The 72,089-nt window shown below is 39.3% G+C and overlaps 2 protein-coding genes across 2 annotated transcripts; one reads left to right on the forward strand and one right to left on the reverse strand.

Moving 5' to 3' along the window:
- Window positions 1-31,743: 31,743 nt before the first annotated feature.
- ADAMTS1 (ADAM metallopeptidase with thrombospondin type 1 motif 1) lies at window positions 31,744-40,528 on the reverse strand. The gene is given in 9 exon segments (NM_001144843.1): window positions 31,744-33,373; window positions 33,535-33,710; window positions 34,659-34,834; window positions 34,927-35,113; window positions 35,604-35,890; window positions 36,318-36,485; window positions 36,880-37,012; window positions 37,641-37,987; window positions 39,625-40,528. Coding segments are annotated over 9 exon segments (2,841 nt in total). The 5' UTR covers window positions 40,292-40,528; the 3' UTR covers window positions 31,744-32,673.
- Window positions 40,529-40,941: 413 nt separating this feature from the next.
- Window positions 40,942-44,834, forward strand: LOC110256469 (uncharacterized). Its single transcript, XM_021070863.2, has 2 exons — window positions 40,942-42,043; window positions 44,174-44,834. Exon 1 carries the CDS (start codon window positions 41,162-41,164, stop codon window positions 41,813-41,815), a length of 654 nt encoding a protein of 217 aa, XP_020926522.1. The 5' UTR covers window positions 40,942-41,161; the 3' UTR covers window positions 41,816-42,043; window positions 44,174-44,834.
- The last annotated feature ends 27,255 nt before the right edge of the window (window positions 44,835-72,089 follow it).

The following is a 72,089-nucleotide window of genomic DNA, read 5'->3' on the forward strand; positions in this document are numbered from 1 at the left end:
TGAGGTTGTGGGTTCGATCCCTGGCCTTGCTCAGTGGGTTAAAGATCTGGCATTGCCGTGAGCTGTGGTGTAGGTCGCAGATGAGTCTTGGAACTGGCGTTGCTGTGGCTCTGGTGTAGGTGGGCAGCTACAGGTCCGATTTGACCTCTAGCCTGGGAACCTCCACATGCCATGGTGCAGCCCTAAAAAGACTAAATAAATAAATATAATGCCAATCAGATACAGATCCCTAAGCTCTGCATGCCCTCAACTCCTTCTTCCTTCCTTGTCTTACTTCTTGCTCCTCCCTTCCTCTTTCCCTTTCCAGCTTTAACGTAACTTGCTGCCTAGTTGCTCTGTGAATTTGGAGAATCTTTTCAGCTTTCTTCTGAAGCCAATTAACATTTCTTAATTTGATGACGTTCAGTTGGGCTTAGCAGCAGCAGAAGTATTGTGCACCTGCCTTCATTCATCTGCGAAGGAGTGTTGGAAGTTGCTTTTGTAATATTGTGTGTCTGCCCTTTCATTCCCTTCTCTGCCTTGCTTTATCTCACTGTTTCACACTTTCCCACAAATGTCTTCCTCTGACTCAGCAAAAGCTTTTTCATAAGAAACAAACTGTAAATGCAAAGGTGAAGAATGACTTTTGGAGGAGTCTATTCTGGCCAATTTTTTGAATGACCTGTAAATATAGGTCAGATTCCCTACCTGGGAATTTTTAGCATTCATTCTCTTCTTTTATATTACATATGAAATCTATTGCACTTTTTCCTCCAAAGTGACCACATCAAGAGTATCCCTTTGATGCTATCCAAAGACTCTTCAGAGAGTCTCTGGTGGAAAACTGTGCCTATAACCTTTTGGCTTTCTTCCTCTTGACAGGAGGTGAAGCTCCTGGGGTGTACACTTAAGATATCTATTTAGTTAAGCAAATTGCTGCTCAGTGTCCTAAAAGATAATGGTTTAAAAGAATTAATGTACCCAGTCATGACACTCCTAATTCATTCAGTTCTAGTCCCTGGATGACTATCAGGCAAGTTAGAAGGGCTCAATACATAAACACCTAGTGAATGAACTGATTCAGATTCATGCAGGGAAACAATTTCAACGTGAATCTAAGTGGTTCTGGCATTAGCTAGCTTAAGCCCTTGAGTCAAACAAAATGAGGTATTATTGACTGAATATCTAGCACCTGCTATAAAGCTGAGTGCACAGTAAATGCTCCATGAGCCTCTGATGGATGAAACTTATTTCCTATTCCCACTCTGTCTTAGATGTCTTTAGTTTATTGACTTAGCCATTTGCCTGTCAAGGGATACTAATTAATGCCAACAACTTCTGCTGAAAAGCAGGGATGATATTCAAAATATTTATCAGTTGGTGGAGGTTGTGGCTCAACCAGCCAGGATCATCATTGGCTGTACACAACCTGGACAGCTCCACTGGGGCTGACCTGCTTAAAATCAGCACGGCCTGTAAGCGCTGCCCTCTCAAATCCTCCTGGAGGCCCACTCATCTCTAAGAGGCTGCTCTTCCTTGCTCTGAAAAGATCTGGCCCCTACACCCTTTTTTTGTTTTAAATCAACCATCTTAGAAAAATTCCTGGGAGATTTTTCAAAATCTGTGTAATCATCATTAATTTAGCAATTCTCAAAGGTAACCAAGAGTTCATCCAGCTGCAGTTTTATTCCATTGATCACAATAATCCACCCCACCCAGAACTTTCCTCATGAAAGGAATCTTCTTGGAGTGGCCATCTGGATCGTATTATCCTAATCAGAGTGTGTGGTGTGTACAAGGTGCAGACACTCTTTCCATTGTAGAGTCAGGCTCACTCATTCCTGGATGTGCTTGGCCCTTTCCTTTCACCTCTCTGTCTCTTTTATCCCCACTGAATGGATATCTCGTGGTTTTACTGAAATAAAAAATAACACTGCAATAAATTTTATTTTTTTTTCTGTATAACACATTTGTCTGAAAATGGCTGCCCCCGTTTATACCCATTAGGCCAGGGGAAGGGGAGGGGCTAAAGTGAAAAACAAAACCCTTCCTACTTGGAGATAATTATATAATCTGCAAAAGCTTCAGCTCCAGTTTACATTTGGCCTGTTGGCCAAATTGCAGACCAGTGGTCCCCAATTCAGCTCAGGATTTTTTTTCTATGCTTGATTTCCAGGAATTTTTGCACAGATATCTACATATTTTTATGTGTACATGTAAACAAAACTTTGATGATCAGTATAGAACAACAAATGTGAAAATATAAAGTTACTGGCAAACATGACCTGACAACCGGTGTATTAAAATATTTCTTTTTTGGAGTTCCTTTGTGGTGCAGTGGGTCAAGGTTCCATCATTGTCACTGCAGCAGTTTAGGTTGCTGTGGTGGCACGGGTTTGATCCCTGGCCAGGAAACTTCCACACGCCATGGGAGCTGCCCCCCGAGAAGTAAAATATTTCTTTTTTTGGTGCTTCTAATTTAGTGTCACTGCAGCCATGGAATTTTGATTTTCTATTTCTTGTTCATAACTTAGATAAGGAATGAAACGTAACATTTACCAAGTGCCAATCAGTTAATATGTTAGGATATTTTATCCCCATGTCTATCGCCCTGCTATAAAAAGAAAAAATAAGGGCAATACATGCAAATACGATGTTCTCTCTTTCAAATTAACATGTGCCTTTCCAGGATCCCAAGTAATTAAATAATGAATGAGTATTTCATCTTTGTTCTGTGCCAACAAGATGATAGAACAAATATTTGGGACTCTTTTTTTTTAGGTCATTCTTTGACTAATGGAAAAACAGTAAATTTAGATTTATATCAGTCTAGGAAGAGAAGAGAGCTTATTTAGAATAATAGAATATATTCCAAACATATCCATTTAAAATCCAATAGGTTACATATGGATTAAAACAAAAACAGCAACAACAAAGAGTGGCTTAAAGAAGTAAAAGATTTTCTCATATGCCCCAAAGTCCAGGAACTGACATTCCAATGCTTTTGTAGACGTCAACAATGCCATCGAGGAACCAGATTCCCACAATTGTTTCATACTGCATTTGACTTCATGGTAACACAATCACTTTGACAGTTCCAGCCATTCCATCCTCATTCCAGCCAGAAAGAAGAGAGCAAGTATGAAGGACTACAGCTTTCTTCTCAAAAGATTTTTGTCATTCTCCCCTAGCCTGGGAACCTCCATATGCCGCAGGTACAGTCCTTAAATGATAAAAAGACAAAAAAAAAAAAAAAAGATTTTGTCATTCTTATTTGATAAGAGTTCTGTCTCTGTTTCACAAGGTCATGCCCTAATAGCAAGCAAGAATGAGAATTTTATCTTAAAATGTAGTAAATAGGAGTGAAAAGCTTAGAAACAGAAGTTAACTGAACCAGATCCTAATATTTGCCACATATGCATCTGACCAACAACGGGCAGTTTTTTGTAGATTTAACATGTATTTCCTCAGACCACACAGATTTTAGGGCAAAAAAAAAAAAAAAAAAGAGTCACTATAAGTCCCACTGAATATTTGTTTCTCTGACTCTTTCTCCACATTCTATTCCAGACCTACAGGAATCTTGATGATCCCTCCTAAATATTTCTGCAAGTCTCCAGAGGACTTCTTGTGAGTACTCACAAACTCAGCTCTGTTACACGTATTATGCATGTCCATTCTTCTTTCTTCTCCTGCACTGGCTTCATGTGGTCATCAGAGGTCGAGGTGTCCGATGTTTCTGAAAGCATGACAAGCCACTGTCAACACCACTATAATGTATTATTTCTCGTTGCCACTGCCATTGGCAAGATTGCCTGTGCACCTCCCCTGTAGAAGTGGTCCCACAGCATCCAAACCACGGTCCAGCTAATGCTAACTCTTTTTTCTAGGGTCCGTGTGGAGAAGACCTACCTCAGCAACAATGCTCTCCCTCCCCTCCTCTTTGAGTTCCATGGGTCACGACATCCTCTTTTGCGTCCTCCTTTTTTGGTTGGAAAATTTCTTTCCATTTCTAGTTTGGACCACTGCATAGAGCTCCAGTATAATTGCATAAGACTTGGCTGTGGAACATACAAGTAGCAGAGAGCCTGCCATATTTGAATTTACCTTATTTTCAGCTCTTGGTTCAGTTTTCTTGACCAACTTCGTACACTCTAACTTTCCTCTGCGAGTGATTTTTCTTTGGAGGGAGCTCTCCTATGCCTCATGCAAACTTCCCACCCATATGGAACCCCCTCAGATTTAGCCACATTAAGAGGTAAATTCAATTTAGGCTAAGATGAATAGACCAAATGTAGTAAATGCTAAGCACATCCATCTTTCTTTAACTCCATCTTCCACAGCCACACACACTCCTCCATACTTTCAGTTGTCCAAATAATTTTACTGTTCAAACTCCACACACATTTGCATTTAACTTCTCCACCTCTGATGTCAAATCGATACAATTAGACTCTTGAAATTATGAACCCAGCAGATCCAGAATGTTCCCTTACAAAGAAAATCACAGTTTATTGGTTTATTCCTCTCTTCAAGAAGAAGAAAATTGATGAGTAGCTTAGATTTCTATGATATCTTTGATTTTGAACACCTCCTTCAAGACAGTTCAAGGTGCTCTCACTAGAGAATGTTTGACAACGTGACAAAGAAATACTGCATCCTTGTTTCTCCTCCTATCCCCAAATCTGGAATTTGAAGTCCCAAATGAAATATCTAGTCGTATCTTAGCACCAAGGCTTAGAGTTGATAGATATGAAAGAAAGAGAAAGAGAAACTAGAGTCCCACTGTAATTGATGCCATTTACAGCACAACTGTAAAACAGCTGGCCCAAATCAGGGATGAACCTGTCTGCCTTAGAACTATCGTTAAACCCATACATAAGAATCTAAACTGAAGCTAAAAAGACACATGGGGAGAAAACTGAATATAAGTAGCTTAAGGACAGTTATTAACACAATATTCAGGAAGCGCCCATCTCGGTGTATAAATTGGATTTCCAGCTTTCCTGACCCAAAGGAAGCTACCTGGGAACAAATGAGATCATATTTTTGAACTTACCATACCAATGAAAACTCATGAACAAGGTGTGTCTCATTTCTGTGTTTGGTTACCTCCAGAAGAATCAGAAGATATATGTGAGTTGGGAAAATGTGCCAATACTGAGATTTGAAAAGGGAGTGGGTTCTGTGGTAACACTTTTTTTTTTTTTTCCAGTTCTAAAACCAAATCTTTATTTCTCTTGTTTGAAAAGGAGGGTAAATAGCTGTTATGGTAACACCTTATAAATAGCCCTTTTAAAATCAGAAGAGCCTTGAGACAGAATACTAGGTTTAATATAATGTCTCTAGACCCTACAATTTGATTTTGGCATTGGACTACTGGGATCTACTCAATAACTGAGTTCCCAGGTCTTGGTTAGAGACCTCACAAGGTCAAGGGCCATATCTTAGCTCCTTTTCCACCTGAGGTAAATTATTTCTTCCAAGAAATGACTTTCATTTTTTGGCGTGTAACCTCCTGAGTTGCTAAAAGAAACCGGAACTTTGAGATAGATAATTCATCTCAGATGGGCTATGCTATTTATTTCCAGAACCCGGTTTAAAACTTTTTTTTCTTTACTCTGACTATTGGGACAAGTCGTTATTAATAAAATGTGTGCTACTGGAAGGGAAAGACACCTTTGTTACTTAATACATGAGTGGTCATTTATATCTGGCATGCATAAATGTCATGAAGAAGAGGAAAAAATATAATTCATGAACAAAATGCATTTTTATGCTCCTGTCTCCTTGCCAAATTAAGTATTTCAGTCGGAAACTTAGGGTGGAGGCTCACTTTGGAAAAAAAGGAATCCAATTGTCCTGAGAGTTTGCTTTCATCATCAAAGGACTTTTATTCATTTGGGTGGATCATCAATTCCCGATTTGGTAGTAGAGACTATTCTTACTTTGTACAACTATTGTGGAATTGGTTAAAACTCCTTCTTTGACTAGAAACTTCTTTTCATATTTTTTTAACCATTGAATTTTGAAGCAGTCAAAATAGAATGGAAAAATCCATCATCTACAACAGCCATAAAGCTTTCCTGAATTTACCTAGGTGATGGTCCCTTGATGGGCTTTTCCTATCCAAATCTATTTATGAAGACTCATTAATCCAAATTTTAAGACAGAGAGGAAAATTACAATAGATTTTTTTTAAGCGATGAAAAAAAGTGCCTGAAATTTATTTGTTGTTAGCTTCATTTTAAGGACACTGTTGTTCCAACCATAGCCATTTTGTATCTGAATATAGGTACCTAGGTCCCTGCAGGATCCAAAGTTCCACTTACTTCAAAAGACAAACAAAAACCAACTTTTATTTCACATTTTTTCTGTATGTGTTAGATATCAAATTCACTTTTTTAATTGGGAAAAAAAACTTCCTTTTAAACACTTCGACTTTCTGAACAGAAATTAAATATACATACAGAAGTAGCCACATTTCTTTGACATTCAATAACCCAAGATGCTGAGAGTCTCTTTCTCCTTGCTCACAAAACGATGTAGTGGGTGAATAACAAAGACACTGGATTTTATTTCTACACATGTATCCTATGGTGACATAATTTGCCATAAGTCAGGAAGAAATGTTAGATTTCATAGGTGTTTCCACGTTGAAGTCAATAACCTCTATCGATGCTGTTTTGCTTAGAAGATCAGAAGGAATCTTCTATGACAAAAATTCAACATAAAAGTATTTTCTTTGCTCTTCACATGAATTCTTCAGATATTCAGACTGCACTTCCATTTTATAGGCTCTTTAAAAGGCAAAATATGGTGGGAAGTCAACAAAATCATTGCCATGGTATGATGTAGAAGTCGCTTTTTGTCTCCATTTATCTTTATGTTTGAGAAGCCACTCCCATTGAAACTCCCAAACTACTCACACACACACACACAAATCCAAAAGAAACCCAAACAAACCAGTGCAAGAACTTAAAAAATGTGTGTTAAAAACATCTGAGCGACATTGTCTCTTCTCCCCAGCTGGGCTCTAAACTTGTCATTTATAATTCATGTAAATTGTGAGCGAGACTAGGTGTCTAAAGGTTTATTTATAGTCCCTGTGAGGTAAACGGATGATTTTTGCCCAAGGATTCATCACCACCATGCTGTACAATAAGAAAAATAAATTTAAAGTTGCCATGCCTCAGTTTTATTTTCTATTACACAAGATCATATTCTCTTTAATTACCTTTAATTAAAGATATCTCAGGGCTTAAATTATCTTAGGGCTTATTATGAAGATAAAATATTCTTTTAAAAAAAGCATGTAAAGGAAGCAAACGCAAACACCAACACATTAAGCAATTTTTTATGCATGGCATGCCAAATTGTATCTGATGAGCTTGGCGACTGAATGCGATCGTGTTTTTACCACTAGAACTCTCATTGTCATGGGTAATGTAATCCAAATATTTTAGTTCCCAGTGAAAGAGTAGGAATAAATAAGACAAGCTCTGCGTGTTAATTCTGTCCATGGAGTCTAAGCATAACAGAGATTTGAATGAAGAAATCTGGTTTGGTGTCAAGCCCAATAAAATGAAGAGATGTTTGTTGATGGAATGTGTACCCTGCTGAGAGAGTAGTTTGACTTTGGACAAAATAATATTCAGCTGCAGTTTGTCTTTGGATTCATTATTGCTCCTGAATTCTCTCTAATTTGAAACTTGTAGGGGTCATTTGCTCCTCTGTCATCTGTAATACTCTGCACTTCAGTGAATTCTACTTCCATGCTGCCAGGATGACCACCCAGAAGTCCTGTTTATGTAGGACTTGGCTTTTGCAGAGTAGTTCATCTCAAGTCCTGAACAGCTGAGTTAGGACTTTCATAGTGGTCCCCTGTTTGTTTCTAGGCATGGATGAAAAATTGTTATCTATAAGGATTGATTGCCATCTGTTGGAATTCTCATCTTTTCACTGCAAACATTGGACTGAGCGATAGTGGGCATGCATTTTCTAGAGTACTGTCTTGGTGGAAAATAAGGTACATGTCCGGTAAGCCAACCTGCATGTGAATGACAATGTTCCAGAAATAATACAATGAGGTCCCACCGTACAGCACAGGGAACTATATCCAGTCTCCTGGGATAGACTATGATGAAAAAATAATGTAAGAAAAAGGATGTATAACTGGGTCACTTTTCTGCACAGCAGAAATTGGCACAACATTGTAAATCAACTATACTTTAATTTAAAAAAGATAATCTTCCAGAAATATCCATTGGCCAATTTACATCTTCATTTTACACTGTTACCTGTTCCTTCCACTCTTTCTAATTTTATATTCTTACTGTTTTAACCACTAAGATATTAGAAAACCATTGGGCCCTGTCAATCAGGATACTTTAAGACTTGGGAAGGTTGTAGAAAATTTTGATGGATTAAAGAGATTATCAAATACCCGTTCAGTGAAATGTCTTTGGAGATTATGAATTCTTACAGGAGAGTGTGTCTATTATTATGTTCTTTTTCTTTAAAGATAGAAGCTGACTTATAGAAATTAATAGAAATGGAAACAGATCCTATTCATGAAAATGCAAATCATGTTCCTTGGAATGCCATTGACGACCCTGTAGATATTGAGTAGCTTTTGCCAGTTTGCACCCATTTCTGAATTCATTTCAGCATTTCTACCATAAATGTGTGTCCTTTCAATCCTTCAAATCTGTCATAACATGTCATTAGTTCCCTCACTAATTAATGAGTTAAATAAAATCTTTGACACATATCCATTTTATATTTGTATGGGAATCATAATTTTATCTTCTTTTAAAATTCATCCTTTAAAATATATATATTATATAAAATATATAAATTTATTTGATATATAAATTTTATATATAAATTATGTATATTTAAATACATATATATATTATACATATATGCTTGGCTTATGTATATATAAGCTCTCCATCAGTTCTATATTAATGATATTAATTTATTATAACAGTTATTTGATAGGTTCAAGATGAGGTTCAAGCAAAGTATCAAGAAGATAAAGATGAGGGAAGGAAAACATGATACTCTCAGTCATGACAATCAGAGGCCATCTTCAAGGGCAGAGATGATGAATCTTCTAGAATTGACATTTAGAGTATTTGAGGCCAATAGGCCACAGAATGGGAGAAAATACTTGCAAATGAAACATCTGACAGGGAATTAATCTCCAAAATTTTCAAACACCACCTATAGCTCAATACCAAAAAAACAGACAACCCCATCAAAAAATAGACAGAAGATGTAAACAGACAAATCTCCAACAGATGGCCAAAATACACATGAAAAAATGTTTAACATCACTATTAGAGAAATAGAAATAAAACTACTATGAGGTACCACCTTACACCAGCCAGAATGGCCATCATGAAAAAGTCTACAAACAATAAAAGATGGAGAGGGTGTGGAGAAAAGGGAACCCTCCTACACTGTTGGTGGGAATGTAAATTGGTGCAACCACTGTGGAAAACAGTATGGAGATTCCTCAGAAAGCTAAAAATAGGATTACCATTTGATCCAGCAATCCCACTCCTGGGCATCCATCCAGAAAAAAACCATGACTCAAAAATATACAGGTATTCCAATGTGCATTGCACTATATACAATAGCCAGGACATGGAAATAACCTAAATGCCCACCGACAGAGGAGTGGATCAAGAAGATGTGGTACATATACACAATGGAATATTATTCAGCCATGAAAAGGAAAGAAATAATGGCATCTGCAGCAACAGGGATGGACCTAGAAATTATCATGCTAAGTAAAGTTAGTCAGACGATGAGACACCAGAGTCATATGCTATCACTTACATGTGGAATCTGAAAAAAGGGACACAATGAACTTCTTTGCAGAACAGATACTGACTCACAGACTTTGAAAAACTTGAAAAATTTAAGAGTGTTCAAAGGGGACAGGTTGGGGTTGGGGGGATGGGCTGGGGGTTGGGGATGGAAATGCTATAAAATTGAGTTGTGATGATCATTGTACAACTATAAATGTAATAAAATTCACTGAATAAAAAAAAAAAGAAGATTTGAGGCCATAAGGGAAGTGGGTGGAGCAGAAGAAGGGACAGGTAAATTGATAAGGTACCAAAAGTAAATTTAATATCATTTAATATCATATCACTTTTAGAAGATCCCATGTATTTAAGTATGATATTCATTTTAAATTTAAATAAACTTTGAACTAAAAATTTTTATTTAGCTGTATTTCTCTTTTATAATTTCTAAAGTACTAGATCATATTTTTCTAAATGACTCAGCAATATCTTGTCTTTCACACACTCCACTTACAATACTGAGAGATGGGGAAACTTTGTTCCTTTCCTGCCTTTGAATCTGATGTAGGTGAACCATATGACTTCCCAGGCTATGTCATAAAAGGCATTCTCTTGGGACTATTACTCTTGAAATCCAACAACCACGTTGTGAGGAAGCCAAGCAGCTTAGAGAAAGTCCCAGCTGGAAAAACCCATGTGAAGAGGAATAACCCACAGTGTCAGATGAGTTCCCAGTGGATAATCAGTATCAACTTTCCAGTACTTTGGGTGAGCCTTCTTGGAAGTGGCTCCTCAGGTTCTGAGTATTAGCAGACACCTCATTGAGCATCGATGAGCCTATCCTATGAAAATTTGCTCAAACTGAAGATTTGTGAGCTGAGTAAATGATCACTTTTTGTAGTTCCCGTCGTGGTGCAGCAGAAATGAATCCTACTAGGAACCATGAGGTTGTGGGTTCAATCCCTGGCCTCACTCCGTGGGTTAAGGATCCTGTGTTGCCATGAGCTATGGTGTAGGTCTCAGACACGGCTCGGATCTGGCGTTGCTGTGGCTGTGGTGTAGGCTGGCAGCTCTAGCTCTGATTAGACCCCTAGCCTGGGAACCTCCATATGCCGCTGGTGTGGCCCTAAAAGGACAAAAGACAAAAAAGAAAAATCACTTTTTATGTCATATGTTTCTGAATATTTGCCTTTTGAATGTTTCTAATGAATTAAAACTTCTTTAGTAAAGAAGTATTAGGAAATGACTATATTAAATTTTTCCATATGTATTGAGAAATGGTGACAAGTGGCAAACCCATAAAGCCTATGTTCTGAGTTCACTTAGAGTTCAATAATTTTTATTTTTATTTTTTATGGCTGCACCTTTGGCATATGGAAGTTCTCAAGCCAGGGACTGAGTCCCAGACACTGCTTTGACCCACACTGCAGCTGCAGCAATACCAGATTCTTTAACTCACTGTGCCAGGCCAAGGATTGAACCTGCACTTCCACAGTGACCCAAGCCACTGTAGCTTGGGTCTTAACCCACTGGATTCTTAACCCACTGCACCACCTCAGGAATGCGGCCATTTTAAGAGCAAATTCAGAAGGATTGTTTGCAATCACCCCGATTATTCATGAATAAATATTTAGTGGTAAATTCTTGTGCGTGTTTTTGTGTGGGGGTGTATCCTCTGAGGAGTTTATGCTACTCACTACAATGTGCACTCTGGCTCATCCTGTTCTTACTGGCTCAGCATACAGACCCTACCATTGTCTTCAGATCCTCAAGATTCTCATTCAACAGACTTCTTTGTCTCCTTCCAGTATCAGCCCTAGTCTAATCATTTTTCTCATCTTCAATTCAGGATATCTTTGCCAAACTCTGATAGCTACTAATTTTCCTCAGTCCACTTTGCAAGCTCATTCCTGGCCCAGAAAAGAGGTAATTTCTTATTGTATAAGATACAACACAAAGTTCACCATTTTAATGATTTTTAAGTATGTAGTTCAGTACCATTAAATACAATCACATTATTGCACAACCGTCCTTCCCCAGCATTTTTAAATCATCTTTAAAGAAACTCTGAACCTCTTAAGCAATACCTCCTCATTCCCTCCTTCCCCCAGTCCTTAGTAACCATCATTTTATTTTCTATGAATTTTTCTGTTCAGAGTGCTTCACATAAGTGGAATCATACTCTGTTGGAACTCTTGTATTTGGCTTATTTCACTTAGCATAAAGTCTTTAAGATTCACCCATGTTGTGGCATATATCTGAATTTCATTCCTTCTTGAGGTTCAATAATATTCCCTCATATGTAAAAACCACATTTGGTTTATTCATTCATCTAGCGATGGATATTTTTGTTGTTCCTACATTTTGGCTTTTGTGAATAATTGTGCCGTGGACATTAGTACACAAATATCTGTCCAAATCCTCGTTTTCAATTCTTTTGGGTATGTATGCAGAAATAAAATTGCTGGATCATAGGACAATTCAATGTTTAGCTTTTTGAGGAATGATCTTATGGAAAAAGAGGTACTTTGAATGAGGGGCAACTTCCTTCTTGAATGTGTTGTTCAGTGACAAAAGAATGATGTATTTTTTTTCTAATGGTTGCAGTTCACTCACCTCATATTAATGTCTAGCATGAATCTCTTGATCCTAGACAAATCCATCCATCCCTGTATTAGAATTGAAGACTAAGTTCTCACTGGTTTCTATCTCTAATTAACTTTAGTTCTGATCATGCTTTGAAATGAATTCTCCATTCCAAAGAAAAGGAGATAAAACCAAGAACAGCCCAGAAAAATACATCTGAAGAGCTGATGCTGATGAAGTTCTCCACATGTAGGGAGGGTTTGCTCCTTGCATCTGTCACATCCTATTCTCCATCAAAGAAAAGGAGATAAAACCAAGAACAGCCCAGAAAAATACATCTGAAGAGCTGATGCTGATGAAGTTCTCCACATGTAGGGAGGGTTTGCTCCTTGCATCTGTCACATCCTATTCTCCATCAGCCTAGTTTGTAATTGCATTAATCGGGGTTCTCCAGAAAAACAGAACCCATAGGATGTGCGTGTGTGTGTGTGTGTGTGTGTGTGTGTGTGTGTGTTGTGTATATATAGAGAGACAGAAAGACAGAAAGAGATATTTATTTTAAGAAACTGACTCATGTGATTATGAAGGCTAGCACATCCAAAATCTTCAGGGTAGACCAGCAGGCTGGAGATTCGTGGAAGGGCTGGTGTTCCAGTTTAAATCTGAAGGCAATCTGCAGGCAGATATTCCTCTTCCTGGGAAGATGTCAGTTTATTTTCATAAGGCCTTCAACTGACTGTCTAAGGCCCAGTCACAGGACAGAAACTAAACTCTTTTGCTCAAAGTCTCCTAATTCAAATGTTCATCTCACCTAAAAAAATACTTTCACAGCAGCCTCCAATTGTGTATGATCATATAGCTGAGTACTGTGGCCTAGCCCAGTTGTCACGTAAAACTAACCATCACAATAAAGCACTTCCTTAACAAAAGGTATAGATTTACAGAAAACTTAAATTCTTCAAATTTCTTGGTTCATCATTTCCTAGCCTCTGATTTATCTTAGCCATAAGTCAGGTTTCGTATTATTCCTAAGATTTCTTTTTGCGTGTTTTTCCAAATACTTTAAGAGTCTACATTTTATCATCTTAGCAACATTTTATCTACATTTTAATTAGCAACATTTTCCTTCAAACTTGGGTCAAAATTTTTTTTAGGAGTTCCTGTCATGGCTCAGTGGTTAACGAATCCAACTAGGAACCATGAAGTTGTAGGTTTGATCCCTGGCCTCGCTCAGTGGGTTAAGGATCCAATGTTGCCGAGAACTGTGGTGTAGCTGCTGTGGCTCTGGCATAGGCCGGCTGCTACAACTCCGATCAGACCCCTAGCCTGGGAACCTCCCTATGCTGTGTGTGCAGCCCTAGAAAAAAAAAAAATTAGATAATCTATCAACGTCACCTTATAGCTCTCAGACAATAGTCATTGTTCAGCAAATACTGCTATGCAGCCTCTAAAGCCTCAAGTTAAGGCTGACTCCCTTGTGTCCCCAGTATAATTCCTATGGAATCCATCAGGTTTTCATGCAGTGCTTACTGCTTCGAGTGACTTTCTCCATTCTACCCCAAGCCCCAAATGAGCTACTTTTTTACCTTTTCTCTTCATGAGTTCCCTAAAAGAAACTCCTGTACTAAACTCATTTCTACCTCTGAGATTTTACTTCAGTTTCTGCCATACCTCTAGGAATGCCTTTCTAGGCCTATCCCAATCCCACCCACAGTTTAGGGCACAGTTCAAATTCCTTTTCTTCCACAGAGCCTTTCTCAAGCATCACAGTCTATATTACTCTCGGCTCTTTTCAGTAACCATTTTATCTGTAACTCTTATGGTTGGTAGCCAAGCATATGCTGTATTTTATCGTGCAGTAATTTTATCTGAAGTTGACTTCCCAGAGGAGAACAGAAGTGTGGATGAATCCACTCTGTCTGCCTCTCCTATCCCTCAAAAGTAAATCAAAGGCTCTATACAGAGATATGATTAATAAATATTTTCAAAAGAATGAATAAAATAAAACATATTGTGGTTCCACTCCAAGATCAATCTTGTACATTTCTTACCTTTACCTTGAGTTTGTAGTAAAATGAAGTAAGTGTTTGTGACTTTGTGTTTACATGTATCTTTAGAAACAACTTTATAGGAGTTGAAATTACTGGCATTTTAAGGACCATGTCAAAACCTTACCTTTGAGCATTTTCCCCACTTGAATTTAGAGCTGTTTCATCTGAGCACAGTGTTTACCAAGCTGAACAGTCCATGTTCTCTTGGATAATCTCCAACTAGTGTTATCTATAAATGATACCTCAGGGATCCTCTTTACAGACTCAATCTGGTTTTTGTTCTACCATGCAAATAAACAACATCTTAAAGTACGTGGAAAAACATAGGATCCAAAGTATTTCTGCAGAGAACTCATGGACAGCTGCAGACCTGAAATCTGCACGAACCTTTAGGCTCTATGGACCATCTCGTTATTAATATTTTGTAAAACATTCCCTCGGCCACTTCTCCTCGTCAAGTTGGTCTCATATTTTAGGTGCTACGCTGCAGTGTTTATCATTTTGTTTGTGACTGGGATAGTGGGATAGCACTTCAACACTATTTTCATGTCCCAGGAGGTCAAAACAATGGAGAAATGTCAAGTAATTTTAGTCTCTGCATCATCCTTGTTACAGGATTCCAGGCCCCCAGTGTGCATTGCATCCCTAGAGTACAAAATCACAGTGAGTCATTTCACTGGGGAATAAAAGAGCTTTCCATCCAAATGATGTTTCAGTTTTCAAACTGTATGTTAAATTCCCCAAACCATTTAAGTCAAAACAACCGGTTTTTCAAATTTTATATACCTTCATTTTCACTGTTAAGCATTCAATCTAAGGAGGTGGTAAAAAACTGTTAACTGCTCAAGAAGTAAATATGCGGATTTTAAAAGTTATTGAAAACTCCAACATTTTCTAGAGGAGAATTTTTTAATATGTGATGAGGTTAAACCAAGGAATCAATAGGGCTGTTCTCACTTTTCTCCACTAGAGGTCCCAGTTTATATTATTTTTTTCAGGGAAAATGAAAAGTTATTGTGGATGCGTTGATAGCAAGATATTTCTAAAAGTACCATCACCATAGAAATAATAGCGCTTTTTAGAATCCATTAAAATAAAAACAAGTTCTAGTACCTTTCTTTCCCCGTGGTTTAAATGTTTGCTGTATATTTCCCCTTGTAATAATATCATCATTCAAAAATAAATCTATTTAGAAAGTCATAATACTCTTTGTGTATATGAACAAACATAGATAACATTGTTTTTCTTCATGTTGTGAAAAAACTTCACAATAGGTGACAAATGTATTTAGGGTCATTTCTGGTGAACTTGGGAAAAACCACACACCGGCAGGCTCACTCTTTCTTATGATTATGTTTTGATATTTCTAGACACTCTGAGTTTCTGTCATTAATCTATTGAGTGAGAATGTGTGCTCTTTCTTTTATAATTATTCTGAAGTGTGAACCAAGGAAAGGAAAAGAATGGAAATTTTATTTCAAGGACTTCAGGACCTGGGTCATTTAGGATGAACATCACCACCATCAAAATTGCCCCAATTATAATGAAGTAAGTTTCCATAAAAGTATGTTTATGAAGTTGGGAGTTTGTTAAGTTTAATAGTAAAAGAAAATATATTTTCACTCTTAATTTAATACTTAGAAAAATAGATATACCCCGTATAATAGAATTTGCAACTCATATTGTCTGTTGCTAAAGCATTACACTATAGGGCATGGATAATTCTAGATTGTCTATGGTTTGGTTGGAGCTGAACCAGTTGTCATCTTCTAAAAACTTCCTAAGGCCAATTTAATTCAGATTGGTTCTAATACAGAGAAACCTTTGAAATAACTGAGCTGTTGTGTCCAACAGTCAAGTTAGAATTGGGGTCCTAGGGTTCCCGTCATGGCACAGTGGTTAACGAATCCGACTAGGAACCATGAGGTTGCGGGTTCAGTCCCTGCCCTTGCTTAGTGGGTTAACAATCCGGCGTTGCCGTGAGCTGTGGTGTAGGTTGCAGACGTGGCTTGGATCCCACATTGCTGTGGCTCTGGTGTAGGCTGGTGGCTACAACTCCGATTCGACCCCTAGCCTGAGAACCTCCATATGCTGTGGGAGCAGCCCAAGAAATAGCAAAAAGACAAAAAAAAAAAAAAAAAAAGAATTGGGGTCCAGAGGCTCCAGACATTAATATCAGTAAAAAATAGTATTTTGTGGAGTTCCTGCTGTGGTGCAGCAGGTTAAGGATCTGGTGTTACCGCAGCTATGGCTCAGATTTGATCCTTGGCCCAGGAACTTCCATGTGCTGTGGGTTTGGCCAATAAATAAATAAATAAATAAATAGAAACTTTACATATAAAATCTCATTTATTCTAGAGCCATCCTTAAGATACCTAGATCTTCATTTACAAATGAGGAACCTGAAACTCAAAGAGATTAAGTAACTGGGAAGCTTCCAAAGGCTTTAAGAACCACAGGTAATGTCCACTTCAGTTGAAGCAAGTATGCAGAGTTCCCTGTAAAACTCTTCAGCCATAGAAACTGGAAATGTTTGAAATCATGGTTGCTCTTTTTTTTTTTTTTTTTCTGCCTTATATTTTTATTTTTTTTATTTATTTATTTTTTTTTTAATTTTATTTTCCCACTGTACAGCAAGGGGGTCAGGTTATCCTTACATGTATACATTACAATTACAGTTTTTCCCCCACCATTTCTTCTGTTGCAACATGAGTATCTAGACATAGTTCTCAATGCTATTCAGCGGGATCTCCTTGTAAATCTATTCTACGTTGTGTCTGATAAGCCCAAGCTCCCGATCCCTCCCACTCCCTCCCCCTCCCATCAGGCAACCACAAGTCTCTTCTCCAAGTCCATGATTGATTTTCTTTTCTGAGGAGATGTTCATTTGTGCTGGATATTAGATTCCAGTTATGTGATATCATATGGTATTTGTCTTTGTCTTTCTGGCTCATTTCACTCAGTATGAGATTCTCTAGTTCCATCCATGTTGCTGCAAATGGCATGATGTCATCCTTTTTTATGGCTGAGTAGTATTCCATCGTGTATATATACCACATCTTCCGAATCCAATCCTCTGTCGATGGACATTTGGATTGTTTCCATGTCCTGGCTATTGTGAATAGTGCTGCAATGAACATGCGGGTGCATGTGTCTCTTTTAAGTAGAGCTTTGTCCGGATAGATGCCCAAGAGTGGGATTGCAGGGTCATATGGAAGTTCTATGTATAGATGAAATCATGGTTGCTCTTTGCAGGAAGCCCATGTGTTTGTCCATGAGTACAACTTTTATTGAGTTTCTGCTACATGTGGACTAAAGTCTAGGAACTCTATAGGAAGGAAGAGCTATAAAAGAAAAATATGTGGTTATATTGTTAAGAAACATGAAATCCATTTATAGAGAGACAGCAGAAAAGCATAAAATCTGGATGAACACTTTTATGGGGAAGGCATGCCAGCTAGAGGGCTTAGCACATGAAAAATGATGTAGCTGAAAGTGAAAACTTTCAAGTGGTTCTGTGCTATGTAGAGGTCACTTAAACCAAATCTGATACTTCTTCCTTAGTATACAACTAAAATGATGGATTAATGGGGGGAAATTGGATTTTTTAAAAAATCAAAAAACTTTTTAGAGGAAATAGCCTAGACCATCGCGGTGATATCTGCCTCTGTGTGCATCTTCGTCTAAGTTCAATATCAGGATGTAATTAATTATAGATGGCTTGTGGATTTCCAAGCTGTCAACCAGTGACATGGCACATTAAAAAAGAAAAAGATTGTAGACCACAGAGATAAGATAATCCAATGGCACAACCTTGCTGAAGAAATAACTGAATCTGGAGAAATTAAGTGACTTGTTCAAGGTCACCCATTAAATGAATAAAACATACAAAACTTCAAATCTATCGACTGCAAGCAGAAAGGACTGAAGAAGGGCTTGTTTTTAATATGTTAAATTCTAGCCTGAAAACGTGGTGAGATCTTCACACTAAGAAACTATACTGGCAGACAAAGCAAATTAGCATCCACAAGGACTGTTTCTTTCTGAACTAGGATTTTGTAGAGATTGCATCTTTACAATGAAGAGCCCCAAAGAGAACCAGATTATAGCTGGTGTGGGGGAGTGATTTAATGCCTATACCCAAGGGAATCCGGGTTTTTTGTGGCTTCACTCAGACCTATGATATTTATCATAAACTAACCCCACCTCCTTCTGGTGCAAATACAGTGATACACATGCGTCATTATGCATTCTCTAAGTATAACCTCTCTGTCCACAAATTTATACTCTTACTTGGTAGAACCAAAGAGATGTTTTATGATGTTGCTGTTGTTGTCAAGTGAAAACAGCTCAGTCAGTACGGAGAGCAGAGTCTAGAAATACAGAGAGTCCCTTGAGAAGAAGCATAAAGTCAATCATGGTGAAGAGAGTTGTATGTAACTAGTAACAACACTGATGTCAATTGTCTTTGTCAGCAGGACAGAGTATGTATACCATTAAATAATCCATTGCCTCCATATTAATATTTCCTTGGAAACACTCTCCGACGCTGCAACGGTTACGTTAGCATCTATACCACCTGAGGCTTCGTAGTGTTTACTATGAACGAGGTGCTAGTTTAATCACTTTGCAGGTGTTATAGAATTGGATCCTTATACCAGCTGTACGAAGTTAGCTACTATCATCATTTTATAGATGGAACATTGAGGTAAAGCAATTAAGGGTAAGGCAAGTAAGTAGAAGAGTTGAGATTTGAACCCGAGCCGCCTGATTCTAGGTTTCACATGTTCAGCCACTATGTCAAACCACCTCTCCATATGACTGAGTCTTTTTGCAATAAACAAAACAAAACACACACACTCCAGAGCATGCTGGCCCTTTAAGGCTGTCATTTGGGAAGTACATACCCCTTTCCTAGTAATGTTGCCATGACTTTATTATTTCTGGAATGGATCCATTGGAATTACCTTTAGAGCCTGAAGCTCATTCTTTGAATATCTCCTGTGGTGGCAAATCTCTCTTTGAAGGAGGATTTTATTTTGGATACAACCAAAGTCCTTTGCAGCCAAATGCAATGACTAAGGTGGGTGTCTAAGCTGGGTGATGCCATTTTTGGTCAAAAATGAAAGACAGCTGGGAGGCAATGAGATCGGTTGCTTTTCTGAATTCACTCTGAGCACTGTTCCAAAGAGGAACTCCAGTCCCTGAGGCCATGGCTGCTCTGGGCCCATGCCTTGTCCAAAGGAATGAGATGTGTGTGTGTGTGGGGGAGGGGTGTCCATTTAGATATATGAGTTTTGGCCTATTTATCTTCAAAGGTCTCATCTCTTGCCCTGGTAACTTGGATTTTTTTAAAAAAAAATATAATATCTAAATATTCAATCATTTCTCTAGGTAATGTTTTAGCAAATTAAGTTGACCTATCTGGTTGAGTGAATTAGGATGAAACTAGAAAGGCCAGAAGTATCTTTCTGGGTATCTTACACACAGATATTATTCTTTGCTCCATGTGGGAATTGTTCCCTGATCTTCACTCTGTTCAGTACAACGTGTGGCTTTATCTATGCTGCTCCTTTTAATTAGAAAAAGCTGGAAGAGACTAGATCACACAGATCAGCCACTTTGTCTACTGCTGTTCCTTCTCCACTATCTGTAACACAGTTGTGATAACTGAAGGTTTATTTCCACCCCAAATTCCTGGGTTGAAATCCTTAGCCTCAGTGTGAAGGGGTGTTCAGGAAGTAATTAGGTCGTGAGGATGGAGCCCTCAGGAGGCGCTTAGTGCCCTTATAAATGGACCCCCAGAGTGTGGTCTTGCCCACTTTCTTCCACGTGAGGATGCAACAGGAAGTTGGCAGTCTGCAGCCCTGAAGCAAGCTCTCACCAGAACCTGACCATCCCACTCTGATCTCAGATCACTGGTTTTCAAGACTGTGAGAAATACATTTTTGTTGTTCATAAACCAAGCAGGGTATGGTACTTTGTCACAGCAGACTGAACTAAGACAATGTGCTCTGCCTGGCTTCACTCCCATTCAATCTTAAGTGTCATGTTTATGTCTCCACTCCTTCCCGAAATCTTTCTGGACCCCTTGCCTTGCAGTAACCTCTCTCTGGTATTTCTGAACCCAGATTATGCCTAGAACTCATTGGATTCACTTCCTTCCTTCACATACATGTGAGATTAACTTTCCACGTGTCTACATTTTCTCTCTCCAGCTGTATTGTAAGACTGAAGGTAACTTTGTTTTTTGTCGTATCTTCCCTGCCTCCCTCTCTTCTCTTCCACCCTTTCATCTTTTCTTTCTTTCTCACTGTTTTCTTTCTTGTGGCTCCTTCTCAGTCCCGAAGACAGTGCTTTGCACAAAATAAGGGCTCAGAGATATTTACTAATTCTTACCTGTATTTGTTACAGCAGCAGAATGATGATCTAATCACTCGTTCTGTAGATTTATCTTTATTCTAATTTTCTGAAGAAGATATTGTTGTCTTTTTTCTTTTTCTTGTGTTTTTGAGCATACTCTTCTTGAAGGTTGTGTAATTATATTTCAGTGAAGGACAGCCCGAATTAAACATTTTTATTGTTTGTTTGAAGTGATGAAGGCCAAATATGTTGCTAAGAATGGACTCTATTGTCTTAACGAGTGATGTTTTTATTAAAGATACGTGTTAAAGTACAATGGCCTCTTCTTGCTCCATAAAACCTTTGGGGCTGATGATTTGATTCTTCAGCAGGCTGTGTCAAAATATTACTTGAAAGTAAGCATTTGTTTTAAAAGTATGAGTTTTAAACATTTGGGTTTGGAATATGAATAAGTGTAATATCCAGCAATCTAAAGACAGATAACTTTATTGTTATCCATGTTCTGGAAATAAAAAAAAAATTCAGATTCTTGATTGCATCTTTTTTGTGATTATTGATTATTTAAATCAGATATGTTAGAAGGAATTAATGATATGGTATTTTCCCCCTAAAATCCCACAGTTATGGATGCCAAAATCCCTCAGAGAGATAAATATTTAATTCCCTAATTCTAGACTCTCAATAATGCCTTTTTTTCTTTTATAAAATATACCTTTTGGCTTCTCTCAGTCATGTTGGGAAATGAATATTACTGTGTTGAAACTGTGCCCACAATTTTTAGTGTATTCCAAAGTGAGATTTTCAGACTATTTACACCTGGGTGGGATCCAAAGCTTTTCCAGGTGTCCAACTTTGTTTACATTTTAATCTTTTAAATGTTTCACAGGCATGTGGTTCTTAAAAGAAAAAAATGCAGAACTATTATGTCTTTTGATAGAAAAGCCAATGGTTTTGTCTTAAGAAAGGAAAAAGACTATATTCAATATCCTCTGATAAACCACAATGGAGAAGAATATGAAAAAGACTATGTGTGTATTACTGCATCTTTTTGCTGTACAGCAGAAATTAACACAACACTGCAAATCAACTATAATTTGATAATTTTTTTTAAAAAAATTAAGAAAAGAACCGAAAAGAGAGTATAAACAAAAAATAGACAGGATATGCTCTGGTTTCTTTAGCGGTCTTGCATAGTTGTATCTTAAAATCAGAGCTCCAGCCTAAGGTCATGCTGAAGGTCCATACAAGATTCCATTGTCACTACTGCCTTCTGACAGGATACTTACAATGCAGAGTGTTAAAATATGAATACTAGTATGAGAGCATTTTAATTAGAAAATCACAGAATTTAAAGAATATCCAACTTCTAAAAGAAACTGTCGCAGTGCTACAGAGAGCACCCCAGAATACTTTGTGCTTTGATAACTGGATATCACCTCTGTGGATCTTTAGGAGAAGACCCTACCCATAGACTTGGAGATCTAGCTTTTGAGATTGTGTCCTTATTGTTTGAGAGGAAGGCCTCCAGCCAACTTCCATTTAGTCAGAATTTGTTTATCTAGTTAATGGATGGTGTATGTCCCTTCCCTTCTTCCCTTTCCCCTCAAGGATCCTTTGGAGTGAGTCCCGTTTTTATCATTCGCGCTGGTATGCTCTGAGAAGATGGAAGATGAAAGCCAAGTCTGACGATTCTACTCTTGTTAACAACTTTGGTAAAAATGTTGAAGGTGAAAGGTTCTGAAACATTCAGGGCTGACTAAACCAAATTGAAATAAGTGAAAAAGCAGAGCAGTATTATAAAGCCCCTGACTCCAGGCAGCTGCTCAGCTCCTGTATCCTTTATTTGGTCCACTTCTCCTCTTTCATGCAAGATGTAGCTCTCTTTAAAGAAGAAAAAAGGAGAGAAACTCTGCCCTCAACTAATATAATACGTCTGGTGAAGAGCTTCAGCTAGAAATCAGAGATCTTTGATCCTCGTTTATTGATCTCATCTTTCAGCCGAGCTGCCTCATCGGCAATTTCAAGATTGCCAAATCCAGCCTCTACCTGGGGCGACCATTGTTTCTGCTTCACCAAGGATGCTTCTTCCTTCAACCGGAGGAACTGAGAACTCCTCTGAGTGCCTTTCTATTAATTCCTTTCTCTTCACTCAGTTTTTCTTTCAAATATATAACATATGTATATAACATATATAGATATACATTTAAAATCTCTTGGTATGTACTTCATTAGCCATAGTAATTTTCATCCTTAATTCTAAGGATGAAAAATGGAGACCTTCCATTTTCATTCTCTTTATTTAGTTTTATTCTTGGTGCAAAACAGAAGTCCTGGAAGTCTATACTAAAAAGCAGGAATACTTTTACAGCCTGTGATAATATTTAAATCAAGCCATTGTAGAAAAAGTGCTAAATTCATAGCCTATTATAACAGAAAACTCATTTACTTGCTCTGTTTTATAGTGCTACAAGTAAAAAGCATGACTTTCTCCCTCCCTCTCCCCACCTTCCCTCTTTCCCTCTTCCTTCCTTTCTTCCTTTCTCTCTCCCTTTCTTTTTTCTTTCTTTCTCTCTCTCTCTCCTTACCTCCCTTCTTTCCTTCTTTCTTACCTTCATTCTTTCTCTTACACGATTTCCTCTTGTGTTCTATACCAAGCTGTCCTAAAAGAGTGCTTCTGTATCTTCAGGTGTGGATAAGTACATTTACTCTTACCCTCAAAACAAGTGAAATAGTAGAAAAAGACATATGCGTCATACTTTAAATTACTTCAAATATTGACATTGATTTTTTCAGTTGAACCAAAGAAATACAACTTTAGTTTTTTGGTTTTACTATTTTCTTTTGCACTAAAGCAGAGAACATGGTGTAATGAGTCTCTCCATCACTCAGCTTTAATTTGATTATCATCATTTTCCTGATCTAGTTTCATCTCTCACCACCTTTTCTATTATTGCTTGAAAATTTTAAAGTAAATTATGGATCTATCATTTTACCCCCAGTTCCTAGCCTGACTTTTTGAAACAAGAGACAATTTAGAAATATCTACACTGGTGATAGTACTTTTCACTGATGTGTTGTTGAAGGCAATAAACACCACGACCTTAATAGGCCATTATTCCATCTTAACATGTCACGGTGTTAGTGCTTTACTGGATACACTTTTTCTCTACTGCTAAGGGAAAAATCTTTCTCTGTCCCTCTGGCAGGTACCATAAGGGAAATGAGGACAACTGGAAAGGAAGGTTGAAGCAACTGTAAAAGTTATTTGCACAAAACTTCTTCAATAAAGGGGAATATCGTTGTCACATCTTGGCTTTATTCTTTGTACACATATCTACAAGGGGAACAAGAGTTTATTGTTTTACTCAGTTTGGGCAAATCCTTTGGTTTAATAGATAATCTCGGATAACTGAGAATGTCAGTGTGGAGCTTGCATCCAGACTTATCTCAATGCTGACCTTTGGCTACTTTTGTGCCCTACGCAGCCAAGGAATTATAGGACTTATAGCACAACGAAACGCATATAAGTAGATACACAATCTCTGTGGGGTTTAAGCCTGATAGGAATCTATGAGTTGGATTCTCCTGGCTCTCCTCTGGTTGCTAGGTACACACTTCTTAAACAAAGTGTCAGTAATTCTAAAGATTTATTGTTGATTCATCCTCTTTGCTGATGAATAGGGACAAAGAGGTAGAAAAATGGAAAATGGTGGAAAACACAGATTTGGATTTGAAATGTGATTTTTAATACTTTCAGTGATATATAGTATACATCTCTTTGGAAAATAATTTATAAACTGAAGTTAGAATAGAAAGTCCTTTAGTAATCAACAGACCAATTTATCCATCTTGACTTCTGTCTCTGTGCTTGGAATGGTCATCACGATACAAATACTCTGAAAACTGACTTTCTTTTATGATATACTGCAAAAATCCTCAGATTTTTAAAGAGCTCTTATTGGGGGCAAACAAAACAAAAAACATAGATTGTTTATAATGTCTGGAAACTACTTCGTGGGAAGAACTCATCCAATGAAAACCACTTTAATTAGGTAATTAGAAATTTTTTTTAAAGTAATGAATTATGTTTAAAGCTATTTTTTTCTGATTATAAAAATGTTATCATTAGGTTTTCGTTAGAAAACTTGGAAAATACATAAAGTTATATAAAGAAGAAAATAAAAATATCTGGGTTATTTTTGTGTATATGTACATACGTGTGTGTGTGTGTATGCGCACAGCATGTTAGCATGATGTGGCTTAATGCTTAAGTTGAGAGAGGATAGTTGGATGCCTGGGTTGGAATCCTTGCTGAACTTCTTGCTAACCTGTCTTACTTCAGCCAAGTGGTATAACTTCTCTTTTTCAGTTTCCTTACACATAAAATAGGAATAAAGATAATGTATACATAATGGTTGTTTTTTTATATTATTAACCGAATTAATTTATGAAAAACATGTGGTGAACTTCCAGGACTGTTTATTTTCATTATTTCTAATCTGAGGTTCAAGTTTTGTTATGTCATAAATAGTCTTCAGTATACTCCTCGAGTGGCTGTGTTTAGATTTATGTAGCATTCAGATATAAATCCTGGTCAACCTTTGGAGTTGACAAAAGATTTATTTAGCACAGAGTCTTAGCAGTAGGACTGTCCATCTGGAATAATTTGACTACTTTTGTGGGTTACCCATTAAACAAAAATGGCATTGCACAGGCATAATTCTAGATCCTGGGAAAATAATACTGAGCCAAACAAATGCAGAGCTAAAAAGAATACATGATTTCTCTGAACAGAGACAAGAAAGGAAAATGCAGGGTGTTTTGAGAACTAATCTAGCCTGAGGATTTTAGGAAGGGTTTCCCTGGAAAAGTGGTATTGACTTTGAACTTTAAGAATGACCAGTTTAGAATCCTGGGATGGCCTTTTGGAATCCTGGGATGAAACCAATGGCCTCTGGGAAAGCTACAAGGCAAGGTTGATTGTCTTTTCTGTTTAATGAAAATACTTTTTTCCCCATATTTTTTTTTAAATGGAGGCATATGGAGGTTCCCAGACTAGCGGTCGAATCAGAACTGTACCGCTGGCCTACGCCGCAGCGACAGCAACACCAGATCTGAGCTGTATTTGCGACCTGCACCCCAGCTCACGCAATGCTGGATCCTTAACCTACTGAGAGAGGCCAAGGATTGAACCTGTGTCTTCATGGATACTAGCCAGATTCATTTCCACTGAGCCACAACAGAAAACACAAGGTTTTTCTGAAACAGAAGTTTAACGTTTTTGAGCCAATGAAATCAATCCATTTCTATGTGTTTGTCTTGGTGGTGTAGTATCTTTCACTGTTTCTGTGCTCAGATGTGCTCTCCCATTCAGAGATCAGATAAATATTTCTTTGTATTTGCTAATACTTCCTAAGGTTTCATTTAAATGTTTTAAATTTTTATATATCTGGAATTTAGGTTGACAAACAGTCTGAAAAAAAAAGGCTGTAAATTTTTTTTCCAAGTACATTTCTAAGGTTTTAATTTGAATTAAATTAAATGTTAGAATGGAATGTTTGGAATGTTTCCTCTTTGCTGGCAGATTTATGTTGCTAACTCCATCATATTCTAATTTTTTATGGTTATTGTTATTAAGGTTTATTTCTGAGCTCTCTTTCTCACACATAAATATACTTGTCAATAATTCTTCAAGCACTACCTTTTTTAAGCTGCAATTTTATGGTGCATTTTCAAATCTTGTTGAATAGGTATCTTACATTACACTGTTTTTCAGTTGCATTTCCTGTTATCTTCACCAACGTATTTCTTCAGATAAACTTGAGAATTATGTTATCAAGTTCCAAAAACTTATGGATAGAAGTTTCATCAACTGTGCTAATTTTTAGGACAAAATTTAAACTTTATGACTTACTGTAAAATAAAGTTCTATGTCTCTTGCTTTGTTCAAGTTTTCTTTTATGACCTTGTAAAGTTTTACCTTTTTTCTTTCCTACATTTTTTGGTCTGCCCTGATCTAGAGAGAGGTTTTAAAGACATAGATTTACCCTTATCTGTTGATTTTTCTTTGTCTTTTTAGTAATTTTAAATCGATATATAGATGTTCTATTATTTAGGACTCTTTTTTTTTTTTTATTGTAGATTCTACCTTAATCCACAAGAAATCTTATTCCTTATTTTGCTTAGTGCTTTTCCATCTTAAATATAATTTTGGCTGCTATCATATTCTATTCCTATTTTTTTCTTATTGTTTGCCCAATAAATCTTTGGATTCCTTTGAATACACGTTATTTTGATTTAGATAGTTTTCTTTTACTTATCATGTCATTGGATTTTATTTTTAAACACATCCTGAAGATATTTGTCATTTTCTAGGAAAGTTTAAACAATGTGATGTCATGACAGTGTGGTTGGAGTTCTGTTACCTTATTTTCTGCTTTCTGTTCTTTTCTCTATGGATTATATTTTACATATATCCTCTTTCCATGAAGAGACATTTTTGGGTCTTTGTTTTCCAGAAATAACATTCATCTATGTTTACCTAATTACTAAATGTAAGAATTAATTGGGGTCCTTTGATAAGTAACACAAGTTAGTCAGACAGTGAAAGACGATCATATGATATCACTTCTATGTGGAATCTAAAAAAAAGCATACAAATAAACTTATTTGCAGAACAGAAACAGACCCACAGACTCTGAAAGACTTGTGGTTACTGAAGGGGACAGGTGATGGGGGAGGGGTGGACTGGGGGGTTGGGACTGGCATTTGCACACTGAGGCATATGGAATGATTGGCCAAGGGGACCTGCTACATAGCACAGAGAACTCTACCCGATATTCTGTGATAACTTATGCGGGAAAAAAAATCTGAAAGGAAATGGATGTGTGTTTATGCATAACCGAATCAGTTTGTTGTATAGCAGTAATTATCACAACCTTGTTAATCAACTATACTTCAATAAAACCTTAAAAAATGAAAAAAATAACAGTACAGAATACACATAACTTACCCAAAAAGATATTTCTATCCTACGGTAATTATTCTGTTCCTATGACATCTAGTTTTTTTATTTATTTATTTTTGTCTTTTTGCCTTTTCTGGAGCCGCTCCAGTGGCATAGGGAGGTTCCCAGGCTAGGGGTCGAATTGGAGCTATAGCCGCCAGCCTACACCAGAGCCACAGCAACGCGGGATACGAGCCGCATCTGCGACCTACATCACAGCTCACGGCAACGCCGGATCCTTAACCCACTGAGCAAGGCCAGGGATCAAACCCGAAACCTCATGGTTCCTAGTCGGATTCGTTAACCACTGCGCCATAACGGGAACTCCATATGACATCTAGTTTTAGACTTGATTTATTATTATTATTAAAATATTGCACATTATATATCTTCTCTTTAACTACTATTTTTATATTTCCTGTTAATTTTGAGACCATATTTTCAACAACTACTTATATTTAGCTATAGGTATAACTGGTTTCAATACTTACTATTGTTCTGTAGGTAGAGTGTAGCCTTGCCCAGAAAATACCTCCCACCAAAAAAAAAAAAAAAAAAAAAGCAGAGAAGCAAAAACATCTCTGGATTCATCCATGTTATTTTTCCCATTTCACATCTATATCCATCTGCAACTCTCAAAGTCTTGAACAGCAGAGCTGACTTCTTTTACCACCTCCATGGTTATCACCCCAGTTCAGCCCATCATAATCATTCATTGCAATTTTTGCAATAGTTTTCTATCTGGCTCCTGTCTGGTCTCCTTTTTTGGGCTAAAATGTTGTCAGATTATGTTTCTTTGTTGCTCAGTTTTTTTCCACTGGCTCCTCACCTCACTCAGAGAAAAACCCAATCTTACTTCCTACTTCTATAGAGTACATTATCTGCCCTCCACTAACCTCTTCTTTCTCCCCTCTCCTTACTGCTCCAGCCACATTGGCCTCTTGCTCTCCCCTCCAAGAAGGTGAGTTTACTCCTACCTGGGGCAGCCACCTGCCTATTGTAATCTCAGCCCTGGGACAGCTGTCTCCAGGCATCCCTCAGGTTTCCTCCAAAATACTATTGAAGAAAACTTTCCTGGATGATTCTACATAAAATTGTCCTCAATTTCCTTCCCACTCCAGCAAGTAAATGGTTTATTGTCCCTTTTTTAAGCAATGGAAACTAAAACAATAGTAATCCTAAAGAAAAAGAAATTATGAGAGCTAACAAAATATGCTAAATTACTAATAGTTGTTTATAATCATGCAAACTTACCCTAAAATAAGAACAATGTGATGAATACAAAGGGCTGTAAGGAAAAGTTCAGGCTTTTAAATTATGGGCAAAAGAGAACATTGAACACAGACCACTTTAGAAAGTTCCAAAATTGAGACCAAAGAGAGTTAAGTGGCTGAGTAGTCATCCTGTGTAGCAATGTATTCCTATGCGACTTTGCATGTTTATGGGTTTATTGTTTCGTGTTCTGCTGCTCTGAAGAGATGGCACAAAACATTTATTGGCTGGGAAAACTTTTTGACCAAATGTAGCATCTCCTATGTTTTATTGTTTTCATTTCTGCCAAAGTTACATGAGCTCCTTCAGGTCACGGAAATATGCAAATGAAAGAACAGATTGCATTTCTATTGGAGTAGCTTGGGTCAATTTCTTTGTTAGGTTTAGCACCCCAACCCTTATATTAATTTTTCTTTTTCTTTTGGGAAACCAATGAGATTAGCAAATTGTAGTGCATCTATTCTTCCTAAATCACATTAAGATCTCTATGACCCTCTTCTAGAAGACAAAGTAAACAAAAAGCAAAAGTTGGAAATGATTTCTGCTGATTTTTGTGTGAAAGCTCTGACAGAAAAATTGTGCTTGTGTGGTGGTGATTGGAATACTAGAGAAAGTGCCCATTGAAAGCTTTGAAAATTAGGGGTTTGAATTAGTTGGTCAAAATCATCCATCTGTACCTGCAACAGAAGTGAGCACAAAAACTTTTCTGCTTTTAAGCAGTTTCCCGGTCAAGGGCACAGGAACCGGATGGATATTTTAAGATGAACTATCTCGGCTGGAGAAACAGAGTAAACTGCTCAGTTGACTGATAAAAGGAAATCTCACCAGTAGAGGGCTGAAGAAAATAGTGTGGCAACTTAAGAAGTGGTTGGGCATTATCTTGAACTGAGAATGTCGTGGTGGAAAAATCTTTTGGCTGTTTTTCTCTCTTTATATCCTGAAATTCAGTCTCCTTGCAACATCTGCAAATGACCTCTTTTTATTATGTTATCATTCTAAATACATTTATTTCATTTATCAAATTGCTTATATAGTGATAGAGGGTATTTCCTGTGTGTGTGTGTAGTAGCTTCTATGTCACTTACTAGGAGGATTTGTACCATAGTAATACAGGCAAATGAATCATTGTGATAAAGTTTTTTGAAGCCAAGAGCCTGTTAGGCCACTGAATTTCCTGGCCAAATTCTATGTTTAACTGAACTCTATGGGACCAGTGTGACTTGACTTTTTACCTTTCAGTCTGGTGGGAAAAAACTTAATCAGAGGATAACATGACTGTTCGCCCCCTGCTCCACACTCTGCCCCACACTTCTGAGAATCTTATCTTCAGCTGCTCAGGGAGAAAACATTTCGACTAATGTTGAGGGCAAATCAGAATTCGCATTAGAATCTGAAATGAGCACGTCACAGAGAACTACTAGAGAAAACGGTTCTAACAGGGGTGAAAAAGAGGATGAAAGTGTAAAGGCAGAAATATCTGTGGTTAAACACATCATCTGAGTCTTCTAGTAAATAAGCTGTTTCCTGAGAGAAATGCAGTTCCTTTGGAAGCAGCCTGAACGTTTCAAGTCACTCATGTACCTTTTCGTACTTAAGATACAATGACATACAAAAGGCCACCAAGAGAGTGGTCTGGGCGTTCTAGGGTTTCTCCAGAGCTCCCCATATATTCCTGAAGAGCAAATGGGACATTTGGAGGGTTCGCCTCACCAAGCACGTCTTTCCCAAATGTAATTTAGAAGCCGTTGTTTTCTACCCATTAGCTTAAATTCTTGCACATAATTTTACTTATGTGATATACTTAAGGAAGAGACACAAGTTCAAAATGCATCCAGAACCCCACCTTTTTTCATTTGTGTTATCCCTTCAGAGGTCAGCAAACTATGCCCACAGAACAAATTTGGCCCGCTCTTTTGTAAATAAAGTTTTATTGGAACACCACCATGCCCATTCACTTAGATACTGTCTACCCCTATTTTCATGCTACTACTGCATGGTTGAGTAGCTGTGACAGAGAGGGTATGACTCACAAAACCTATATACTATTTGGCTCTTTACAGAAAAAGCTTGCCAACCACTGGTATGTATTATGACATCATTAACAAACCTATCCATCACCAAAGATATAATAGATATCTCTCTTTGTAGCAATCACATATACCAAGGATACACAAAGTACATTTCATTAGAACAACATCTTATTTCTATGAGAATTTAAGAAAATATTCTGTCTTCAGATTCAAGATTTGTATCTCAGATTTCCTTCCCAGGAATCAATTCCCATTAAAAAAAAAATAGACACACATTCAAAAAGTGTCCTTTTATTATTTCTAGTAACATATATTGTATAAATACTCTATTCTTACATGACCTTTTACAAAAGCGATATAACTTAAAAGTTTTATCATTAGAAAGAAATGTATAAAAATAAATATGTTATTATAGGCATTTATTACAAACTAGAGTCCTTCTTAGAAGGAACACACAAACCAATACTTATAAAGTACATAGAATTTATAGTAAGATATTTTACTATATACATATGGAAAAAGTCATTCTCTTTAATAGTAGAAGAGCTGAACAGACATTCACCAGGATATGACTGTTGGACCAGCTGCTGGGGATGGACCTGCTACCCCTCAGTAGCCTCCCCACTGCGAGACAAGTGACTTCAATGTCCCCAAACACTGGGGACCCTGTTGTACACACCCCATTCTTGTTCTGGCATTACATCCTTTTTGTGTGATCTTACTGACTTCAGATGCAAACTGCTTTGTTTTGTTTTCACATCCACATTCCTTAAGCAGGCTTACATCAGGAGGAAAGAAAGGTAGGAGGGGCCCAGATCATCCGGCCTCCCCTAGCTTTTAACAGCATCTGATACATCACTGCTTTTTTTTTTTTTTTTCCCCTTGTAGACTGAAATGCCGATTTTACAAATACATAGAATTGTTTCTTCATCAAAATGAGCTCACAAATAAAGACACAATAATGACACAAGAAAGGAAGGATGGAGTCAGGTGAGTCATTTCTCATGCTGGACAATCTTGGATTCTTAGCTCTCAATAGAAGCGATGGCATGAACATTCTCTGAAACCACAGCAGCCATGAACAGAGCTGGTTAAAGATCCTATGCAGACTCCTTTCTCACTCCAGCCTTAGTGAAGTAAAGGAAGCCCTATCTTAAGCCCAAAACCTCATCTTCCTCCTGCTTTTCATGTCCCAACCTCCATGATACAAAGCACTTCATCGGTACCAGGAAACAAGGATTACCTTATTTCTTAGTTACTTTGACAATTGTTTCTATTTCTGTAAAAACTTGTCACAGACGTAACAGAAGAAATAATAATGCCCTGGGGCTTTATCATGCTCTATCATTGGTCAGATACGAATAATCCTCAGGAACTACCCTATCAAATTTGTAACTGGCAGGAAATTCTGATGACCTAACTTCTTTTCTACCTACCTCTACCTCGCAACTCATCGCCACACCTCGCTGATCACTGGCAAGGTGCCCTGGATTCCTCCAGCCTTCTTGATTTCAGTGCATCAGCCCTTCCCCACTGCCCTCTGCCCTCAACACAGCCCCTGCTTAACTGCACTCTGCCATCGTGCAGAAATCTATGTAATGTTTAGGTTTCTTTAGAGGATCGCAGCTCTCATGCGCCAACACCCCCCCATCATGGGACAGACACTGCAAGGTTCTCTTTTTGTAACCCTTCCCGCAAGTCTTGGAACATGGCGACCAGTCCCCCAGCTGCCAATGTGGGCATGGCAGGTCCGCGCAAGGTCTGGTGCTGGCTGGCTTCACTTCCTTGGCACACTCGGAAGCAGGCTGCCCATTGATGTCTCGGCACTCCACCAGCCTTCTCTGCACACCTAGTCCGCATGTCTTGGAACACTCGCCCCACTCTTCAATGACCCACTCTGAGAAAGTAGGGATGGCATTGAAAGATTCCTTCTTCTTCTTCACAAAATAAGTGTACTTAATTTTTGGTCGAAGGGCATTGCCCACCGTCAGGACTTGGATGGTTAAGGGCTCCTTGAGGGGGCTAAAGCTTCGAATTCTTTCCAGCGCTGCGGAGGAACCGCTGTATCTCAAGACACTACCTTTGTATGTGATGTCTTGCTCTAAAGTGGACAAAGTGAAGTCGCCATTCAGGATGTATGTGCCATCGGCAGCTTTGATGGCAAGGAAGCTTCCATTATTTCTGGAACCCCTCTGATTTCGCTGTTTCACTTCAATGTTGGTGGCTCCGGTTGGAATTGTGACGATATCATGATAGCCAGGTCTGTAGGTGAGAAACACAGATAAAAAATCTCTCATTTGCAGCCTAATTACATTGCTTAGCTCAAAAACTAGGTAATTTTTAAGAATGTAATTTTTGCTAGAGCTTTAAAAAGTTACATTCAAATGACAGGACTTTTGGGAGGATGGTGTCTTAACACTTACTTTGCACTCGTAACTGATCCTGATATCTTCTTGCATGTAGATCCATTTCCTCCACAAATGCCACATTTATCGAACTTCTTTTTGGAATCTATGATGCGATCACAACCAGCCTTTACACACTGTCCTTGCACGCAGACAGAGGTGGAATCTGGGCTACAAGGAGTACCATCTACCACCTGAAAGAGGAAGAGCATGTACCTGGGGTCACACATTAACAAGAGCAGGAAAACTCTGAAATTAACATTATACTCCATCCTTAACATTAAATCTCTGCTTTCCTGACCATCAAAATTAAAACAGTCCTCAACGCATGTCACACACTACCCTTCTCTTTGCTTTTTTCCCACAGACATCTGGAAAAAAAAAAGGTTAATTTTTTTGGATTATTTATTTACTATCCTATCTCACTTTTAGCTAAAGTCACTGAAAGCAGAGCTTGTTGTCAACCTGTTTACTGCTATATCCTCAGTGTCCAGAATAACATCGGGCAGCAGTAGGTGCTGCTTGTATACGATCATTTGTATGTCGAATCTACAACCGGGGATGTTTTCATAGCCTACAGTGAAAATGACACAGGATAATCTCAACCAGAGTCAATTCTAGTTCTACCTCGGAGCCAGATTTATCCTCTCAGCAAAACAATGCTTCTACTCATTCCATACATGTCGGCAGACACAAGAGTTCAATGCTCAGACGTTCAAAAGGTCCATTTGCACGTGCTACTGCTAGCCACCCAGTAACAAGAACTTTGGATTGTACCTAAATTATTTTCCAAAACCACTGGATGGGTGCCATGTTAATACATAATTTATCCAACCATGCATAAAGGGCTTTTCTTCATAGGTAAAAGTAATACGTCATTGCAAGAATCCTAAGTGCTAGATTCAAGCTTCATTCATAACCTAAAAGAGCACTAAACTCAAAGTGGGCAGTTGCTAAAGTTTTGAGAGGCAAAGCAAGTCTTAACTTAAAATTGAACACATTAAATAAAAGAACGTACAAGAGGGGGTGAATGAAAAGAGCATGAACCTGGTGTCACACATTAACAAGAGCAAGAGAAGATGCTAGGGTAACTCTGAAATTAACCAAGCCAAGGCCTTGGTTCTTAGGCGAAAAGTCACTACCTTGGGCTGCAGAACGAAGAAGTAGCCAATGCCTTTGGCCTGACAGATGAGCTTGCACCTGTCCTTGGGTGAGACTCCAGCGTACTTGGGTGTCCACTCCACAGGTGGCCCACTGCCAAAGGAAGCTTTGGAGAATTCATTGTGTGCCTCACACTGTTCCTCTCTAAAGGTTTTTCCTGGAAGGAGAAGGAGATCATGACAGTGTGAGTTTCCAGTCTTCAGCGGTGCCCGTTTCACAGCACATCCCCTCCGCCCTCTCTCTACTCACCATTATTTTCCGGACAGTCCTCGATGTTGCAGGACCTGTAGCGCACGCGCTTGCCCTCGCAGTACTTCCCTCCGTTCTTGGGGACTGGGTTGTCACACTCCCTCATGGTGTACTGAACTCCTCCACCACACGTTCTGGAACAATCTCCCCAGGGACCCCACGGCCCCCAGCTTCCATGAACAGGAGTCTAAATGAAGACACAGTTGCATCAGAGTTAGAATCCTCATCAAAGACCTTTTAAAGGGAGTTCCCCTTGCGGCTAAGTGGTTAATCAACCCAACTAGTATCCATGAGAAAGTGGATTCGATCCCTGGCCTCACTCAGTGGGTTAAGGATCTGGCATTGCCATGAGCTGTGGGGAACGTTGAGACACAGCTCAGATTCTGCGTTGCTGTGGCTGTGGCACAGCCCAGCAGCTACAGCTCTGATTCGACCCCTAGCCTGGGAACTTCCAAATGCCATGGGTGGGGCCCGAAAAAGACAAAAAAAGAGAGACCTTTTAAGGGATAAGAGACAGTCAGGGGACGAAGAATCAATGATAACAATACTTCATCCTATATCCCTGGCAGGACACAGGTCCAGGTGCTAAATCTAAATCGTTATCAAATGTCTTAGCACCACTTGGTCTCTATCAATTCAGACTTTGGAAGGAGTGTGACTTGTGGTGAAAAACTCACATCAAAATGCTTCTTGTCGGTCTTGTTCACGCACTTGCCGTTGACACACCATTTCCCTTCTCCACAGCTGGTGCCGTCAGCCCAGGGGAAGTGTTTGGTTTGGCACACCAGCAATCCACCTGAGGTGCCCGTGCACCAGAGGGTCGTGCAAGTGCTGGCTGGGTCAGGGCAGTGTTTGGACTCCTCCCCAAACGTAAACTGGCACTGCCGGTTGGCATCATACAAGGTCCCGGGGAGGTCAGAGGGGAGCTGTATGGGGCTCTGGGGCTTGTCCATCAAGCATTCTCCTGCAAAGAAAAATGCCAACGAATATTAATAAATAGTAAATTAAAGCATGCAGGAGGAAGACCTGGCTTCAGAAAATACTTCTCCTGAGAGATATGCAGCAAATCAATTTGAAAGCTGTAGAGTTTGGGAGGAACATGCCAAAGAGATTTAAATGATTACTCAGATATTACCCTCAATGGGGTACTTCGGCACTAACAATGACAGGAAATTACTGTCCTGTTAAAGACTCAAGTGAATGTACTGGGAGTTACTTGGCCAGAAGCGCTATCTTTTGTTGGAAAGGAAGACCTAAAAATGGATGTTCTGGACAATGGAAATTTGGAAGGAGAGACAATAAAAAGAACAGAAAAGAAAGAGGTGGTTTCACTGGTAGCCTGCACGTGGATGGTTGGCTAACAGCTAGAAAGAGAATCTGGAGCCTCTTACCGTGACCGTTATCCAGAAATGAGGTAATCATGTAGGCGCTGCAGGGAGACCAGGGCTGGCTGCGGTCCAGATTGGAAAGCATTGACGCCATCATGTGGGAATCCCGGTTGACACCATTCAGGCTTGCACATTGCTTGGCATCATCATGAGGCATGTTAAACACATGGCCTAAGAAGAAATCCAAAACCCGCGTTAAAGTATAGGTCATCTGCAGCAATTGCTTTCTTCCCCAACAAAGACGCATTTGTCTTAAAGTGATATTTCTAGAGGAGAGAAATGTATCTTGGAGACAATCTATCTTAGAGACAATGTCTGCATTCCACAGAATGTGAATAAACTTGTGCATTGCCAAATATGTCCCTAGATCCTGCTATCTTATTTTGAATTTCTAATAAAAATGACCATGTTTAGAACAGTGGGAAAATATTTTCTGCAGTTTCTAGAGAGCTCTGGCAACTACAATAGCAATATAATGTGCAGACTCTCCCTCTGGGATCAATACAGAGTTTATCCGTTTGAATTCAGGAAGTGGATTTAACTCTTCGCTCTGAAACAGACTTACCTAATTCATGGGCTGTGGTGAAGGCAGCTTGTAAGCCATCATCTTCTATAACAGAGCAGCTTCTACTGGGATCACACACAGTTCCAACATCCGCCATCCCAAGAGTATCACACGTCTGGGCCCCACACAGGTCCTAAGAGAAGCAAAGGTATGTGATTATTAGTAGGGACAGAGCATGAACCTTGGGGTCTGGCTTTTTGGCAGGATTTAGCTTCACCTGTGTTTTGGAGCATCTACATTCATTGCTGTTGAGGGGTTCTTTTTTTTTTTTTTTTTTGTCTTTTTGCCTTTTCTAGGGCCGCTCCCTCTGCAAATGGAGGTTCCCAGGCTAGGGGTCTAATCGGAGCTGTAGCCACCGGCCTACACCAGAGCCACAGCAACGGAGGATCCCAGCCGCGTCTGCAACCTACACCACAACTCACGGCAATGCCAGATCCTTAACCCACTGAGCAAGGCCAGGGATCGAACCAGCAACCGCATGGTTGCTAGTCGGATTCGTTAACCACTGTGCCACGACGGGAACTCCTGAGGGGTTCTTTTAAGAGTACTTTGTGTGACTTTAAGATTTTCCCTAATGCTATTCAAATAGGACTGTGAAAGGTGAGATTAAAATTACAGAAGAAATAAGGAAGATTAACCATGCTAGCCAATGAAAAAAAATGTAAGGGCAACATATGGGTAAAATGCCTTACATGCATTTGTCTGTTGCAAAACCGACTCCCAAGAGAGTCCTATCATAATGGACCATGTCTTCTTCTCACCTGTCTGGTAAAAAGAATTGCAGTGTCGTAGTGCTCTGCGTCCCGGTCACTGGGCGGGTTGTGCTGCTTTTGCCAGTTGCAGAAGTTCCGAAGCGTGAGGGCAGCGTTGGAGGTGATTTCTGGCCCCTTCTGTTCCTCGTAGATGACCAGGATCTTCACCACCACCAGGCTAACTGAATTCCGAATGCTGGGGTGTTTGTATAACCGGGCTGCCACCGAGAACAAGGTGAGAAGGTAATGCTTTAGACCACTGCCGTGGAACTCTGCCATGGACTGGTCGGCCACAAGCATGGTTTCCACATAGCGGGGGCTGGACACAAATCGCTTCTTTCTCAGGCTTCCAGTTCCTGTAAAGACACAAGAAAGATGGTTTGCTCAGGGGCAGTCTTGCCAGGAATAGTTACCTTTCCGGAGTATATAAGGAAAGCCTCCCTAGTCAAAGCAAATAATACCAAAATACATCCGGAGCAATGATAACAAAAATATTTGCATCTCTTTTCACAGAAAATGTTATTTTTAAAGTTTTCTCTTTTACTTTAAATAAACAGGCCATGTGCTCCTGAGGGGCTGGATGTCTTTTTTCTTTTTCTTTTTCTTTTTTTTTTTTTTTTTTTCTGAGCAGGATTTCTTTTTGTCCTTCCTGAAATCATAAAATCTGCAAAAAGCAGTGTGCCAGTGTGCACATCTTTCTCCTCAGCCGTAGTAAAATCTTGGAGCGAGGGGAGCAGGCAGAGCCCCTGAGTCACTCTTTCACAGGCCAGGACTCAAATCCTGAATGAGATCATCGGGCTCCACGTGGAAGGCCCAGGGCAGGGCTGGGGCCTCTGCCAAGGGGCGGGGCCTAAAAGGAATCTCAGCCTGCACTATTTGGCTCTCTCATTCCAGGGGTCCCGGGGGTGCTCTGCTCTTGCCAAATCCAGGCACAAGGACCACCTACTCTGCCCAGCAGCCTACTGCCCCACTCCCTCTGCCCCAGGGGGAAATAAGCTCCAGCCTCGAACACGGGCCAGGGCTGATGATTAAAAAAAAAGAGCCCCGAGACTCCTGATGGAGCCCCAGCCCCTAGAGAAGTCCTAAACTGGGCTTTGACTATGTAACTGCTTCAAGGAGCAGATGTGCTGCGGGAAAACAGAATCCTACCAAGTCAAGAAAGAAAAAAAGGCACCCAAGTGAGAGAACGGAAAGCACTCAAGAGTAAGCGCTGCACACAAATGAGAGAGTCAAGAGGAGGCGTAGCAGGAAGGATCGCGGTGACTAACACTCAACAGGGCTTCAGAGCAGAATTATGGCCGCGAGAGGGAGCGCAAACCAGGAGGCGGGTGGGAGGCACGGAGAGGCGGGGCGCTCCGGGCAGAGACCTCCCAAGCAGGTTCCGCACAGGGCCCCGCCGCCGCCAGCCCGCGGGCTGAGCCTCTTAAAGGGGGAAGGGGACAGAGGCCAGCAGAACCGAGGTCCGAGCGCAGCTGTCCAGGCTCGCGGGCTGCACATTCCGAGGTCGCCACCGCTCCTCCGCCCTCCATCTCCGCCCTTCTCTGGGCTCAGGGTGTTCAAAGTGGCAGCGGTTACAAAACTAAGCGTCAAGTTGCAACCCGACCAACGAACACACGAACAGTGTTTAAGAAGAAATTAACAGCGTGGACAGAAGTCGCACAAGCTCACATTCAACTCAAGTGGGAGGAACGGGGTTAGCAGCTCTCTCTTCCCTATGAAAACGCTTTTCCTTAGTCAGCAGAAAATCATTGATTTGTCTGTCCCCTCTTGATCATTCATTATTAAGGCCAATGGAATTAAGTTTTCTACCCGGATTTGGTTAGTTCAGCAACCCAAACCTTTTAAGCCTCATTGCTCCACGTCTCGTCCTGTCCGCAGACACAGGCTCCTGTGTGCGAACAGGACTTTACCCTCAAGTCGCGCAGCACCGATAAAGGTGGGAGAGTGAGATAAATGGAGAGACAAGTGGGAGGAACTCTTCTGAGACTCGTACCTGTTGACTGTCCAGCGCGCTGTGGCTCCCAGTTCTGCGGCGGCCACTGCGCCGCGGCGTCCTCGCCCTCCGACCCCGCGTCCTTAGCGAGCTGGGTCTCGTCGTCCAGGACCCCGCACTTGGCGCCGCCGCCTCCCCGCCGCCTCCGCCGCAGGAGATGGAATTGGGGCCGCGCGAGCGGCTCCTCCCCGGCGGCGGCGGGGGCGAGGCTCACTGCGGCGGCGGCGGGCGCGGGCTGGATGAAGTACTCCTCACCCTGCAGGTAGAAGGCACCGCGCACGCCCTCGCAGAGGCTAAGAGCAGCGGCGGAACTGGGGTCCCGGTTCACCGTGCCGGAGTAGAAGCAATGCGCCAAATCGCCGGCTGGATCAGAATGCGACGCGTTGGGTCCGGGTCTTCGTCCTACAGTCTGAAGCGTGAAACCGGGTGCTAGGAAGCCACGATCCGGCTGCAGCTCCAGGCGCAGCTGGCTGCCGAAGGCGTCCAGGAGGAGGTGCGTGGTCCCGTGTGCCAGGTCGCGCTCCAATGCCGGCAGCACCAGCTCCTCATCCTCCTCAACTGGGCGCCCGTGCGCGCCCTGCAAGACTAGCAGCGTTGTGGCCGCGGTGAGCAGCAGCAGCGTGGGCGCAGACTGCGAGCCCCAAGACCGTCGCGCCGTGTTCCCCATGTCGCCTCCTGCGGTGCGCCTTCGGAACCCTGCGAGGACCGCTTGCTGCACCAGAGCCCCGGGAGGCACCGCGCGCCGCCGCACGCTCAAAGAAGGGGCTATTGTTCCGGCCCGGAGCACAGAGCCTCGCGCTGGTCAGGCTCAGGATTGTTAAAGTTAATTACTATGATTCTTTAAAAGTGCGCGCGGAGCCGGTCGCGGATAGGGCTCCCTGAGTCACTAAAGAGGAGACGCTGCAGATGTGCCGGCGCGCGGGAAGTTTTTCTTCCAGCAAGAGTTGGAGGCACCGTGCAGCAGGCGCTGACCGGGTGTCTGCTGGGACGTCTCCGGGGCAGGGGCGACGGGCCACACGAGGATCAGTGCCTGGAGCCCCTCTTCGCCCTCCGCCTTGCTCGCGGTGCACCCCGCTCTGCGCTGGGGTCTGTTCTCTCGGCCCTACTGCGCGCCCTAGCTGTGCAACGGACCCAGGCTCTGAGCCGCTTTCCAGCGAGTGCAAGAACCAGGCTGCCCCGGCCGCCCTTTTATATCTTCGATAGTCTCCACCCACCCCTTTACCCCCTTCCTCCTCCCTCTTGGCGGCCTTTCTATCCCCAGGACACCGCCCCCTAAACTCTCGGTGCTAAACCTCTCTCAGCGCCGCCGGCGGGGGCGGGGGAGGGGGCGGCCTCCGCGCTGGCTCCGCGCCCCTGGCTCGTCAGTCTCGCGGCGGAAGACGCAAGAGGGGGCTCTGGGACCAGCACTTTGTACGTCTGGGGCTGCAACAGGGAGAAGGTACTCCCTTAAGCCGCCCCTTCCCTGCCACCCTCTCTTTCCGCCGTCCCTCTCGGGCGGGAGCGCAATTCGCGAGCAGGGTTGCACTTTCCAGGAGGGATGGTCGGGGTGGAACGCGGGGTCGCATCTGCAAGATTTCCCTGCCCGGAATCTGTCCCCACGCCTCCTCTTCTCACCCCGCTCCTCCCCGCCGTCAGCCCCCTCCTCTTCCATCTGGGAGGTGAGCCAGGGCTGCCCTTTCTAGAAAAAACTACCCCGCTCCACCTTTTCATCCCCCCTGGCCCGCCACAGGCCGGCTTGTGGCAGCGGGCTCCCTCTCCGTCCCGGCTTTTCTCAGAAAAGCTTGATTGGGCCGGAGCTTCCCCTAGAAAGCGTGCCTGGGTGAGGAGGCCAGGAGCCACTTTCCAGTTACTTGATTTTAACATGGGTTCTCATTCATCTTCACCCCTTTCTCTTACCCCTCCGTCCCCGTCCCCCTCCGCCCTTGGTCTCAGAGACTTCACAGTGGGGACTCGGGTTCACACTTCCGGAATAGGTGGTCTGAAACGCGGTTCAAGTCCCCAGAGCCCAGGGAGGGAACTGCGCATTTTCTCCGTTCGAGAAATGAAATCCACTCCCGCCCAGTCTGCCTTCTTCCATCTACTAGCAGCTGCAGGCCGCAGGCCAGTTTGGCACAAACATCAAGGAACCCCACTTCTTCACCGGGGGAGCGGAGGGATGACTGGGGCTAGAAAGTGTGCAGTGAGAAATTAGGCCGGCGTCTTCCTTCTCCGACCCCGCCTCCCTCTTCCCCCAGGAAAGGAAAAGGCTGCCTCTGCGTTAGGAAATTCCACCTCGATCGAGGTCCCAAAGCCGAGCAGCCGATCCTTCGAAAAAGAGGGAGGGGCTCAATGACACAGAGGAAGGAAATGTTTCATAACGCTTCCCCAGGCGGAAAACCACGGGGACAATGGTGAGAACGACCGCCGCCCCCCATTCCAGGTCAGACCCGTGTCCCTCACACTCGCGAGCTCCCACTTCCTCGTCCGGCCCGGTCCCCTGTCTCGCAGCCCCCGCCCCTCGGTTTTCACCAAGTTTGATCTTGGCCCTTTCCTCACTCCTCCCGAGATCTTCCCGGCGTCATCCTGTTCCAGCCAGAAGCGTCCCCTGCAAGTCCTCCAACGCATAGCTCTTCCAGCTTTTCCTTTGCAAAAAACTTTCCAGCTTCCTCTTTTCTCTCGGATTTCTAGATAGCCCTCTTGAAAAACAAAAGCTTTGCTTTCTACTCTTCAGGAAAGATCACTGGAGAAAGAGCGGCACAGAGAAGCAAAAATGCTTCACTCTTGAAAAGGCTTAAAACCACCTCTGGTGCTCACACACTTAGACATGGATGCTTGCTTAAATGTGATTTTCCTCTCCTAAGGTCATTGTCCTAGACATACACAGGAGTATGTTTGAACAGCAGTGTAAGGTATCTCACTGGCCAGTTATTTCTTTGCTCTTCCAGTGTCCCGCTATCTTACTAATATTTTGGCCCTCTTTCTGTCCATCCTTTTCACCCAATCTCTCATTCCATTCCTTCAGTTTTTTCTTTCAAGTTTATTATTGATATAGACACTCATAAATGGCCCCATTCATTTATACATTGTCTAGCCTAACTCATACTCATCTTTGAACTAACTGCTTCATAAGTTTCATTTCCCAAATATCCCTACTCCAGACCTTAAAAAATATATATATATATATTTATATTTACCTCTTGGGTGGTTTTTTTAATGTTCTGTTTTTATCATTTCAATTGTTCTTTTTCTCCAGCTTGATGAAAGGGTAGTTACTTAGGAGATCGTTTGAGGAAAAGTCATTTTACCCTTACAAGATCTTGACTGTGGAATCATGAAAACATGATGGCAAAGCCATCAATGCATTTTTAAATCCCTTCCTCAGAAGAGGGCTCTGGACAAGACCAAGACTTGGTGACCAGCAGTTAGGGCCTCAGACTAGTTTGGAATGCTGACTTCAGACACTTGAAGTGGCCCAGGGGCTCAGAGGCTTAACAGGTCCGTATAAGAGAAAATGGGATTCCCTTGAATTGGGACAGGATAGGAAATTCAGAAGACCAGCAGAAAACTTGTCATTTTCTAGAAACTCATATAATGCATCCCAATCTTTCAACTTTCCTACATAAGCTTCAGCTTTTAAAATGTACGAATGCGGGTTGGACCTTTAGTTCATTTCTGCTCCTGGTGCATTCTTTTTGGGGGTTTGTTTAAGTCAAGGCATGTATTTCTAATCTTGTATGGCTTACTTCAAATCTACTCTAATTTTTGCACTTTTCACATTGTATATCCAAACGGAGCTGAAAAAACAGAGAGCTCAAGGCAAAAGAATGGCCAGGAACATGGCTTTTTTATTCACTGGGTTCCTCTCCAGATTTCTGTTCTTTTTCATAATGATTCCAATCTGCTGTGCACCTGTAGTTCTGGGAAATGATTCTTTTTTAATCGCTTCAACAGAGGCATGGATGTAGGAGCTGCCAATTACTAAGCTTGAAAAACTTCATGCATGGTCAGAAGAACATTTAATCTACTTTTTTTGTGTGTTTTTTAAAGATCAGCACTGTTTGGGCATTTGTGGTAACACACAAATATATATGTTTATATTTATCAAGAAAATTGTGACTTGAAAAAATAATTTGGTGTAGAAACAAGACCAACAGAACAGCATTTGTACATGGCACTAGTAAAAGTGACATGTACTTCTGGGTCCTTGTAAGTTCCACACTCTTACCCTTGTAAAATACTTGCTCTTTGATTTAAGCATGCACCCAAAAGATCTCACTCTGTCCCAAACTCTGCCAAATTTCTGGTTTTTCTTTTTGTAGAATACATATGTGCATATAAACATAAATCCTGATATGTTTTATTGACCTTGACCAGTTTTTATTATTTGTAGAGATAACAAAACTTTTAATAAAAGTTAAAATGTTTGATATGAAAATAGTCTAACCATGAAGTTTGACTTTTTAAAAGAGTTCTTCTCTGTTAACAGAGAAAAAAAGTTTCATGCATTTTCAAGTAAAACAAACAAATATTATTTTTTATTTTTATATGTTTGTATGTTTCTGTATTACAGATGCAATACACCTCAATTGATAATTCTCAAGAAGCCTATAGCAAATTAAGTATTCAACAAGTGACAATGAGATGAAAGAATCCAGTCGTACACAAGAGCTATTAGCATTGTTTCAGTGTAAACATTCTATACAGAAATGATTGATATATTTATTCCATAAACATGTAATGAATGCTGTTATTCATATTTTCATGCCATAGGATTTACCAACTAGGCATAGAAAAGCTGTTTAGTATTAGTGCTCCTTTTGGGAACATATGTTGTAAAATAATATTGGACAAATGCATATTTTATTTGATTATAAATGGGAAAATAGAAAAAATCTATTTTAAGCAGCTTATATACCCAGAAATAATAACAAATATTGAAGACAGAAAAATGAACATAAATTACATTTGGATTTACAATTGCTGTGATCCCAGAGTCCCACATTTCCAAGAATCTGTCCAAGCCTCAAATGTCCCAGATGGTAAAGCAAAATTGGGGGCTAAGAAATGATTCTGACCCATATTTTTTAATAAAATTCCTTTTGGCATTATAACTGTCTAATTTTTTGATAGGTATGTTGTCACAGACTTGTCACTGCTGTTGTTTCCAATGATGAAATTTTATTTAAATTCTGAATGGGAATTTTCTGTCAATAAAAAATTCCACCTTAAAAGATTCACAGTCTGTAGTGCTTCTTTCGCAGTCCACCAGGTGGCGACAGTCTACAACAAATGATGTACAGTTCTGTGTATAGGATGTTTTTTCTTAGTTTATTGGGAATTTGCAAATTGCACATTTCAATCATATTTAATAAATTTTTAAGAAATTTTAACTTTAGGTATCTTAGGAAGCATATTTTTACTATTATAATGGTAAATGTATTTTCGTTCTTAAAATAATAATAAAATGCCTTAGCCAACTACTTTTCAATCATGTAGCTCTATTAGCTTCAACCAAAGATCAATTAAACTTAAGAAAAAAGAAAGCTAATGCTAAGAAAATAGTGTGGATTATTTTTATTCATCTTTTGAAAGCTTTATTTAAATCAAATGAAAAGATCATAGATATTATAACTCACTAAAACAAATTAAAATTCATTAAGGAAATTTATTAAGTCTTACAGTATGCTTAGCCTAAATTAATGCTTGCCTTCAATGCTAAAGTTTAATACTTAATTGTCAATACTAACATTAACTCATTTTCTTGGTTTAGAGATTTTTCTTAACCAACAAAAAGAAAGAACTTCAAGAGCAAAAAAGACATGATAAAATGTTCTACCACCAGGTGGTGACAAAAGATAAAATTTAAAATGGCTCTTAAAGCATGAGTACTGCTTGTAAATGTGACTACTCTCAATATAAGTGATTTCCTAGTGTCATGTGAATTTAAAACTCTATTCTAGGCATGTTTCATTACTTAAAATGAATTGATACTAATGCAGTATCCCTGGTTTAATAAACTCTAGAATTGGAAGTGAACAACTTCAGTCAGCAGGAGGCATGAGAGACCACAGAATAAGAAATTTGAAACAAACTTTCCCCGCTCATCTCCAGACATATTGATTGAGATGGGAGCTGATCCCCTCCCCTGCCACCCCACTAATGCAGCTGTTTGAGCAGAGGCTGAAAGTCATTGCCCATTTTGCAAGTGATTATTGCCAATGGTAAAAGAGCAATATCTGATGATTTCTAAGCTTTCTTCCCACAAGAAGGATTTAAGGATTTAAGTTCCTTTGTATCTTATGGAGAAGCAGTGACAAAATTAAGATTTTTTGCAGTTCAGCGACAATCCACTAGACAATTAGAATGGATAGCTCAGAATTACTGACATTTAAGTATTTTCAATGTTCTAGGTTGTTCTCAATCTTTCTCACCCATAGAAAACTATACTTGCACAGCCCACTCAGGGCACCAGATAAGGATGCCTGCTACCCAAAATTCTGGCTCAGCGAGAGTTCTTGTCCCAGATGGCTCTTCCCTGCAAGCTGAGTAGAGAACTACCTTAGCATACTTGTAAGTAGTTGATGGTGGGCTAGTAGATTCATGCAGTGTCCATTGGGATGCTAAGACCAAGACAGTCTAAGTAATAATTTATTAAGAATAGAGATTTGAAAGTTGTTCTAGAGAAGCATGATGTCAAAATGTGGGAAGCCTTCCTATCCCCCTGTACTTAATACATTGAAAGCTGGGATGCAAATTCATGTTGAAAATCTGCATTCTCTCAAGCCGCATTCTTATCTTGTGGCTTCCGGAAATCAATTGTCCCTGAGCCTCAGGGTCCTTATGTGTGAAAACACCCAATGTCCATAGCAGCACTGTCTATTTACAGTATCCAAGGCATGGAAACTACCCAAGTGCACATCTTAAGAAGATGTAGTGTATATATGCAATGGACTATTACCTCACTATAAAAAAGAATGAAATCCTGCCATTTGCAGCAACATGGAAGAACCTGGAGACTATTACATTAGTGAAATAATTCAGACAGTGAAAGCTAAATATTATATGATATCCCTTATATGTGAAATCTAAAAAATAATACAAATGAACATATGAAACAGACAGACTCACAGACATAGCAAACAAACTTATGGTTATCAAAGGGGAGAGGAATGGAAGGAGACAAAAATTAGAGTATGATATTAACAGATACAAACCACTGTATGTAAAAGAGATAAACCAACGAGGATTTAGTGCATAGCACAAGGAGCTATATTCAATATCTTGTAATAACCTATAATGGAAAATAATCTGATAAATATATATGTATAACAGAGTTACTACTGTACACCTGAAACTAAGGCAACTCTGTAAATCAACTAATATCTGTGAGATGCTGATTTGATCCTTGGCCTCACTCAGTGGGTTGGGGACCCAGCGTTGCCCTGAACTGTGGTGTAGGTCACAGACAAGACTGGATCCTGCAGTGCTGTGGGTATGATGTAGGCCAGCAGCTGTAGCTGATTCGACCCCTTAGCCTGGGAACTGCCATATGCTGTGGGTGCCGCCCTAAAAAGCAAAAAAAAAAAAAGATAACAAACTATTACATTTAGAAAAGATAAACAAGAGGTCCTACTGTCCAGCACTATATCCAGTCGCTTGGAGTAGAATATGATGGATGCGAGTATGAAAAACAATGCTGTATATTTATGGATGACTAATTCACATTGCTGGACAGCAGAAATTGACACAACACTGTAAATCAACTATCCCCTAATAAAAATTAAGTTAAAAAAAAAAAAAGCTGAGAGAGGAAAATAAGAGACAACATCCTTGACTCGAAACATTGTTGCAAGAATGAGAGACATGACTGACAGAATTGTCCATGGAAAATGGGACTGATGATGATGCGAGGCTTTGAAAGTGGTGGGGAAGGAACGCCAAAGGCATCAGGGAGGCGGCAGGTAATGAACCCTCACCAAGAGTCTTCTCTCCCTGCCATGGTTCACTCAATACAGAAATGAGCGTGAGGTGGGCACACATTTGTAAGTGAATGAAGCAGGGTAGTCTTCTCCATCTGATTGCTGGGGACACCAAGGCAGAGAAATGGCAGGTGTGTGCAGTTTGAGGATATTTGTGGTACAATGATGCAGAACATAAAAGGGAAGTCAAGGATCACTGGGGATGTGGGATAAAAAGCAGAATAAGAAGAACCAAGGCAAGTGGTTTCGAAAGTGCTGGGTTACAGGTTGAAATAAAGAACATACAAGATAGCTTTCTAAAGTTATCTAAGGAGATCTGCTGATGAAATGGCCTCAAATTTGCTGAGGTTTGTATAGATTTTCCATTTTGGGCATTGTTTTTAGGACCTGACCGGTCTCTATACCAACTTACTCCAATGGGTGGACTATTCTGAATACCTGTATCAACATTGCTGCCCTTTTCTCATTTACTCTGCCCAGTGCTGTACTAAATACTTTCAGGCTGGCATCACCTTGTAGTAATTTCCATCAGTTGCGCCCTGTGTCTTGAATGCTTTCTCACTGGGGGGCTCCTTGAAGCAGCAGAATGACAATCCTACAGATGCAACCAGGAAGCTCAGCCAAGTTGATTGATAGCCCTGGGGCAGCCCTTGACCAGAATAGGAACCAGTGGGAAAGGAATCCTTTTCTATCCCTTGGGAAACAGTAGAGAGACCCCTTACACATGTCTCTGCAAAGGATGTTAATAGAATCAAGCTCCAATTGTCCCCAGCAGGGAACAGCTTCCTAGCTTCAGCAAGCCACTTCTCTGTCTTATTCTTGCCAAGCCTCCTCTCCTGTTTCCTAAATTCCCTCATCTGCTCCTTGTGCTTCCTACCTATCCAAGGGCTCTCTGCACACAAGATTTTTCTTCTGGAGTTCCCATTGTGGTTCAGCAGTAAGGAAGCCGACTAGTGCCTATGAAGATGTGGGTTCGATCCCTGACCTTGCTCGGTGGGTTAAGGATCCAGTGTTGCCATTGGCTGAGGTGTAGGTCACAAACACAGTATAGATCCCGAGTTACTATGGCTGTGGTGTAGGCGGGTAGCTACAGCTCTGATTCAGCCCCTAGCATGGCAACTTCCTTATGTCATGCACGCAGTCCTTAAAAGACAAAAAAAAAAAAAAAAAAAGACTTTGCTTTCTGGGCTTAACTGTGTCTAAATCAGTGACTATCAGATGATCCTTTAGATGGGACAATTCACTGATCCTTTGCTGGTGGTAAGTTGGGGGGGGAATAGCCATGGCATTACATTGAGAAAACTCTTGCTGTGGGATGAAGCTTATGTAGCAGCAATGGTACTTAAAGAGAATGAGGAAAAGAGCACTTGAAAAGTGTATAGCTGGGTGGCTTTTGATAGTTGCTTCAGATCGAGCTTTGGTGAACTATGGGTGGCTAAGCCTGGGAATCCTGAACCCCAGATTCTCCTGAACCCTCTAGATGGTTAAAGAAAAACAATACCCCTTCTTACAGCCTCCCTTTGCCAAGAGACTGTAAAGTTCTCAGCAGAACTAAGAGCTTCACAAAAGCATGCTTGCCCTGTTTAGTACCTGAATGTCCTTGGCCTCTTATGCAAAGTTCAAAACAGTTTTTGGAGAAGTGTTTTAAAGAAACATTGTCCATGCAAATTATGGTCCCCAAATACTTTATAAATTAAAAAAAAAAACCCAGAAATGATAGTAGCCAAAAGCATTGCTGTAATAATAGTAATGTTGTCCACTTATATGTGGTTCAGACAGACTTATGACAGTATAAAATGGTTTATTAGACTGTTGTGAAAATTCTGCCATCGTGCATGAAAACTCCATTGTAAAAATGCAGAACTGCATTATTTTTACGTTTAATGATATGACCTGTTGGAATATGTGCAGTTAGCTAGCAGGAAATTCTGGGGATCTGGACGTGATAACCAAAACAGAACAGTCTCAGCTGTCCTATGAGACTTGGTGGTAGTTGTTCATTCTGGGTTCAGATCAATGCAGATGATTCTTGTCAGCTTCCCAAGCTAGTGTCATGATTCCCAAGAAACTTTCTGTTTGTCCATCTGGCCTAGTAGTTTGGGCTGGGAGAATCCTGAGGGTGGTGTGTGCGTAGAGGTAGAGGGGTAAGTCATACTCTGTATCCCCAGTTCCCTGTTTTCTGAGCCTTTCAGTTCTCCCCTGCAAGGCTGTGCTTCTCTTTCCTGCTGCTCCTAAATTAAGAACTTCAGTCCATTCCAGAGAACTAGGCAATGGAAGGGAGCCAATCATGAATAAGCTTATATCAAATTTCATATCTTTCTAGAATTTTAGAGTGACAGTAAAAATGCCTATTCATTGTGTACTTACTATGACATAGATAAGATAATTAATCCACACATGTAGATTTATTGTTATTAATATCTCTATATCAAAAATGAGGTAATTGAAGCACAGAGAAGTTAAGAAATTTGCCAACCCCACACAGCTTGATGGAGTCAGGTCATCTGATCCTTCAACCTTTACTACCATACGTATATGGGTGTAGAAGAAAAAAGACTGGGTTGAGCTAGGCTAACTAATTTCAGATATGCGACCAGCTGCTAGTGACCTTAATCAGAGATTCTCTGGAATTTAACTTCTAAATCTATAAAATGAGCAGGGCGGACAGCTCCAGTTCAATGTTCTATGCTTTTCAGGGTGATTTTAGCACTTTGCTAAAAACAAATTGCTGTTTGTTTGGGCTAATGGTAGCTCTCTGCTGTATAAGCAATTTATTGTATGCTGAGTCCTTGGTGAGGTAGCTATTTCTCAATGAAATTTTGCCTCCACCAGCAAATTATTTATATTAGAACACCAGATGCACTTTTTTTCTCTTTCTAGAAACCCGCTGTGGCTAATGGTATTATTGTCACTGGGGTCAGAAAACGATGAGGTAAAATATCAAATAAGACTCTTTTGTTTTATGTAATTTAGCCTATAAAAGAGCTGGGAAGGAGTTCCCATCGTGGCTCACTGGTTAACGAATCCTACTAGGAACCATGAAGTTGCAGGTTCAATCTCTGGCCTTGCTCAGTGGGTTAAGGATCCAGCGTTGCCCTGCGCTGTGGTGTAGGTTGCAGACGCGGCTCGGATCCTGCATTGCTGTGGCTCTGGTGTAGGCCGGTGGCTACAACTCCGATTCAACCCCTAGCCTGGGTATCTCCATATGCCGCAGGAGCAGCCCTAGAAAATGGCAAAAAGACAAAAAAAATAAATAAACAAAAAAAGAGCTGGGGAATATGATGGTAGAAAGGGGTTTAGTTTCCAAAAGAGTCAGTACCACGTTTGTAGATTTTATGGTGTAAAAACTCATATATATATATACACACACATACATATATATAATGTTTAAATTATACACACATATAAATATATAATGTTTAAATTATACACATATAAATATATAATGTTTATATTATGCACATATATAAATATATAATGTCTATATTATACACACATATAAATATATAATGTTTATATTATACATATATATTTATATAATATATTGATATAAAATACATATTATATATGTATGAAGGAAAATTGATTTCCAATGTCCGTATTATATCACTGAAGCATGAAATTTAAAATAAAGACTTCAGTTTTATGGCTTTTAAACTCTGAAGTAAGTATATCTGACTTTGAATAGGTAAATATAATACTTTCTGAAACTCATCAATGTCATCTTCACTCTCAAATTTATTGCGCACTTATTATATACTGATAGTGACCTATATATTTCTCATATGTTACAGCTTTGCCAGAAAAATTCCTATGTGTATAAGTGAAAATTTTAACTAAGAAAGGCTAAGTATGTGGCAAACTTTCCATTAGAATAAACAGACTTTTCTACCTTAAAGAAGAATGTGACACTTGCTCAAACTTGCTGAGCAGCTGACATTCATCCACACTCAAGGCAACTGCACAAGCTATATATACTTCTCATTAGAAATTAGAGATGAAATAAAAGGAAGCAAGTGAAGCCAAAGGGACATTACAAGAGATCTGTGGAAACACACGTGTTAAACACAGGAGCTCTGTCCTGAACACCTGTGCAGCAACTGAGGCGTCTAGAGAACTCATGGGGCATAAGGGTGAGAAATACTTCAGTGAGAGAGAGAAGCCTCAAACCAGTTTTGAAATTTGTTTTATTTGATTTGATTTGACAATGTAGGAATTAAGAGGAAATTTGTGACATTATATGAAATAAGCCAAAAGTATAAAGGAAATCCGTGTGGTAATTTTTTAATAGAATAGAAAGAAATTTTAATGAATTAGTGTTCTAACTCAGATGTCATTTCTGAGTAGCTGGGATTCGGGCTTTTGAGAGAAAATTGAGACCGTGAGCCACCGATTCCCTATCTTAGACCCCAATGCCATGGTGAAAAATAACTCCTTTTTTTTCTTTTTTCCTTTTGTTCTTTTTATGCCCAAACCTACGCCATATGGAAGTTTCCAGGCTAGGGGTGGAATCAGAGCTGAACGTGCCAGCAGTTGCCTCATCAATGCCAGATCTGAGCCACATCTGCAACCAACACCACAGCTTTCCCCGATGCCAGATCATTAACCCACTGAGTGAGGCCAAGAATTGAACCTGAATCCTCACGGACACTGTGTCTGGTTCTAAGCCCACTGAGCCATAACGGGAACTCAGAAAAGTAATTCTTAAAGAATAGATTTGATGATTTTAGAGACAGTGGAAAACCCAGATCCTGAGAACCAAAAACAGAGGAAAAAATTAGGGGTTTTGCCCATCAGCTATATGTCAAATCACAAATGTTTCAGTTCACTTAATTTGCACATAGAAAATGAGTGCTCGTAAGAAAAACCTCCCTTGAGATGATAATAGGATTCTTCAGCATTTCTTTTCTGAAATTTAGGATTTTATTATGTGATTTTTTGTCTTTCTTAACATTTTCCAATTGATGGTGTTAGTTATAGCAAAGTACAGCAATCTTGCTTTTTTTGCAGGAATATTCTTTACTGCAGATTCTTGTTGAAGCATCCAGTGATTCGCCATAGGCATAAAATATGTTAAAAAAAATGAGAGGAGAAGAGCATTTGCTACCAACTGAAATGTCTTTTAAACCATTGTATCAAGTTTTCCCTTTGGGGCTTTTTGTCAGTCTTCTTTCCCCATCCCCCGCTTCCTGTCTTTCCTCCTTCGCTTTTCTGTTTTTGTTTGTTTGAGGTTTATTATATACCTCTTTTGCCAGGTGATATACTAGACATTAATGGTATGTATCCTGTGCCCTGAAATTTCACAGTATCATTGAAGATTATTTAAATAATCGCGTTTGAGTCTCTCATACAAATGTATCTAAATCATTGCTCTTGAGTGTGCCTGGGGCTGGGAATAAGGAGGATGGGATGGATAGAGAGGGACCTGCCCAAGGGAAGGAGGTGGGGGCAGTGGTGAAGGCTTCAAAACAGAGAAGTTCTTTGATATGATTTTTCTCTTTGCCTTATTTCGAAACTTCATAGAAACACTGTCTGTGATTAATTTCACCATTTCTGCTCCTTTTCTAAGAATGGGGAAATTCTCTTCTTATGAAAAGGGTCATTTGCTTTAGAAAAGTCTTTTCAGTTTCTTGTCCTTTGGTTTAGTACATTCCATACAGCTTAATTTCTACTTTCTAAGTTATCATTACTTTTTGTAGAATCAACACAGAATTTATATGATAAGGCACATAGATTCACAGATGAAAGAACTTCGTTACAGAGAGGAGAAACACAGTGTAGATCCGTTTATCAGGAAATAAGAAAAAATATGCTAAAATCTAATTTTAAAAGTCTAATGAATAGTTTTTAACTCTTTCATCCTTTCTGCATTTCTATAAAACTTCTCTTTAACATCATTTAAGAGTTTTATCAATGTTTCTTTGTTTTTTGAAAAAAAATTATGGATGCCTATAAAACTAAAGCACTTAAATGTTATTATTTGGTGTAAAGAATGACTCTGGGGCATTATAATAACAAAACAAAACAACTTTAAGCTTGATGCTTTCAATTTAATATTCACAGTGTTAAATATTTAAATATTTAATATTTTCTTTCTAATACATGATGGTTCTTAAAAAGACTAGCTATAAGTAAAAGGAATTGCTTTTTGGACTTCATATATGTTTTCTTTCTCTTGTTAATGTTGCTACAAAATAGTGAAACTCTAAGGTAAATGTTATCTTCCTAAGAAAAACAGATTCCTTTGCATTCTGTTCTCAGATTAGAGGAAAACGGTTATGTTGAGAAGTAAAAATGACAGGTGAACAATAAGTTAATTTTTGTCCTATAATTTCTGATAGGATATTATACACAGATATAATAGAGAAATCATCATATGTCTTCAATCATATTTTTACAAATTGTGGTCATGCAATTTTGAGCATATTGTCTGAATTAGCACTTTGAATAATGTATTTTTCGCATGCAGTTCTTCCTTTGAAAAATTGAAAAGTGCCTTTTAAATGAAATACTTATTCAATAGGGCTCCTTTTCCCTCATTCGCTTGCTGATAGATGCTGAAGTGGACACTGACGTACAGGACTCAAATGGTCCTGAAGTATTCAAAAATAATTGAAACAACTTTATAGTCAAATTTAGGTTTTTCTGATTGATCAAAGAGTCAAAGATGTAAATAATTTCAATTACTGAATAACCCAAGACAAATATATATATATTTATATATATACTTTTTTTTTTTTTTAGGGCTATACCTGCAGCACATGGAAGTTCCCAGGCTAGGGGTCCAATCAGAGCTGCAGCTGCCAGCCTACACCACAGTCACAGCAACTCCAGGTCCAAGCCATGTCTGTGACCTCACCATAGCTCATGACAAAGCCAGAGTGAGGCCACTGAGTGAGGCCAGGGATTAAACCTGCATCCTCGTGGACACTCATTGGGTTCATAACCCATTGAGCCACAGTGAGAATTCCCGTATAAAATATATATTATATCTATAATTTTTTTTTAGGGCCACACGCACAGAATATGGAGATTCCCAGGCTAGGGGTTCAATTGCCACAGCAACACCAGATCGGAGCTGCCTCTGCAACCTACACCAAAGCTCATGGCAACGCCAGAACCTTAACCCAGTGAGTAAGGCCGGGGATCAAACCCTCATCCTCATGGATCCTAGTCGGGCTCATTAACCTCTGATCCATGATGGGAACTCTGCCATATAACATATTTTAAAATCTTGAGTAAAATTGGTAGGCAGGCAAACACGTAATATAGCAGAGTCTCTGATAGTTGAAAGGAAGCAAGAGGGTACATTTTGGCACCTTAGTACCCATAGATTATATTGATGAGAAGGGCCAAAGTAACTTTTCAAAGGACTTTTGGGGTAATCCTAACCAGATTATGCTGGATCATCAGCTGCTGGCCATATTATAGAAATGGAAAGGCCAGTTAAACTTGCCTGTGTGTTTGTAATAAATCATGACACTTATAAAATTTTGTGTGTGTGTGTGTGTGTGTGTGTGTGTGTGTGTGTGTCTTTTTAGGGCCGCACCCACTGGCATATGGAAGTTCCCAGGCTAGGGGTCTAATGAGAGCTGGCTGATGGCCGACACAGCCACACCAGCACCAGGTCCAAGCCACATTTGTAACCTACGCCACAGCTCATGGCAACACCTGATCCTTAACGCACTGAGCGAGGCCAGGGATGGAACCTGCATCCTCCTGGATCCTAGTCAGATTTGTTTCCACTGAGCCATGACAGGACTCCTTATAGCAGTAAACTGAACCCTTGTCAGTAAGGTTTACAATGTCCTGTGAAGTATATCCCTGTTCCATTGTAATCACGATGTCATGCGATGGTCTACAACTTAAAAAACCCAAGAGAATAAAATGAAAAATTCTGTAATTATCAAGGTGGCTTTAAGAAGTTAGGTTTAGGGTAACAAAATGATGACAAAGACATTAAGAATTTTTTTCTGTCCTCACAAAAGAAACTGATTAAAGAGGACCCCTCCATCAGAAACACCAAACCCTTAAATAACAGACAATCCCAACACTGATCCATTAGTAATAAAGGCTTTTAATAAAATATAAAAGATTGATACATTGAAAATATTATGTAGCATTCCTATCCAAATATTAATATCTTTAAAATGAGGAAACAATAGAAGTTAACAATGCAAGAATTCCATCGCTATTATTAATTAACATTTTGTTGGAAGTACTAACCAGTGACATTAGGTATGAGTAATAAATAACAAAGAAAAGTTAAGAACGTAAAGTAACATATTTCACAGTCATTAATTTGCTATTTTACATAAAACTAAGAAAATCAAGTAAAAACTTTTATATAGCATAAGGTAATTTAGCATAGTCTGAATATTCATATATATGCAGAGTTGAAAAATATAATGTAAAAATCACTTTTAAAACCATAAAAATATTAAAATCCTGAAAAGGAATATGATAAAAATAATTCAAGAATTTTGTTAGAAAATAATAAATTTAAAACAATTTTTGAGGTATGCAAAATGATTTGGTCAAATGATATCATTATTTGTCCATGGAAGACTCAAAACCATAAAAAAAAAATTTCCTGACAGCTCATACCTTGAACATATTACAGTGAAAATATTGATAGCAATTTTGTTAAAGGAAACCTAGAAAAATTATGTTAAAACTTATACAGAAAAACAGGCAAGACTAATTCAAAGGAGCACTTCAACTTTGCTTAGGAGTTTGACTTTAGTTGAAAATGTATAAAGTTGCAAGAGAATATCACTCAGAAAAATCTGGATAATCAACAATATCATAACTTTTCTCCAGCTGTTCAAAGAGCTGTAGTCACAAAAGACGAGGTATAGAAGGAAGGATATACCTTTTTTTCCCACTATTGATAGAGCATGGAAAAAAAGAGCTACTGTAAAAATTAATAAGGAAAAAATAGGTGCAATTTTTATAAATTCTTTTTCTGGGAGGGGCCACCCTGGGCATATGGACGTTTCCAGGCTAGGGGTCAAATCAGAGCTGTAGCCACCGGCCTATGCCACAGCCGCAGCAATGCACCAACTTACTGAGCGAGGCCAGGGATCGAACCTGGGTCCTCATGGATACTAGTCAGATTTTTCTGCTGAGCCACAACAGGAACTCCCGATTTTTATACTTTCTTAAAGGACAAATGTTGGCCAGCAGATGAGGGAACCCAACTAGGGGACTTTAGTTCACTTGCACGCTTGGACCCTTCCTCCTTAGTGACTCACATGTGCAAAACCTCACCCACTTGGACTCATCTCTTATACAAAGCCAAAGGAAAAAAAAGAACAATTCTACTGATTCTGGGACATGGAATTATATAAAATCTATTTTCCTTGAGAAGGAAAAGAAGTAATATATCCCACCTCTGGTCCCAGGCCAAAGTAGATTGCCACTGAAGACAGAGTAGAATCAAAAAGTGTGTAGAGGAGTGCCCATCATGGCTCAGGAGTAATGAGCCAGACCAGTATCCATGAGGGTGTGGGTTCAATCCCTGGCCTCACTCAGTGCGTCAGGGATCTGGCGTTGCCATGAGTGAACTGTGGTGTAGGTCAAAGATGCAGCTCAGATTCTGCATTGCTGTGGCATAGACTGGCAGCTGCAACTCCCATTAACCCCCTAGCCTGGGAACCTCCATATGATTTAGGTGTGACCCTTAAAAAAAAAAAAAAAGTATGTAAAGAGAGAGAAACTGCTTTGGACCCAAGATTCTGCACTTGACCCAGAAGCCAGCTTCTAGTAGAGGAGGAGCAGGAAACTCCTTCCCAGCTACAGCCGACACAAATAAGAGTTGGAATTCTGCTGCCATGGAAGGTAGGAATAAGAACTCTAAGGAAACCCCATCTCCGTGACCCAGGCTAACAGGGATTGTTTAAGACAAAAGCTGAATCCAGAGAACAGAAACACCCAACTGAATGTAGATGGTGAATAATAAGCAATAGCAAAATACTGCTTGAGGAGGACAAGAGGATGGAGAGAGACACACCCTGGGGTGCAGATGTGTTGAGATGACTAAGTTTGAAAGATAGAGCAAGGATCTGAAGAAACCCTTGGGCACACCAGGCATCGCCCTGGGTACAAGGAGTGGTGTGTGGTGCACGGAAGGCAACAAAAGCCCACCCACTTTGATTCCCAACTTGCTTGACTCAATCTCCCATGAAATGGCCTGGGCAGAAGGAGAGGTGTACCCATTTCCGAGAATAAATTCTAACTACCACCATTTCTACTCTTCTTTACACATAATGGCCATTGTCCAATCCAAAATTAAAACACTCCCCCAAAAGCCAGGGAAAAGAACATCAAGAGGTAAAAGCCGTCAACAGAACCAAACATTCTGAAAATGATATTCGCATTGTGTAAATTTGTTTTGTCCCTTTGCTGCTTAAAACAATGCTGCTGAGTCACCCAGAGATAGAACTGTAGCTGCTTTCCCATGACCCAAGACAATGGGTGCAGCCTTGGCTCTCCCAAAACTTTCTTGACATTTAAATCCTCCTGGTACCAAACTGTCGTTTCCTGCATGCTCAGTGCTCAATGCTGCTTTCTATCTCTGTACCTTTACCTACTGCATTTTCCCTTCCTGAATCCCAGCACATCCATTACTCTCTTGTGTGCCCAGGAAAATGTTTATTTTGAAGACTCCACTCCTATGACTACTCCATGGTGAAAAAATGCCAGATGATGCCAGTTCCTCCCCCACATTCAAAGAGGCAGGCTGAGGTAATAACAAGCACCTTTCTTCTATTTTTTTGTTGCTGTTTTCATAGTTCATTTAGTTACCTTTTCTATCTATTAAATGGCAGTCATTGTTTGTTTGGTTACTTATGTAATTTTCCCCTGGACTGTAAACTTCTCTAGGGTAGAACTTATCTTACCTTCACCTGCAACTTAAAAAAAAAAAAAAAAATCTAGACAGCTAAATGTTTACTTCAAATCAATTGAACTGAAAATTATTAAGACTCGGAGTTCCCGTTGTGGCTCAGTGGTTAACGAATCCAACGAGGAACCATAAGGTTGCAGGTTCGATCCCTGGCCTTGCTCAGTGGGTTAAGGATCTGGCGTTGCCGTGAGCTGTGGTGTAGGTCGCAGACGCGGCTCAGATCCCGAGTGGCTGTGGCTGTGGCTCTGGAATAGGCCTGGCGGCTACAACTCCGATTCAACCCCTAGCCTGGGAACCTCCATATGCCGCAGGAGCGGCCCAAGAAATGGCAAAAAGACAAAAAAAAAAAAAAAAAAAAAAAAGAAAAAGAAGAAAGAAAAATATTAAGACTAATGTGAAAACAATACTTGCCCATGATGGGATTCAAAGGAGAGTATAATTCTTTTTTTTTTTTTTTTTTCATCTTTTTAGGGCCGCACTCACTGCATGTGGAGGTTCCCAGGCAAGGTGTTGAATCAGATCAGTGGCTGCTGGCCTACACCAGCCACAGCAATGCCAGATTGGAGCCACATCTGCGACCTACACCACAGCTCATGGCAGTGCCAGATCCTTAACCCACTGAGAGAGGCCAGGGATCGTACCTGTGTCCTCATGGATACATTTGTTTCCACTAAGCCACAATGGGAATTCCAAAGGAGAGTATAATTCTTTAAATGAATTTTTTTGTGTGTGATTCAGAAATTTTTTGGAGGCAGATTTTTTTTTTAAATGTTTCCCCGTATGGTTCAGAGTTTAAGATGACAATTGTTATGATTTGTTTTTTATAGATGAATACTCTTTAATAGAAGACTGTGTGATAACTGAGAGTTGGTATTTCAATGTTTAAAAAGGATTTTAAAATGAGCAGGCTTTTATTTCTGTTTCAGGCAATACTATGAACTCAATTGCCTTAAGACCCCTCCTGCTGAAAACAACTAAAAAGCTAGAGGAAATATTAAAAATAAAATCTTCAGGGTTTCATCTATGAACAGACAGGACAGTAAGGTATTAGAAGCCAAGGAATCAACAGAGGGAAAGACAACTGAAAAATCAGTTCCTCCAGAAGGAATTTTCTGTATCGATAAAGTTTGTTTTCAGAGACTGGAGGTGGGAAACCAGATAAATCTCAGGTCTTATTAAACCTTAGATGGAGTCATCTCTCCACATGCCATGGGACATTCACCTCTCAAGAAAGGACAAGAAAAACAGTCTGCTTGAATTTGATATTGTATGGAGGGGAATGAAATGCTTTCCTTCAGACTTTATAACCACAGGCCATCTGATTTCAGTTTTACTAACTGAATTCATACTTCCTGGGTGGTCTCAATATTCAGTATCCAAGTATGCAGTGTGAAGAAGTCCTTGGTTAGTAGTGCCTTGGGATCTGGCAGGACAAAACAAAAGCCCTCTCTCATAAAAATCAACCACAGCTCAGGGCTCAAATAAGACTACTGTAATATGAGCTCACAGTAAAAAAAAAAAAAAAAACAAAGCAAAGGAAAACAAAACAAAATAAGCAAGCCATGTTGAGTGAGAGCCAGCAGAAAACAAACCCAGAATCAATCCTACAGAAATATTAGATATTGGAATTAGGCCCAAAATAGAAAACACTGGTTTGAAAATGAATTTCAAAAGCGAGGGTCTATAAAAACAACCAAGTATGAAATTTGAATAAAATGGTTTATTAGTAGAGTAGACAAAGAGCAAATCTGTGAACTGGAGAGAGATAATGGAGAAATTTTCAAGAATGTAACAGAGTCCATAGGATGGAAAATACAGAAAGCAGGTTAAGAAAAATGCAAGATGGAGTAAGCTTTAAAAAAATAAGAAATTCATACTTAAATATAAGAGTAAAAATTCCGATGACCAAGGATAAGCAGAAAATTTTAAATCCCAGCAAACAGTATAGAGAGATACATCTAGAGGAATGACAATTCTGAGAGATGATTTCTCCGCATTAACAATGAGAAAGAGAAGGACAGGGAATTCCCGTCGTGGCGCAGTGGTTAACGAATCCGACTAGGAACCATGAGGTTGCGGGTTCGGTCCCAGCCCTTGCTCAGTGGGTTAAGGATCCGGCGTTGCCGTGAGCTGTGGTGTAGGTTGCAGACTCGGCTCGGATCCCGCGTTGCTGTGGCTCTGGCGTAGGCCGGTGGCTGCAGCTCCGATTGGACCCTTAGCTTGGGAACCTCCATATGCCACAGGAGTGGCCCAAGAAATAGCAAAAAGACAAAAAAAAAAGACAAAAAAAAAAAAAAAAAAAGAAGGACAAATACCACATGATATCACTTACATGTGGAATCTAACAAATGATACAAATGAACTGATCTACAAAATAGAAACAGACTCACAGACATGGAGAACAGACTCGTGGTTGCCAAGGGGGAGGGAGTGGGATGGATGGGGAGTTTGGGATTAGTAGATGCAAACTTTTATGTTACGAATGGATAAGCAAAGAGGGTCTACTGTATAGCACAGGAAACTGTATCCAATCTTGTGGTATAGACCAGGATGGAAGATAATCTGAAAAATATGTATGTGTATGTATGACTAAATCACTTTGCTGTACAGCAGAGATTGGCACAACATTGTAAATCAACTATACTTTAATAAAAATTTAAAAAAACAGTAAAAGCTTAAAGAAAGTGAAATGATATATTCAATACACATACTGAAAGAAAATACCTGTCAGTAAAGAATGGTAGGCTAGAAAAGTGGCAGGAATGGAAGCAGCATAAGACCTTTTAAAATACATAAAATACATAAAAATACATGAAATACATAAAACCTGAAAGAGTTGCCTACAATAGACACTCACTATGGAAAACCTAAAGTCTGTACTTCAGGAAGAAGGAACATCACCTCAGATGGAAGTTTCTTCTAGGGATTCAATATTTACATCAGTGATTCCAGAATATATAAAAAAGAGAGAATGTTCCAGCTCATTTTATGAGAATAGTGTAAATCTGATACCAAAAGCTCCCCAAAGAGTGAATGATGAGGAAGATCTCAGGCTGTCTTAGTCATGACACTAATGCAAAGCTTTTTAGGCAAATACCAGTGAATCTTACTGAGCAATGTATAAAAAAGAAGATACGTACCTCTTGGTTTAACTCAGAAATGCAGCAGAGTTTGTTAAATTACAAGAAAACCAATGAATATAATGAACCGCATGAACAATTTGAAGGAGAAAAATTGACAACTGTATCAAAAGAAAAATAGTAAGTAAAAATTAGCAACCGTTCATTGTAAATATTTTCTTAGGAAGCCAAAGATAGGAGATGCTTTTGTGACCTGATCAAAGGTTGCCATAAAAATTCTGCAGCATAAATTAGACTTAATGTAGAAACGCTGGAAAGATGCCATATCTGAACTAATCAAGGGTAATTGACCTCACCATTTTTAATGAATGTTCTTTTTTGAGAGTATAAAAAATATAATTATATGCAAATTATGTGATCATTAGGAAAACGTAAAGTAATTTGTAAATCATTAGAATTAATAAGACAGTATAAGTCTTTTGCACATAAAATTAATACACAAAATGATTTGTGTTTCTATACTAATAAACATTAAGAAAATGAAACATGCCGTTTTTAACTATTGAAAACGAAATGTTGGTAGGAATAAATCAAGTATTTTATGGATGTAAAACTTTAGTAAAGACATTAAAGAAGATCTAAATAAATGGAGACGTAACATGTATAGATTTAAAGACACATTTAAAGAAAACAGTAATTGAATTGATCTATAAATGAAATACAACTGAAATAAAAAGTTTAACAGTTTATTAGTGGATTTGACAAAATGGGTCTCAGGTTTATACAGAAGAAGAGAAGGGTACATGCCATTGTGGTAAAATGAAAGCTTATCTGCTAACAAACATTAATACGGAGAATTTCTGATAGGACACAGAAGGTAGAAGCAGACAATTGCTTCCACCTACCAACTGCAAAAACAAAATAAAAATCATCTATTTTTTGAAACAGATTAGAGAAAGTAATAGGAACTACATTCCAAAGAGCAAAAAGTAATTCTTAGATGGGCAGAGATTGGTAGGAATTTTCTTACATGAGGAATACATGGAGACTGCCTATGGGATAAGGTACAGCTTTGACACAGCAAAGAGATTCCCTTGGGTGGAGAGGATAAGAAACAAGCAGAGTTGGAGTTTCTGTCGTGGCGCAGTGGTTAACGAATCCGACTAGGAAGCATGAGGTTGTAGGTTCGGTCCCTGCCCTTGCTCAGTGGGTTAACGATCCAGCATTGCCGTGAGCTGTGGTGTAGGTTGCAGACGCGGCTCGGATCCTGCATTGCTGTGGCTCTGGCGTAGGCCGGTGGCTACAGCTCCGATTTGACCCCTAGCCTGGGAACCTCCATATGCCGCGGGAGCGGCCCAAGAAATAGCAACAACAACAACAAAAAGACAAAAGACAAAAAAAAAAAGAAACAAGCAGAGTGGCTGATAGCTGCCTGGGATATAGAATTGGAGTCTGGAAGAATTCTACATGTTCCCCTTCCAGTTTCCTCCCATGGTACTATTCCTGAGTTCTGGAAGGCTGGAGGGGGGTGGGGAGGGAGAACTTGGAAGCCAAAAACTTTCTAGAAGGAGGACTTATAGTAAACATGGGACGGGTCTTTCCTGAGAGATAAATTAAGCCAGAGGTAATGAGTATAAACAAAACTGCAAGTATGCTCTAATCAAAATCAATTTTTGATTGGATTGAAGTAGTCAATCCCACTTTCTATCTGCCCTACAGAGGAAGGAAAATTGAGAAGAAGAACACTGTAAGTCCTATATATTCCAATAAAATGTATTTAAAAAGGAATGAAAAAATGAGAAGTTCCTACAAGAGAAACAGAATCTATCAAAAGGACCAAATAATTATTATAGAAATGAAAATAATATATCTGAAATTAAAAACAGATTAGCCAAAGCCTAAACACAGAAGAGAGGATTAAGGAAATATAAACCAAGAAAGTATGAATTGTGCAAACTTGAACACTAAAAGAAGAAAGAATGAGAAAAAGGAAAGCAAAACATAAGAAACAGGATAACACAGTAGTAAAATAGTGAAAGCAGAAGAGAAGAAAGGGAGTGGGTGAAAATCAACATTTGAAGAAATCATGGTTGAGAATTTTCTAATATTTAATGTAAGATAGCCACCCAGATATTCATGAAAATTAGGGAAACAAAACAAGATAAATACAAAAATATCCCCACATAATACTTACACAAAAAAGAATATAGTTAAAGAAAAAACCTTAAAAGCTAGAAAGAAAAGATGCATCACTTATAAGATTTATGCATTTCTTTTTATGATTGCGATTGCATATAGGACAGAAAAAAATATGAACAGAAGGATGGGACAAAAAGGAAACAAAGTAAATAATTATATGAGTAGGTACATTAAAATGTAAGTGGACTAAATATTCCCGCTAAAAGACAAAGATTATAACAGTAAAATTATAAAAGAACTACTAGTTATACTTTACATGAAACATCCCTTAATAAACGAGCATAAATATATATACCCTGAAAATAAAGGTTGGCAAAAGATATATACCAAAAACTCTAACCAAATACATGTATTGTGAATATCTTGTCCCATCTATGGCAAACCTTTTAAAATTCTAAATAGTGTCCTTAGAAAACCATTAGTTTTTAATTTAATGAAATACCATTTATCAACTTTTCCTTTTATGTTTTGTGTTTTCTGTGTATTGTTTAAAGAATTTTGCATAATCCCATGTTCTCCAGTGTTATTTCTAGATATTTCATAATTTTGCTTTTTACATTTAGAGCCATAATCCTTTTCCAATTAAAATTCAGATATGTGAAGAATATTAGGGACTAAATTTTATTTCTCCCTGTCATGATTATCTGGGTCAGGGAGGGTCTGAATAGGTGGTTCTTTTATTTTCTTTTTTTTTTCCTCTTTCATTTTTGGTTGTGACCTAAGCCACAGCTGCAGCAACACCAGATCCTTAACCCACTGTACTGGGCCAGGAATCAAATCCTCATCCCAGAGGTGCCAGGATGTCGCCAATCCTGTCGAGCCACAGTGGGAACTCCAAGGTCGTTCTTTTCTGATCTGTGTTATCAGTTAGGGCCCCTGGGACTGAAGGATCTACTTTCAAAATGGCTTCTTTGCGCCTATGTCTGATGAGCAAACTCCTCACCCTCTTCTCTTCCCTCTTTATCCCCACATGGTAACATCTTCTAGGACTTCTCAATGTGGCTTAGGGTTCTCATAGAATGGTGGTCTCAGAGTAGATTGGACCTTTTACATAGTAGGTCGTGGTTTCCAGAGGCCAAGGTGGAAGCCACCAGCTTCCTTATGGCTAAGTCCACGTATGGCTGACATAATGGCACTTCCTGCATACTCTGTTGATGACAGCAGTAACAGGAGAGCTCAGATTCAAGGGGAGGGATACTGACCACACCTTGGTGGAAGGAGGACCAGTAAATTTGCGGCCATCTTTAATCCACCAGAGTCATATCGTAAAGATCATTCATTTCTCCGTTGAAATCCATTAGCACAGCTATCTTTTTTTTTTTTTTTTTGTCTTTTTGCCTTTTCTAGGGCCACTCCTGCAGCATATGGAGATTCCAGGCTAGGGGTTTAATCAGCGCTGTAGCCACTGGCCTATGCCAGAGCCATAGCAATGCAGGATCCGAGCCGAGTCTGCAACCTACACCACAGCTCACGGCAACTCGGGATCCTTAACCCACTGAGCAAGGCCAGGAATCGAACCTGCAACCTCACAGTTCCTGGCTGGATTTATTAACCACTGCACCACGACAGGAACTCCTATCCCTGTATAGTTAAATACATGCTTTATTGTATGACCCAGCAATCCTGTGCTTCAGCATTTTCACAAGATAAATGGAAAACTATGTTAATATAAAAATCTTTCCTGAATGTTTATAGCAACTTTATTAATAATGATCCAAAACTAGAAATAACTCAGATGTCCTTTATCCAATAAATGGATAAACTGTAGTACAGCTATAAAATGAAATATTTATTTGGCAATATAAAGGACAGAATGATTGATACAACATAGATAAATATTAAATACACTTTGCTAAAAAGAAGGCATCAAACACAAAACACTACATATTGTTTGATCCCATTTACATGGTATTATTGAAAAAGAAAAATTATAGGGATGGGAAACAGATCTGTAGTTACCAGGGTTAAGGAGTGAGGGGAAATGTTGACAGCAAAGTCACAGCATGGGAGAATGTTGGGGTGATAAAACTGCTTTGTGTCACAGGTACAGTGGTGGATTCATGACTCTGTCCATTTTTTAAAAGTCTTAGAAGTGTACACTAGGAAGAATAAGTGAATAATTAAAAGCCAAATACAAAAGAACATTATACAAGTACTGCATTGTTATTAGTAAGTTAGTTTCTCGTACAGGTATGGGTTAGTCATTCTGAAACTACTTTTTGTGTATACTATGATTGAAAAAAATAAGTAAATATCTTATAGAACACAAGAGCTGTTTCTTTCTCATCCTCTGAGAAAAATATTACAAATAAGTAAACCCTGTAGTATTGGATTGGAATTAGAGATATCTGTACCAACTTGTGTATATATACTTGGCTCTCATTTTGTACAATATCTTTACTTACATTTTCTATATATATGCACTTAGATAAATAAATATAGACAAATATAATGTGTACATATGCATGGGTTAGTATACCTACACATATCTTCACACAATCTACACTGAGAGGATCTAAAGTCAATGACAGGAGGAGTTCCTATTGTGGCTCAGTGGAAATGAATCTGACTAGCATCCATGAGGACACAGGTTAGATCCCTGGCCTCACTCAGTGGATTAAGGATCAGGCATTGCCATGAGCTGTGGCGTAGGCCACAGATGCTGCTCCTATCCTGTGTTGCTGCGGCTGTGGTATAGGCCAGCAGCTACAGCTCTGATTTGACCCCTAGCCTGAGAACTTCAATATGTTGCAGGTGCAGCCCTAAAAAGACCAAAAAAATAAAAGTAAAAATATAAAGTCAATGACAGTGAATCCCCTCTGTTGAGTCGTGGGTTCATGATCCGGCTTATCTCTGTAGAGGTGCTGGTTTGATCCCTGGCCTGGCACAGTGGGTTAAGGATCCCATGTTGCTGCAGCTGTGGCGTGGGTTGCAGCTCTAGCTCGGATTTGATCCCTGGATGGGACATTTCCACTTGCCATGGGTGTGCTTGCAAAAGAAGAAGAAGAAGAAGAAGAAGAAGAAAAGCAATGACAGCCCAGTGGCAATAAGTACCCTTCGAACCCAAATCTTGATTTCTAAATACCATTCTGTGATGAAAGAAACCAAGGCTTCTTGGTGAAATAATTGATTGGGCAGGAAAATTTGAGATGTGCTAAGAATATCTTCTGGTGCCAGAAAATAATAAGGTAGTTCTTTCAGAAAATACTAACATGGATTAATAATATAAATACACTTTTGAATGAACAAAAGTATATTATAGAATATATGCAGTATCACTCTATAAAAAGTTTAGGAACATCCAGAAATGAACATATTGCTAAAGGATGCAAGCATATGTGGTGATGATCTAAAGAAAATAAAAGACATGAGCAATTTTGTATGCTATTTTTCTTATTTGCTAAAAACAAAAGCACTGTTGAGCTTTCAACAGCTTAATAGCTTCCACAATCAGGAAGACTTTCTTTATCTCATATACATCTTTTCGCTGGTACAATTAATTCCATCTGTTTGAGTTCTGCAGATCCAGTGACTGCATCCTCTGGGTAGGAGCCAAGCTTAAAATTGAAGATTGATTTTAGCTTTCTTTCTCTAGAGCAAATAACTAATAATTCTATGTCTTAAAGTTCATGTTCTCTAATCATTTCACCATATTTTCATTATACCTCTTGTCTTCTTTGAGTTTTCCTAATCATTTGGCTTGAAAACTTTGCTCAGCACAATGCTGTGAAATTGACTACTTCTGAGTATAATGAGTTTCTGACTTCTTAATTCCCATGTGCCATTCCCAGTGTAATATCAATTTGCAAACCCATATTTATTGTTTACTAATTCAGCTTTCAAAAAATGATTAATAAGGTAGCTATCCATTCCACAATTCCTCAGATTTACCCAAGCCTTGTATAGTTGAAATTTCTCATTCTCTCCATTTTCTTAAATATTTCATATATTATTTCTGTTTATGTAGATAGTCTGTTTTTTCTAACCCAGGTAGTTTGTGGTCATGGAAATATCTTCCTACAAAATATGCAAATTTTATAATAGATATATAAAATATAAATTCTGTTTTTTCAGAGCATGTATGAATCCATTATCTTAATATTTTCATATATAATAAACAAAATGTAAATTAGTAGACACTGAAAGCAAGGTAAAAATAACAATTACACTATAGGAGCTAAAATTATTAAAATTAGAGACATATTTAAAAATTTTCTCTAAGTTTTATAAGACCTTCTGGCAAATAAGTATATTAGAACTTCTATTTATGCTATTTATTTTGGTAATAATTCAAATAATGTTTATTATATTACTGATATTTATTTTTTTGTCCAAAATAAATGTAAACATGTTTTATTCAGAATAATACAATGGAACATAACAAGTTATCCTGGATTAGATCATGAGATAGAAAAAAGTTTAGTGAAAAACTGGTAAAATCTGAAGGAAAATTTTAGTGTAATGAATCAATGTCTCAATGTTAATTCATGGTTATGTAAGAAGTTAACATTAAGTAAATCTAAAATTTAGTTCCTGGAGTTCCCGTCGTGGCGCAGCAGAAATGAATCCTACTAGGAACCATGAGATTGTGGGTTCAATCCCTGGCCTCTCTCAGTGGTTTAAGGATCCAGCATTGCTCTGAGCTATGGTGTAGGTTGCAGACACTGTTCAGATCTGCCGTTGCTGTGGCTCTGACATAGGCTGGCAGCTACAGTTCTGATTAAACCCCTAGCCTGGGAACCTCCATATAATATGGGTGTGGCCCTAAAATGTCAAAAGATGAAATAAATAAATAAATAAAATTTAGTTTCTAGGTGAATTATTTAATTCTATAGATCAATGGTAGCTTGCATCTAGAGTTTTTCCTATTGTATAAACTTATCCTTCATATTGTAAGATAATGAATATGCATTTTAAACTTTGAATTAATGGTTAAAAATTGTATTTCCTGAAAATTGGTTGACATTGAATGTAATTTTGTAATTAGAAGTCATACAACGTAAGTGTTTCTTATTGAGCAATACCGAATATATGATTGTCTATGGAGGATATAAATCTACCTTTGATGGAAAACATTTTATATATGATTCCAATTATATATTTAAGATAAAGTTGCCTAAGTATCAACTAGATTCCCTGTTGGGGGCCAAAAAAGCAGTACAGATAACTGTTAATATTCTTCAGGGTGTTAACACACAAATATGTAAAATATAAAAATGCCATATAATTTTAGTGTGATTTCCTAAAGTTTAATAGGTAAGTCAGATTTAAACCAACTTGAGAAAAAGTGAGTAATTTCTGAGGCTGTGTTTCCTTCTATGAAAGAAGATCAACCAAATATATTGGAACTCTCTGATATGCTATGAAGACAAGTCCATGAAATTGTTTAAACACTATAGGAAGATTCTATTTAGGTACAAACAATAAACTAACTGATTTGTAGGATTTGCACATAGGAAAGAGAAACAATACTTTATCAAAGATGCTGTATTTCTATTCTACTATTGGTAGCAATGGTTTCTCAATATACTAAAAAATAAAGAGAGGACAATTAGATTTGCATAGCCTAAACATATGTTTATTTTTCAAATTAATACTGGGCTAGTTGCCTCGTAGTAGGTAGCTAGTCAGTCTCATAAATTAATGCTGCACTGAATTTAAAGCAAATAGGCCTTTGAAATATTGTGAAGTATGTTTTTTCCTTTCCCATGTTTGTGGACATTTGTGTCAATTCATAAACAGAGCTCTTTCCACCCTAAGGAGTGAAATGCATAACACTTCACTGATTGGTTCTAATCTTCATCAATGTACAAATCCCAAAGTGGACAACTTAATACTTGCAGAGGACAAAGCCTTTGAAACAAATCTGTATTTGTGACACCACATGGCACTTGTAAAAGAATCCTAAAGGTGAGAGAAACTAAGGGAACAAGAAGTGGTTCTGTTCTCTTGCATGGAATGCATTCCTTTATATAATGCGTTCCTTTATATAATTAATTAGAGATTTTACTGTTCCTTTTCTGAAGCAGTGCATTTCCCACACTGAAGCAGGGTTCTCAGAAAGAATGGGTTCAGGAGGAAGCACTGGGCCTTTTCTCCAACGCTACCTCTAATCTGGGGAGCCAAGTCTGTACTGCTTCCAGTAAGACATCCTGACTTCACCTTAGTAAATGCTAACTAATCCAGCTTTTCAGTCAGACCCAGGAAGTTTCTCTTAAGACTTTGCTTAAGACATTTTAGTTCTTGTCATATCTCATTGCAAGTTTTCCTGCCTATTAGATCAGCATTTTAAAAAATATTTAAAAGTTCCTTGAAGGTTAGAATCTGGATTTTCTTAGTAGACTTTTGTTGTTTTATAATTCCTAACTGTTCAAACCCTTAAAAAATTCTTTTCCCAATGTTTGCCCATACTACCTCTTAGACTTTTGAGTTCCAAACATATATGTCTCTATCTATCTATCTATCTATCTATCTATCTATCTATCTATCTATCTATCTATCTTTTCTTTTGAATTTGCCTCACTCACTTTCTTTCAGCTTTTTTGGAGTAGGCCAGTCCTCATTAATATCTTTATTCTTCTTAAGGTCACCCTTCCTCTTGATTGCTCTTCTCTGGATATTTTTCATTCCATCTTATATTTCCTGAGGATCAACCAGAACTACAGTCAATTTGGACACACTGTAGCCTTACCTGAAGGTAGAATGTGAGGGTCCTTTTAGTTTTCAATGTCTTTCTTCATTTCCTGGCTTTCCGATATTTTCTTGTTTTCTTCATCTGAAGCAAATTAGATGAAACTCCTCACTAAAGTTTGCGGGGAACTTCTGGGTCCCCTTTTTAGATTAAGAATTATAGTTTATTCATTATAAAAGCAATCTATGTGAGTTCCCATTGCAGCTTAGTGAAAATGAACCCATGGGACACAGGTTTGATCCCCGGCCTTGCTCAGTGGGTTAAGGATCTGGTGTTGCTGTGAGCTGTGATGTAGGTTGCAGACATTGCTCGGATCCAGAGTTTCCGTGGCTGTGGTGTAGGACAGCAGCTGCAGCTCATATTTGAACCCTAGCCTGGGAACTTCCATATGCCACAGGTGCAGCCCTAAAAATCAAATCAAATAAAAAAGCAATCTATGTGTTTTAGAGAAAATTTGGAAACTAAAGAAAGTCAAAAGTTTCATAGTCCAAACAAACAAAACCCATTTTGTGTTTTGGTAAACATCCTTATAGTCTTTTTTTCCCCTCTGTATATTTTTATGTGATTATGTGTTGTTTTTATATCTTACTTTCCTTAAACATAACTTTTTTTCTTGTATCTGCTAATCCCGAATTCCTAATTTATTTCTCTCTCTCCACTTTCCTCTTTCACAACCTTAAGTTTGTTTGCTATATCTCTGAGTCTCTTTCTATTTTATAGATAAGTTCATTTTTATTGTTTTTATACATGCCACATATAAGTGATATCATATAATATTCATCTTTCTCTTTTTGACTTACTTCACCTAGTAGAATAATCTCTAGATCCATCTATGTTGCTGCAGATGGCAATATTTTATTTTATTTTATTTATTTTTTATTTTTATTTATTTATTTATTTTGCTATTTCTTTGGGCCGCTCCTGCGGCATATGGAGGTTCCCAGGCTAGGGGTCGAATCGGAGCTGTAGCCACTGGCCTACGCCAGAGCCACAGCAACGCGGGATCCGAGCCGCGTCTGCAACCTACACCACAGCTCACGGCAACGCTGGATCATTAACCCACTGAGCAAGGGCAGGGACCAAACCCGCAACCTCATGGTTCCTAGTAGGATTCATTAACCACTGCGCCACGACGGGAACTCCCACAGTATTTTATTTTTTGTGGCTGAGTTTTAGATATATATACCACATCTTCTTTCTCCATTCATTTGTCCATGGACATTTAGGTTGCTTCCATGTCTTGGCTATTGTAAATAGTAGATCAGCGTGTTCAGTGCATATCTTCACTCCACTTACTTGCATTTGCTGTCATTTTCTTTTGATTTACCTCTCGGCCAGCAACAGCCTCAGCTAAGACCTGTGAAGTCTTGGAAAGCTCATGAGCAGCTGGCTCTTCCACGTGCTCCCACTTGACACTAGGTCTAGCAACAACAACCTCCTTGTGGGAATTCCTGAATTAATGCCTTACATTTTGGCACTTGAAGTACATGCAAACAAGATTTAAGACAATTTGTAAAAGAAAACATAACATAAGAAAGAACAATTTGGAATGAAAACAGAACAGAGGTCAACAGCAAATTGCAGAAAGGGTAAATATGACCACGTACCTGAGGTGATCTTATTATCAT

This window comes from Sus scrofa, chromosome 13, assembly GCF_054392235.1.
Source record: "Sus scrofa isolate SSC_HxYL_T2T_F1_AM1 chromosome 13, Sscrofa_HxYL_maternal_Yorkshire_Landrace_v2.0, whole genome shotgun sequence".
Taxonomy (NCBI): Eukaryota; Metazoa; Chordata; class Mammalia; order Artiodactyla; family Suidae; genus Sus; species Sus scrofa.

Bases quoted from the DNA above. Each gene is read 5' to 3' on its own strand.
- LOC110256469 (XM_021070863.2), top strand. From the start codon at position 41,162: ATGGTCGGGGTGGAACGCGGGGTCGCATCTGCAAGATTTCCCTGCCCG.